Source organism: Spermophilus citellus (assembly GCF_964194105.1).
Source record: "Spermophilus citellus genome assembly, chromosome: 6".
NCBI classification, from domain to species: Eukaryota; Metazoa; Chordata; class Mammalia; order Rodentia; family Sciuridae; genus Spermophilus; species Spermophilus citellus.
In genome coordinates this window covers 6600593-6661540 of record NC_138187.1, presented here as the reverse complement: position 1 = coordinate 6661540, position 60948 = coordinate 6600593, and the positions used below count along the sequence as shown (strand labels likewise).

At 54.0% G+C, this 60948-nt stretch overlaps 7 protein-coding genes and 1 long non-coding RNA gene across 11 annotated transcripts; 4 read left to right on the top strand and 4 right to left on the bottom strand.

Moving 5' to 3' along the window:
- Window positions 1–20069: 20069 nt before the first annotated feature.
- On the top strand, window positions 20070–20723 carry CLDN9 (claudin 9; the record flags this gene model as incomplete). The annotated part of the gene is made up of 1 exon (XM_081300314.1): window positions 20070–20723. The coding sequence occupies one exon, from the start codon at window positions 20070–20072 to the stop codon at window positions 20721–20723; it is 654 nt and encodes a 217-aa protein (XP_081156440.1).
- A 1239-nt stretch (window positions 20724–21962) lies between these two features.
- Window positions 21963–22628, bottom strand: CLDN6 (claudin 6; the record flags this gene model as incomplete). The annotated part of the gene is made up of 1 exon (XM_081299806.1): window positions 21963–22628. The coding sequence occupies one exon, from the start codon at window positions 22626–22628 to the stop codon at window positions 21963–21965; it is 666 nt and encodes a 221-aa protein (XP_081155932.1).
- A 2245-nt stretch (window positions 22629–24873) lies between these two features.
- On the top strand, window positions 24874–26853 carry TNFRSF12A (TNF receptor superfamily member 12A). Its single transcript, XM_081299321.1, has 4 exons — window positions 24874–25032; window positions 25732–25836; window positions 26035–26169; window positions 26248–26853. Exons 1-4 carry the CDS (start codon window positions 24939–24941, stop codon window positions 26301–26303), a joined length of 390 nt encoding a protein of 129 aa, XP_081155447.1. The 5' UTR covers window positions 24874–24938; the 3' UTR covers window positions 26304–26853.
- Window positions 26854–27084: 231 nt separating this feature from the next.
- HCFC1R1 (host cell factor C1 regulator 1) lies at window positions 27085–28388 on the bottom strand. 2 transcript variants are annotated; one of them, XM_081299322.1, is made up of 4 exons: window positions 28250–28386; window positions 27894–27950; window positions 27658–27786; window positions 27085–27457 (listed from the first exon to the last, which is right to left on the bottom strand). In XM_081299322.1, the coding sequence occupies exons 1-4, from the start codon at window positions 28342–28344 to the stop codon at window positions 27322–27324; spliced, it is 417 nt and encodes a 138-aa protein (XP_081155448.1). In that variant the 5' UTR covers window positions 28345–28386; the 3' UTR covers window positions 27085–27321. The 2 variants fall into 2 exon arrangements, with proteins under 2 accessions (XP_081155448.1, XP_081155449.1); XM_081299323.1 differs by lacking the exon at window positions 27894–27950 and having other exon boundaries at window positions 27086–27457; window positions 28250–28388.
- Window positions 28389–28642: 254 nt separating this feature from the next.
- THOC6 (THO complex subunit 6) lies at window positions 28643–31943 on the top strand. The gene is made up of 13 exons (XM_081299318.1): window positions 28643–28782; window positions 29886–30001; window positions 30089–30153; window positions 30238–30341; window positions 30428–30465; window positions 30549–30597; window positions 30688–30759; window positions 30851–30953; window positions 31043–31092; window positions 31173–31235; window positions 31339–31449; window positions 31529–31663; window positions 31745–31943. Exons 1-13 carry the CDS (start codon window positions 28744–28746, stop codon window positions 31823–31825), a joined length of 1026 nt encoding a protein of 341 aa, XP_081155444.1. The 5' UTR covers window positions 28643–28743; the 3' UTR covers window positions 31826–31943.
- A 214-nt stretch (window positions 31944–32157) lies between these two features.
- BICDL2 (BICD family like cargo adaptor 2) lies at window positions 32158–37912 on the bottom strand (the record flags this gene model as incomplete). The annotated part of the gene is made up of 9 exons (XM_081299109.1): window positions 32158–32466; window positions 32552–32672; window positions 32914–33044; window positions 33493–33642; window positions 33740–33937; window positions 34695–34841; window positions 34961–35077; window positions 35173–35388; window positions 37631–37912. The coding sequence occupies 9 exons, from the start codon at window positions 37910–37912 to the stop codon at window positions 32305–32307; spliced, it is 1524 nt and encodes a 507-aa protein (XP_081155235.1). The 3' UTR covers window positions 32158–32304.
- A 9519-nt stretch (window positions 37913–47431) lies between these two features.
- On the top strand, window positions 47432–59981 carry MMP25 (matrix metallopeptidase 25). Of its 3 annotated transcripts, XM_081298076.1 has the most exons (10): window positions 47432–47561; window positions 47941–48073; window positions 50277–50415; window positions 50519–50808; window positions 55062–55238; window positions 55339–55420; window positions 55575–55657; window positions 55994–56146; window positions 56221–56478; window positions 56601–57003. In XM_081298076.1, the coding sequence occupies exons 1-10, from the start codon at window positions 47457–47459 to the stop codon at window positions 56867–56869; spliced, it is 1689 nt and encodes a 562-aa protein (XP_081154202.1). In that variant the 5' UTR covers window positions 47432–47456; the 3' UTR covers window positions 56870–57003. The 3 variants fall into 3 exon arrangements, with proteins under 3 accessions (XP_081154202.1, XP_081154200.1, XP_081154201.1); XM_081298074.1 differs by having other exon boundaries at window positions 56221–59981; XM_081298075.1 differs by having other exon boundaries at window positions 47433–47561; window positions 47978–48073; window positions 56221–59981.
- Window positions 53999–55714, bottom strand: LOC308651177. The gene is made up of 3 exons (XR_014022511.1): window positions 55562–55714; window positions 55079–55231; window positions 53999–54868 (listed from the first exon to the last, which is right to left on the bottom strand). It is a non-coding gene; the product is annotated as an uncharacterized lncRNA (long non-coding RNA).
- Window positions 59982–60948: the final 967 nt, after the last annotated feature.

Here is a 60948-nt window from a genome sequence, read left to right as displayed (position 1 = left end):
TGGAGGGGAGCCCAAGGCTGGGTTTCTGGCAGGAGTACCAGACACAAAAACCCATCACCTGCTCACCTCTCCCCCAGGCTTTGGATGGGGTGGAAAACTCCAGAAGCCAGGTAAGGCCATCACTGGGCCTGTCTCTGTGTTACTTTATCTACCTGCACTGCACTCCTCAAGGTCCCTTTATGCTCCTTTGCTGTGTCCCCAGAATTTGGGGTCAGGAATGGACTGGGAGCTGTGGCCTTCCCAGGAGCTGGAGCCCAGCCAGGTGAGGCACTGTGGTTGTGGGAACATGGGGTTTCCGTAGTAAGGGTGCTGATGCAGGGGCATGATAGTCTCCTTTTCCCCAGACCTGTGGGAGGGTTAATACCCCAGAAGCCAGGCAAGGCCCAACCTCTCACCACCCAGCTTCTTCTCATGCAACAAACATTCATTCAACAAACCAACCCATGGACCACACCTGTTCTATGCCAGCCAGGGCTGGAGCTGGTTCTCTCAGAACCCGGAGCCCACTGGGGAGGCAGACAGAATGACAATGTGGAATACAGTACAGGCCAAGGCTGCCCTTGAGGGCTGCCTGGGAACTCTGTGTCCCCAGAATTTGGGAAAGAGGGAACCGCAGCCAAGTTGGAGGGAGGTGGCCAAGGCACATTGAAAAACTGGTGAGGGCTTGACTGGGGCACTGAAGAGAGGCCCATAGAAAAAGGATACAGGCTCTAGAAATAGCTCAGGTGCATGTGGCAGGAGCTAGTCATAATGAGGGGAGGCCACTTTTCTGGCTGGTCAATGGGTGGTAGTGACACTCAACGAACCAGGAAGTTGGATATGTCATCTAGGATTCCAGAGGGGCTGTCAAGGGCCCACCACAGAAGGCTGGGGACCATCACCTTCCAGGGAATGAGCAGAATAAGGGACCTAGAAAGGGCCTAAGAAGCAGGAGGGAAGACCAGAGAGTGAGGGGTGGCAGAGGTCCAGGAAGGATAATGGCGGGGAGCGTCAAGGGCACATTGGATTTGGCCACTTGGAGGCCACCAGGGATGTGTGAAAAAAGGGTAGCAAAAGCAAGAAGGGTGTGGGGACCCTATAAGCCATGTGTCTCCCCAACCTTCTCACACTACCCTGGACCACAGCTGGCCTGATGAGTGTTGGGGAGGGTCAGGAGTGGCAGCTGGAGTAGAGCTAGAGGGGCCAGGCATTGGGTAGGACTTCAGAGACAGGCTGAGATCCTCAGAGCCCGTTTCTCTCCTTCCACCAGGACCTGTAGTTCAAAATGGTTATGGACCAGGTAGGAGCAGTGCCAGGGTTCTAGGGAGGCCAGAGATGGGGACCGCCGGGGCTCTCACCTGCTGCCTGTCTCCCCTCCAGGATATGGAGGGGGCATGAAGGCCCAGAAGTCAGGTGAGCCCTGCACTAGCCAGTCTCTCTGCCTCCCCCATACCTCGACTGCCCTCCCCTCATTCACACAATCCTCCCTCTGTGGCCCAGGATTCAGGAACAGGCACAGGCTGGCAGCCCAGCCAGGTACTAGGTAGGGTCTGGGGGTGGGGCCTGCAGGTCCACAGCCTCTGCCCCCCAGGCCTCAGAGGTGCAGGGTTGGTGGTCTCCAGAATCCGTGGTTTCTGGTCTGACTCTGAAGAGGGCACCATAGGTCCTTTGCCCCCTGCTCATCCCTCCTGTGTCCACAGGGCCCCTGGCTACAGAGCAAGTACCAAGGGGCTGTGAGAAGCTGGAACCAGGATGCTAGGGTTCTGGGGTGGCTCTGAGATGGTCTCTCCTGGGTGCCTCACCTTCCCCCTTCCCTTGACTCTTTGGAGAGGGTGTGAAACCTCAGATGGCTGGTGAGCTCACTCCTGCTTATGTTTCTGCCAAAGTTCAGAGCTCTCTTCCCCCTGTCTTTCCACCCCCACCTGCCCCTCCCAGGGGTAATGGTGATGGGCTGGAGCTCAGCCAGGTGAGTGGTGAGGTCTGGCAGCCTACTGCTCCCATCCTGGACCTCAGGAGGGCAGTCAGTGAGAAATTTAGTCTAGGAGGAAGGCTCAAGAACTCCAAGGCTCTAGCTTTGGCCAAGAGGGGGACCTTCACCTCAACCTGACCCCAAGTTCCCCCTTCCTCTCTGCACAGGCCTGACAGCCCAGAACAGATTCGCAACAGGTAGGGACAGGGATGAGTAGGGAATGGGGAAACTGATATGGGACCCTAGGACGCTTATCTGCAACTATGTCTCCACCAGGCTTTGGAGGGGTCATGAAGCCCCAGAAGCCAGGTGAGTCTTGCTGGGTCATCTCTGTCCATGCACCCCCAACGCCATAAGTGCCCCACCACGGCTCCCTCCCTCTCTCTAGGGCATGGGAATGGGCTGGCAACCGGGGCCTTCCTTGCAAAAAGAGCCCAGTCAGGTGAAAAGACCTGGATAGAGCCCCTAAGAGGGTGAGGGCAGGGACCAGGAGGGCAGAGCCTGCTTGGGTTGTAGCAGTTGGGGGTCTGGCCCTGAGCTCAGCCTCCATGTCTCCACAGGAAGGGCAGAAAGTAAGGGATCACCAGGGCCATGGGTGTGAGGGGATGACAGAGGCCTGGGGGGCCTGAAGTCTCAGAGCCAGATGAAGGTGCCCTCAATTAGCCCCTACCTGTCTCTGTGACTGCCTCCTGAATCCCCCACACCAACCCCAAGCCTGTTCCTGTTTCTCCCCCAGGTTACGGCAATAGAAATGGAATGGGAGCTGGCCTAGGTAAGGGCTGCTGGGCCTTGGCCCTGAGGTGGTATTAGGAGGTGGGGCAGGAAGAGAGAAGAGCTGGGGACAGAGACAGGGGCCAGTTAGGGGCTTGAGAAGAGCTGGCTAGACACAAGTTAGCATCTCTCTCCTTCCCTACTTCTCAGAGTGGGGGTGAAACCTTAGAAGCCAGGTGGGAGAGCAGCCTTGTCCCTTTTCTCTCTGTCCCCATTGCCCTTGGCAATAAACAAACTAAGCTGGGTCTGTACCCTCACTCCTGCTTCATGAGTGGAAGAAAATTTGTGGGGGAAGCAAGGGTCACTGGGAGGGGAATTAGGGAGACACCAAGTGACCCTAGTCCTGGCCTCATCACCCAGGCACAGCTGTTGCATTTCCCTCTTCTCCACAGGCCCTGCAGCTCCACATGGCCATGGACCAGGTAGGGGTGGAGCTGAGGCTGTGGGGAGGCCACAGACGGGAACCTCATCTAGGGTCCTCACCTGGTACCTGTCTCTCCTCCAGGCTATGGAGGGGGTGCAAAGCCCCAGAAATCAGGTGAGCTCTGTTCTAGCCAGTCTCTCTGCCTCCCCCAAACCTTTTTTCCCTCTTTCACACCTACCTCCAACTCTGCCCTAGGATACAGGAATGGGAATGGGCTGGGGGCCCAACTGACCAGTGAGGGGGTTTCTGTCTGGGGTGCCCTGTTACTGTCCCCTTCCAGTCCTCCCAAGGGATGTCCAGGGGTTTCTCCAGGATTCTGGTTTGCATACTGACCCTGAATGGGGGAACCATAAGCTATTCCTGCCCCAACTTAGCTGGGGTATCAATGCCCTGCTTATCCCTCCCTCTCACAGGTCCCCCAGCTCAGAGTGTCTATGGAGCAGGTACTGAGAGGCTGGGAGAGGCTGGGGGCGTGGCCAGGAGAAGGGAGGTGGGTCCCAGGCCCTGTCTGAGGGCCGTTTTGCACCTTAGTCTTTCTCCCTCTACCCAGGCTCTGCGGTTCCCATAACTCTGGGCCAGGTGGGCATGGTTGGGCACGAGAAGGTTCCAGGGATATGGAGGAGAGGCCCATAGTGGGGGCATCCTGGGTCCCTCACCTCCTCTCCATCTCTTCTCTAGGTATTGGGGAAGGCACGCAGCCCCAGAAGCCAGGTAAGCCCTTTCTCTCTACCTTCAGAAACTGCCCACTGCCCTTAAGGCCCTAGCCCTCCCCAGCCCACCTGACTCCACAGGGTACAGGAATGGGCTGGGCGCAGGAGGCTTCCTGGGGAAAGGGGTCCAGTCAGGTGAGAGGGTAAAGAGAAGGGAAGGAGGGACAAGGTAGTCCTGGGGAGGGACAAGATCTGCCTATCTGCCATTCGAATCAGGTAAGTCTATTTCTGTTCCTCTTCCTGACTCTCCTATATCAGCCCCTCCCCTCATGGCCTGTTCTCCTCCCAGGGTACACACCAGGGAATGGCCAGGAGCTCCCACCAGGTGAGTGCAGGGAGCCTCAGCAGGGGAGAGAGAGGCAGAGGGTTCACTCCTAGGGAGGGGCTGTTGGTCTGAACAGGCCTCTGGCTTCCCAGCCCTGGGTGTGGGCATGAAAGCTTGGAAGTCAGGCGAATGAGGAAACTACCCATCTCCGTCCTGTCCTGTGCCTCTCCTGCCCCTGCTCCAGACCCCACCCCCATCCTGACCCTCATTTCCTACTTTTCTTCCCCAGGATATGGCAATGGAAATGGGCTGTCGACCCAGCCAGGTGAGGCCACTGAATGGGCCCTTGGGGGATGACAGGTAGGGTAGGCAGACCGCAGGAGCTCTTGGCCTGTGTGACCCTTGGAACTAGGCTTTCCCCAGCCTGGCAGAGGTCTCCCCTTGGATGCTGTGTCCGCCTAGCGGCCACCGCAGGTTAATAGCTTGGTCTGGCCTGAGCCTCCTGGGCAGCCTATGGCACAGATGCCTCGAGCTCACTCCCCTCTCTCTTCCCTTCCCCCCACTAGGTCCTTGTAGTGGGGGAGTCATTCCACTGCTCTTCCCCAGGCCTCCCACTCCAGGAGTTCCTTCAGATAAAGGGGGTGGCTGGAGCCAGGAATCCCAGCCCACTCCCCTAGTGCAGAATGGCAAGTTCCCAGGTCAGTGTAGAATAGGACGAGGGGGGCCACAGGGAGGTACTTGTCCTGGGAGGGCCTGGGCTTGGCTCTGTGTCCTGCTTTATCATGTCAGCTGACACCAAGGCAGTGACTTCTCACACAGTGAATCAGCTGAGGAAAAACCTGACTCTGGTCCTGGGAGTCTGCCTTTGTCCCCTGGCCCATGGCAGGCTGCAGCCTTCTCAAGCCCTGTGCTAGGCTCACTCCTGCTCCTGCCTCCCACCCCAACTTTCTTCCTAGCACCAACCCCAGCTATCCAGTGGGTCTTAAAACCTCAGAAAGCAGGTAGAAGTCTCTCTGCCCTCAGGCCCCACTTCTCAAAGGGACAAACCCTCCACTGGGCCTACAGCCCCTGTCTCCAAGCCAAATCAGGGTCCTCCTCCATCACTTTTTTTTTTTTTTTTTTTTATGAGACAGGCTCTAAGTTGATGATGCTGGCCTCAAACTCCCAATCCTTCTGTTTAGGCACCTAAGGCTAGGGAGTCCCTCCTAGAGTGGATCTTCCATCCCTCTTGCTATTTTCTAAGCTCTTTTCCCCTGGTTCTGTTGTCTCTGGATAGGGAGATTCCCTTCTTCCTTCTCAGAGTCCCTTAGGTTCATACTTGCTCCTCAAGGAGTTAGGGAAAGTCTCTGACTTCCATCACTGACTTCCATTCCCCTCACAGGCTACCAGCCTCCCGGTGGCTCCGGACCAGGAGCAGAACAGGGTGAGGAGGCTCTTCAATGCACTCCTGCCTCGATTCCCCCCTCACACTTCCACCTTCTCCCCACCTCTCCTGCCTTCTGTTTGCCCAGGAAGAGGGGAAGCAGAGGCTGGGCCATCCCTGACCCTTAGCTTCCTCTCCCCCAGGCTTTGGAGGTGGTGACCTCCAGCTGCAGGAAGTTGGTGAGCCCTCCTGGCCCGACCCTCAGGTGGAGCTGGCTTCTCCCTTATGGCGAGCCCCCTTCTACTCCTCTCTCGTCTCTGCTGCTTTTCTTATTTTCCTTCACATATTTGCTACCTGCTGTACCATAATGGTGGCTGGAACTGTGAGTGATCCTGTGTCAGGTGAGGGTCTGTCTGAAGCCAGGCGGAAGAAGGAGCAGCTTTAGAAGCTGCCCAGAGGGAAGTCAGAGGTTTCCAGGGGCAGCAGCCGGAATTTGAAGTTGCACTCTTGTTCCTGAACGAGGACGGTGGGAGAGACCAGGCAGTGGAGTAGCTGAGATGAGCCCTCTCCAAGTGGCCTCTGAGTTCTGAGTTAATCTGCCTACCTTTCCTATCACTAAAAGTTGGTCACCTGACTCCCCATGCCATCCCTGACTCCACCCTCCAATCTGTCTCCTGAAGGTTTTGGTTATGGGAACGATGCTCTGGGCACTGGGGTCTCCCTGGAGACCCCCGAAAGCAAGGTGTGGCAGGAGTCGGGGGAACTGGGGTGGGGAACGGGTGTGCTGGGCCCAGGGCTTTTCTCTCTCTGAAGTTCTCTCTCCTCCTCCAGGGTTCCCTGAGGCCAATGACTTTAAGAATAGTGAGTCAACCCAAGGGTCAAGATGCAGCCCAGCAAGGGGAAGGGACAAGCCCAGGGGCTGGGCTGGAACAACTAGAATCTCCTCCAGGACCTGCTGGGGAGGCTCTTGTGTACCCCAATGTGGGAGGCCATCCTGGAACGTGATTTGAGTTACCTCCCTGGCTGGGTGAGAGGGGCTTAAACACAGCTGTGTTAAAAGCATTCCCCACCTTTTCCCAGTTCCCAGGGCTTGTCCGTGCAGAGGCGTGCCTGGCCACTGACCTGAAGACTCAATTGTCATCCTTGACCTTGGGATGCTGCCCCCCTTAACCTTCATTGGATGGGATTTTTCCCTGGAATTTTTTGTTCCCCAATAAAAGCTCACTCCCTGGCGTGCTCTCCCTCTCTTGCTAGTCTCTTCTGTAAACGTTAGGTGGCTAGAGGTGGGAGCTAGGAGAAGCTGTCTAGGAGCTGGTGTTAAAGGTAATGAGAGTCTGTCTCTTTAATTTAAAACTCCCTAGTAATTTCTTATGAACCTACCTTCTTTCATGAAGCCCGTGCTGGTCGTGTGGCAGACCCCAAAGTAAAAGCTTCAGCCCCCTAAGCAGGCAGTAAGAAACAACTTGTGGGAGCCAAGGGTCTGGGAGTGGGTGGGCCTCTGAGGACATGGTGCGATGGGGTCTCCCAGGAGTCAAGCTCTGGGAGGCAGGGGTGCCTACACCATCTCTCCTCCTGCAGAGCTCCCACAGCACCCAAGATAGAGGGCACGCCCCCATCTAGGGGGGCCCCCCTCTAACCTGGGTGTCGGGGGTGGGGGGAAGCTCGGATACCAAGGCACCCAGGGTAGTGGGCACTCCACCAGCTAGGGGGGAGACCACTCTAACTTGGGTGTGGGGGGGCGGGCTTGGATACCTGGGCACCCAGAGTAGAGGGCACTCCCCCCTCTAGGGGGAAGGCCCTTCTAACCTGGGGGGGACCTCAGATACCATGGCACCCAGGGTAGTGGGCACTGCCCCCTCTAGGGGGGAGGCCCTCTAACCTGGGTGTTCTGGGGGGGGCACCTCAGATACCATGGCACCCAGGGTAGCAGGACTCCCCCCTCTATTGGGGAGGCCCCTCTAACCTGGGCATTCTGGCGGGGGAGCTCAGATACCAAGGCACCCAGGGTAGCGGGCACTCCCCTTTCTAGCGGGGAGGCCCCTCTAACCTGGGTGTCGGGGGCCAGAGCTTGGATACCTGGTCACCTCTAGGAGGGAGGCCTCTCTAACCTGGGTGTGTGTGTGGGGAGCTCGGATACCATGGCTCACAGGGTAGCTGGCACTTCCCCCTCTAGGGGGGAGGCCCCTCTAACCTGGGTGTCAGTAGGGGGAGCTCGGATACCAAGGCACCCAGGGTAGGGGGCACTCTCCCCTCTGGGGGGAGGCCTCTCTAACCTGGGTGTGGGGGAGTGGAGCTCGGATACCAGGGCACCCAGGGTAGCAGGCACTCCCCCCTCTAGGGGGGAGGCCCCTCTAACCTGGATGTGGGGGGGGAGCTCCCAAGGCACCCAGGGTAGAGGGCGCTCCCCCCTGTAGGGGGGAGGCCCCTCTAACCTTGGTGTGTGTGTGGGGGGGAGCTCCCAGGTCACCTAGGGTAGAGGGCACTCCCCCCTCTAGGGGAGAGGCCCCTCTAACCTGGGTGTCGGGTGGGGGGAACTTGGATATCATGGCACCCAGGGTAGAGGGCACTCCCTTTCTCTAGGGTGGAGGCCCCTCCAACCTGGGTGTCGGGGGGAGCTGGGATACCATGGCACCCAGGGTAGAAGGCACTCCCCCCTCTAGGAGGGAGGCCCTTCCAACCTGGGTGTGTGTGTGGGGGAGCTCAGATACCAGGGCACCCAGGGTAGAGGTCACTCCCCCCTCTAGGGAGGATGCTAGGGGAGTGCTCTACCACAAGCCACAACCCCAGCCCCTCTCAGCTCATTTTTAATTGCATAATTTATAATAATGGGATTGAGGCATACACCAAATCTCACTACACTATCCAGGTTTTGGATAAACCAGCAGTTAGGAGCTTCTGTAAACATTGTTGGAATTCCAGTCTGATTTCTCTAAATCCAGTGCATGTAATTTGTTCTAACTGAAATTCATAGGCTTTCAATTAGAAATTCATAGGCTGGAGCTCTGGCTCAGTGGTAGAGTGCTCATCTAGCATGTGAGAGGCCCTGGGTTCGATCCTCAGTACCACATAAAAATAAATAAATAAATAAAAGGTATTGTGTCCAACTACAACTAAAAAATAAATATATAAAAAAAGAAATTCATAGGTTTTTGTTTTTACACTGAATTAATGATTGTTATGGTTTGGATATGCGGTATCTCCCAAAAGCTCCTGTGTTAATTTAGGAGGTGAAGTGATTAGAATATGAGATTCATATCTTATTCAGTGAATTATTCCATTTGATGGATTAATTATTTGAATGGGTTACTGGGTTCTAACTGTAGGCAGGTGGGGTCTGCCTTGCATTATATATTTTGTCCCTAACTGCTCCTACTCCCTCTTTTCTCTCTGGCTATCTTGAGCTGAACAGCTCTCAGCTGCCATGCCCTTCGGCCATTATGATCTACCTCAGATCAGGCCCAGAGCATTGGAGTTGGTGACCATGGACTGAGACCTTGGAAACTGTAAACCCAAAACACTTTTCTTCCTCTGAGTTGTTCTGGTTAGGTATTTTAGTCACTAACAGTGAATTTGTAAAAATATTCAAATAGTCTTGTCTTTTCCTGCCCCAAAACATAGAATGAACCACATTCCAAGGCTTGCAGTTCTGGGGAAGAGGTTGATACCACCTGCTCACAGTAAGCAAACTGTTTCAGTGAGGGCAGTATGATAGCCACCCTTCCCTCAAGCCTTCTTTCTCAGGATCAAATCAAACCCAGGGTCTCATGCATATTAGGCAAGCACTACTACTGAGCTACATCTCCAGCTGGGTGATATGACCTTAATACCTAGAAATGTTTTATATATATATATATTTTTTTTTTCAAGAGATTGAACCCAGGGGCACTTAACCACTGATCCCCATCCCCAGATATTTATTTGTATTTTACTTAGAGACAGAGTCTCGCTGAGTTGCTTAAGACCTCACTAAGTTACTGACTTTGAACTCACTATTCTCCTGTCTCAGCCTCCAGAGCTATTGGGATTACAGGCGTGCACCACTGTGCCGGGTTATACATTCTAATTTTGAATAGATTTTTTTTAAAAGAGGGAGAGAGAGAGAGAGAGAGAGAGAGAGAGAGAGAGAGAGAGAGAGAGAATTTTTTTAAATTAATTAATTTATTTTTTAGTTTTCAGCGGACACAACATCTTTGTTTGTATGTGGTGCTGAGGATCGAACCCAGGCCGCACGCATGCCAGGCGAGCGCGCTACCACTGAGCCACATCCCCAGCCCCTAATTTTGAATAGATTGACCATGTTCTCCTTTATTCCTGGAGCTACCAGAGTCTCATCCATCTTAACATTAATTTTTAACTCAAATGCTAAGTCCTGTCACTGAACTCTGCATTTGAATCATGGTCTTTCTGTAAACTAACTGAATGAAAATCTACATAGACCTTGACCCACGCACCCACCCAGAAGTATCATTCTGCAGTCACTGTGGATAAACAACAGAACCACACACTACAAATTGGCCACAGCCAATGAGCAGGGAATGCAACCTGTGGGTTGCAGTGGCTCATCGAATCCTCAGGCCAGGTGGGGGCGCCCAATGAGCATTTGCAGCGCCAGGTCTCAGGGATGGGGACCGAGACTGCGGCACCACGGGACACGATGATTGGATGGATTACGGGAAGGCGGGAAATAGAACTTGATGGAGTGCTCTGAGCCTCTGATTGGCTGCCAAGCACAGTTTGAGTCAGCTAGTGGAAGACATGCTGGGCGCAGCTAGCGCACCGGCCTCTGATTGGATAGAGCGCGGCGGCCCCTCGGATTCCCTGGGCAGACCTCTGCGCGGCGCCGGGCCACGGTCCCGGGGTTCGAGGCTACAGAGGGCGGGCCAGATCCTGGGCGACTGCAGCAGCCAAGCTGGCGGCGCGGCTGCCCCGCTCCCGCTCGCACCCGCGGCTCGTCCGCGGCCGCGTTCACTCCCGGCTGGGCAGTGCTCGCGCGTCGCTGCCGCCTACACCGCCGCCTGCGCTATCCCTGCCGCACCCACCGCTACCCGGCCTGCCGCCCGGCTTCAGCTCCAGTGCCCCTCCGCCCTCGGCCCTCGCCCGGGCTGAGCTGCCACCGCTGCCCGCACTCCCGCTGCGACCCGAGCCTCTGGCGCCCTGGGGCCCCGGAGACCACTTGACGCTGCCGGAGCTGCCGCCGGAGGCCTGCTCGCCGGCGCTACCCGCCGCGGCGCTCGCCCTGCAAGACTTGCCCCGCCTGCCTGCGCCCGCGCCGCCGCCCGCGCACCTGCCGCTACCTCTGCTGCCCGAGGCCGCGGTGGCCACCGCGCCGGGGCCGGTGGGCGCGCGCGGCCGTCCGCCCCTGCTAGACGAGCCGCGGCAGCAGCCGCTACCGCCGCTGCCTGCTCGACCCTCGCCTTTCAACCTGCTGGCGCCGCCCACGCCCCGCGACCCCTGGCCGCTGCCAGTCTTCCCTCCGCCCCCACCACCGCACTTTTTCCTGTCACCGCCTTTCTGACTGACCCTCCCGAGGCCGCGGGCCGCAGGGCCAGCGGACAGGTGAGTGGACAGCCTTGCCTAGACAAGGGCAGATTCAGGAGGCGTGAGTCAGAGCCCGGACTGGGGACCAAAGAAGGGTATCAGGGCAGTAGCCCAGGTTTGGGGAAGAAAAGCGTTTAAGTCTGACCATAAAGTCCTTTTAAGTAAATTGGGGGCTTTCTTCCATCTTTCTCTCCAGCCCTGAAGCCTCTTGCAAGGTTATTTGAGAATGTAACTCATCCCAGTGCTGATAACTGGCTGGTGTTCAGGCAGCAAGCAGGACTGCTGCTCATGGGGAAGGAAATGGGTATTAAGGGATGAAGACAAGTTTAGAGTGCTTCAACCCATGTCCAAAATGAATCATTTGGGGCTGGGAATGTGGCTCAGGTGGTAGTGCGCTCGTCTGGCATGCGTGCGGCCCAGGTTGGATCCTCAGCACCACATACAAACAAAGATGTTGTGTCTGCCAATAACTAAAAAATAAATATTAAAATTCTGTCTCTCTCTTTTTAAAAAAAAAAAGAATCATTTTTTCCTGATAAGGGGTCAGGATGCCATGGCTGAGGCCCTCCTCTGTTTACCCTTGGAAATTCTGATCCTCCCAGGTCTTAGTCATACTTTTTCTGAAATAGATCCAGGGGTCCTGCTGACCTCTAGCCTTGATGATGGACAATTGATACTGGGCAGGAGGATCACATACAAGGGCTGTGAAGTCATCCTCAGGGGACTGGAGAGCTCCAGGCTGAGTCCTGAGAGGAAACTCCTGTAGTCTCTCCAGCCTTACTGGCCTTCCACCCCCACCTGGCCAGTTTCTGTACAGGCAGTGCAATTCAATGAAGTTCTTTGTTCCACAGGTGGCAGAGGCTCAGGTAACCACCCAGGCGGCTCATCTCCATCACCGGCTTCTTGACAGCAGCACAGCAGTGGTAACAGGAAGTTGATCTTGACTTTGAGGGACATGTTAAGAGCCCAGAACTCACCAGCAAGAAGGGTAGTGCATTAGGTTCCCGTGTCTGTGATAACACCACAAATTGAGTGGCCCAAGTCTGCAGAAATTTGCTTTCAGTTCTGGAGGCCAAAAATCCCAGATACAGGCCTTGGCAGAGCCTCTCTCCCTCTGAAGGCACTAGGGAAGGATTCTTCTTGCCTTTCCCAGCTTCTGGTGGCTTGAGCCTCTTCACTCCAGTCTCTGCTCCCTCACAAGCTTCTTTGTGCCTGTCTCACATCTCCCTGTTTTCCTCTTATAAGGACATCTTTCCTTGGAAGCTTGGATGCGGGGGCCCACACTCAATCCATTAATCTCATTTTGAGATCCTTCTTGTCATTGCATTTGCAAAGATCCTTTTATCAGAAAAGGTGGCTTTTTTTTTTTTTTTTGTACTGGGGGTTGAACTCAGGGGCACTGGACCACTGAGCTACACCTCCAGACCTAGTTTGTATTTTATTTAGAGACAGGGTCTCACTGTGTTGCTTAATGCCTCACTTTTGCTGAGGCTGGCTTTGAACTAGGCATCCTCCTGTCTCAGCCTTCCAAGCCGCTGGGATTATAGGTATGCACCATGGTGCCCGGCTCAGGTTCCACATTTTATTGTGGACCCACCATGCAGTCTATACTGGCAGTGTCCTCTCCCCTGTTGGGCTGGCCCATTTCCCTACCTGTCTTCCCAGAACTTCAAGGTCTTGTCCCTTACTGGCCAGGGCTCTGGGTGCCCCTGGAGCCCTTGGGCAGGAGCCTGTGGTGCTCTGGATAAAGCTCTTACTGGCACCAGAAAAAAACAAAGTGACTGTCTTTCTCCTCTGAATTATGGCCAAGTTCCCATTCTGTTAACTTGCTGAGTCTCCACTTTATAGTGTGTAGCCCTCCCCTCAACTAAGAAATGGACCCCAGAGACAGTAAATACCTTCCTTTAAAGACAGCACTGTGGGGACCCCACCCCCAAAGCTTGGGAGTCATACCTACTGCTGGTTGAAGGAAAACAATCACCACTGATAATAAAGTTAATTGTTACCCATTCATCTCTGTCTGTTCAGGTTTACAAGTGAAACTGCCCTTATGTGCCTGACAAAAGTCTTGTCCAGGTCAGTCCCTATATCCAAAGTGTAGGGGTGCTCACTCAGAAAATGCCTGAGGTGGCCTTGGAGGTAGGCAGGACTCTAATTTTTCATCTTGCCTCAGCCTCCCAAGTCTCTGGAATGATAGGTGTGGCCACCAGGTGTGGCTCACGTGATGTGTGTGTGTGTGTCCCTTTAAGCCTAGAGTTATCTGAGGTGGAGCAGTTGTGACTGCCCAGTGAGGTCCTGGGGCTGACTAGAGCAATGGTGGTTCCCACACTAGGGGCTAAGGCCAGGAGAGAGTGAACCAGAGGCTGGGGGTGGGGTGCTTTCCAGGTAATTGATAGTGGAGAAGGGAACTTTCCACAGTGCCAGTAAAAGCAGGTACTTGAGTCCAGTGAGCATGAATATACAAGGCAAAGCTTTTATCTTTGTTTTTGTTTGTTTGTTTGGTTTGTTTTGTTTTGGGTACTGGGGATTGAACCCAGAGATGCTTTACCTTGAGCCACATCCCCCAGCCCCCCCCCCTTTTTTTAAACTTTTAATATTTATTTTTTAGTTTTCGGCGGACACAACATCTTTGTATGTGGTGCTGAGGATCAAACCCAGGCCGCACGCATGCCAGGCGAACGTGCTACCGCTTGAGCAACATCCCCAGCCCTTTTTATTTTTTATTTTGAGATACAGTCTCATTAAGTTGCTTAGGGCCTCACTAACTTGCTGAGGCTGGCCTGGAACTTGTGATCCTCCTAAATTGCTGGGATTACAGTCATGCACCATCCCTTGATGCCAGGCTTGGTATTTTTTTTTTGTGGGGGGTGTGGGAGGGAAACCAGGGATTGAACTCAGGGGCACTCAACCACTGAGTCACAAACCAATTTTGTATTTAAGAGACAGGTTCTCACTGAGTTGCTTAGCTCCTCCTTGTTGCTGAGGCTGGCTTTGAACTTGCGGTTTTCCTGTCTCAGCCTCCTGAGCTGCTGGGATTACAGTAATTTCTTTAAGGAGTTAAGTGGTGCTGGGGATGGAACTGGGATCTAGCACATTCTAGGCAAGCACACATCATTGAGTTACAGTTCCAGCACCCCCATCCCTTTTTGCTATATTGAAGATTGAACTCAGAGGGGTGTTTTTTTTTTTTTTAAGAGAGAGATAATTTTTTAAAAATATTTATTTATTTATATTCGTTTTTGGCAGACACAACATCTTTGTATGTGGTGCTGAGGATCGAACCCAGGCCGCACGAATGCCAGGCTAGTGCGCTACCACTTGAGCCACATCCCCAGCCCCTCAGAGGGGTTCTACCACTGAGTTATATCCTATCCTTTTAATATTTTTTATTTTGAGGTAGGGTTTTACTAAATGGCTGAGGCTGGACTCTAATTTTTCACCTTGCCTCAGCCTCCCAAGTCTCTGGAATTATAGGTGTGGCCACCAGGTGTGGCTCACGTGATGTGTGTGTGTTTTGTATTTTGTATGTATATTTTTTTTAAGTGCCCAGGACTGAACCCTGGGGCCTTTAACCACTGGGCCACACCTCCATCTCTTTTTATTTTGAGATAGGTGACACTAACTTCCTTAGGGCCTTTCTGAAGCTGGCCTTGACCTTGTGATCCTTTTGCCCAGACTCCCTAATGGTTGGGATTGCAGGTGTGTTCCACTGTGCCTGGCTCTTGTAATATTTTCTGGCATCATCCTACAGATTATAGTTGATTTGATTAAAAATAGCCAACCTGGGCTGGGGTTGTGGCTCAGTGGTAGAGCACTTGCCTAGCATGGGTGAGGCCCTGGGTTGGATTCCCAGCACTGCATATAAATAAATAAAATAAAGGTCAATTGACAACTAAAAATAAAAAATGAAAAAAAAAAAAAGAATAGCCAATCTCTCTGAGGATGAGGGGGAAAAGGCACTTATACATTGCTGGTGGGACTGCAAATTGGTGTAACCAATATGGAAAGCGGCATGGAGATTCCTTGGAAAATTTGGAATGGAAAAGTCATTTGACGCAGTTATCCCACTCCTCGGTTTATACCCAAAGGACTTAAAAACAGCATACAGCAGTGATGCAGCCACACTGATGTTTATAGCAGCACAATTCACAATAGCTAAATTGTGGAACCAATCTAGATGTCCTTCAGTAGATGAATGGATAAAGAAAATGTGATATATATATATATATATATATATATATATATATATATATATATATATATATGAATTCAGCATTAAAAGAGAATAAGAATAAAATCATGGCATTTGCAGGTAAGAGAGAATTTTTTTTAATATTTATTTTTTAATTCTCGGCGGGCACAACATCTTTGTTTTGTATGTGTTGCTGAGGATGGAACCTGGGCTGCACGCATGCCAGGCGAGGCGTGCGTGCTACCTCTTGAGCCACATCCCCAGCCCGGGCATTTGCAGGTAAATGGATGGAGTTGGAGAATATTATACTAAGTGAGGGAAGCCAATCCCCCAAAAAAACCAAATCCTGAATGTTTTCTCTGATATGAGGATGCCGATCCATATTGGGGATGGGCTTGGGTGCGCGGGGGTGGGGGGGGGGAGCATGAGAGGAATGGAAGAACTTTAGATAGGGCAAAGGGGAAGGAGGGGAAATGGGAGTAAGAAAGACAGTGGAATGAGATGGACATCTTACCTTAAGTATGTGCATGAAGACACGAATGGTGTGACTCTACTTTTATATACAACCAGAGATGAATAAAGATGTACTTTATATGTGTTCTATGAATTGAAATGCATTCTGCTGTCATGTATAACAAATTAGAATTACAAAAAAAAAATAGCCAATTTCAGCAAAAGTGAGGCACCAAGCAACTCTGTGAGACCCTGCCTCTAAACAAAATACAAAATAGGGCTGGACATGTGGCTCAGTGGTGGAGTAACCCTGAGTTTGATCCCTGGTACACCCCCCCTCCAAAAAAAAAAAAAAAAAAAAGCAGGGAGTAGGAGACTTCAGTATAACAGATCATCCTTTATCAAGGCCCGAGGGCTCATCTACCACTTGTCCCTGTTCTGATCCCGTCTATGGCATAATCACGTCCAGCTGCAGTTCTTTTCTGGAAGGAGGGAATGGCAGGCTCTAGAGGAATAGGTGTTGGGGAGGCTCACTGGGAAGAGCCCCTGCCCACTGTGGTCAGGAGGGGCTCCCAGAGCCCTGCCCCTCCCCTGAGGGAGCTGGCTCTGAAGTCGACCTGGGCTGCTTCAAGCTTGTCCTAGTTCCTGAGTGTAAGCTTGGCCAAGGTTCCCCAGCACTCTGGGCTGGTTCTTCCTCTGAGTTGCTGAGAATTACCAGGCCTTCAGGTTTCCTCTGCACTTACAGGTTAGGGACTGGCTTCTCCCTCAAGAAATCAGTTCCTCAAACTGGCAGGGGGTGGAGCTGCCCTGGGGACTCTTGTTGTGCCGCCCAAGGCTACTTACTACTTACACAGTCCCCTTCCCCAGCTTTGGCCCCCTTTTGCCCTACCAAAGCTGAGCTTGAGCTTCTTCTGTCCACCTGATCCTCTCTGTCGCTCCCAGAGGGAACCAAGACAAAGTCATTTTATCACTGCAGTACAAGGCTGGGCTGATGGAGGGACACTGAGGCCCCAGCCTTGGTTTCTTCCCAGAGCAGTACATTGTAAGTTTCCCTCCCCCATCTCTTTCCTGCTGGGTTGAAGCAGGGCAGGGATTCTTGTGGATATGTTAAAGTGCCTTTTTAGATGGTAACTTTGCTGAGCAGGCCCAAGCTTTCCATATCAATGACATTCCAGCCCCTGTCAGTCCCTGAGTCGACTCCCAATTTAACCCTTCAGTTCCCAGGATCCAACTCCATCCACGTGGACGGAGGAACCTAAGAGAGGGCCTGGGATATTTCCCTTCTCTTCTATGCCCAGTGCTTCAGGGAGTAACACTTTGTTTTATCATAGAGACATGTTGAGACTTGGGTGGAAGGTGACTGAGCTAACTGGGCCACCAGTGGGCAAGCCTGGCAGGCACTGATCACTGGGGGGGTACCTAAGTCCTACAGTGTGTATTCCTCTGTGGCTGGCTGGTCCTGGCAGTGTAGCACTCTGCTTGGCCTTCTGTACAGACATTGAGCCAAAGAAGGCAGGGGGCCTTCCTGGGGGGTGTCCGGGCTCAGCTTACTGGGTATGTGCAGCCCCCCAGCCAGTTATGATGTTATAGGCTTAGAGTTACCTGGGAACTCCTGGGCCACTGAGTCAAGGCCAGGTTGTAGGGTAAACAACTATCCTAATTTTTTTGGAAAGCTGGGCTCAATATTCAAACTTCCCAGGGGATAAAAAGCCTGTTGGGGAGGGGGCACACAGCTGCCTAGGACAAGAAAGAAAGGGGGGCAACCCAAGACAGGTGTACAGCCCAGGACCCGGCTCTCCCAATCAAACTGGGGATACTCAAACTGGAATGTCCCAGGTCAACTGGGTGAGTTGGGCACCTGAGACCTAAGGCAAGAGGGTTTTTTTTTTCCTGGGCCTGGGGAAGAGGAAACCCCCTATTTGGAGCTGCCTAGGGTAGGGTCCTGTCCGTGGGCCCTCTGGATACCCAAGCTTGCTGCTGCCACCCGACAACTGCCCAAACCTGTGCGGCTGGATTCCTGGCAGCCCCTGAAGGCCACAGAGGGAGCTCACAGTCAGGCTTGTCTCTATTTGTCATTCTTTCCACCAGCCCCTCATCCTTGAGATACAAGCCCCAGGGGCTGGATGACCTGGATGAACCCAACACCATCACTGGAGGGCTAGGGACCAGCCATTGTCTAACCCACTGTTGTAGGTTCCCACCCCACCCCTGCCACTGTGAAAAAGGCGCCTCCTACCTCCTCTGGTCTAGAGCCCTAGGCCAGCCCCTCATCCTGGAGGGCCTGCCTCCTGTGGGGAAGCACAGGGCACTGGTCTCTGGCTCTCTCTCTTTTTTTTTTTTTTCTCGTGTGGGGAGGTTCTCAAGCTTTTGGAGATCACAAACCCCTTTGTCAATCTGATGTAAACATAAACCTGTCTTCCAAAAAGTGTTAAAATTCATACCCAGAAGGAAGGTTCCTGTTCCTGGGTTCTAGTCCCAAACAACCTGGAAGCTAGAACCCTCTATAAATAAAGTCTCTTCAAATTCAAAGCACTGAAGGCCCAACCTCCCTGACACCAGGTGTGCAGAAGGGGCACCTCCCAGTCCTGCCCTTACCAGTTTCTGGTGTCTGTGGCTAGGTCAGTTCCAGCCTCACCCCCAGCCCTCTCTTTCTTGGGAGGAGACATGGAGGTGAGAGACTGTCCAGGATGAGGGCCCACTCTCCACACACTTCTTTGGAAATCCTATGAATGCTCCCTTTTCAGATAATCATAGATGGTGGCTGACACCTGTAATCCCAGTGATCCAGTAACTGATGGGAGGCTGGAGCAGGAGGATCACATGTTCAAGGCCAGTCTCAGCAATTTAGCAAGACTCTCAGCAATCTAGTGTGAGCCTATCTCAAAAAATATCCAGGTATGTATCTCAGAGGTAAAGTGCTCCCGGGTTCAATCTCCAATACCAATAAGTAAAAGTAATAATAGTCCTCAGGGATTCTTTGTCCCCAGAAAAGGGCTTGAGGGAGTTCCTGAACCTCCCACAATGACAGGCACATGTGTGCAGGAGTGTCTTCCTTGGAGGATGTAGGTCCCTCAAAGTTTCTCAAATGGGTCTTTGATGCAAGGAGGTTAAGGAGTTGACTCTCCATGATGCATTCCTGGTAGGGGTCAGAATTTGAGCAGAGGTCTGTGCGATTCTCAGGCTGCCCCCAATGAGGAGGCTCCCAGGGCTCTTTCCTGCCTACTGGAAGGTGTGGCTCAGGGATACCAGAATCCTCCAGGTGTCTCCCCCGGGGAGGCCTGACTGGCTGCACCCTGTCCTGGGCTGCCTGCCCTTTCTTGCTCCAGGCCTGTGCGCCCCACCGCACCCCTGCTGCCTCCCCAGCAGGCTCCTCTTTGTCCCCTGGTCTCTGGAGGCTTTCAGCAGCTCAGCTCAGCCCCCCAGATTCGGCAGCGGGGGTGGGGCGGGCACACCTGAGCTGAGATAGAAGGCGGGTAGTTTTCTAGGCCGTTGTCAGGGCAATGCCACCTGAGCTGGGCGCCAGGCACCTGTTGCCCAGGGAACGGCGCGGGCGGGGCCCCTCCCCCGGGAGCCGCCAGGGCCACTGGGCTGAGACGGAAGGCATATCAGATTCCGGAGAATCTTGGGCGGGTAGGGGGACCGAGAGGGGGTTCGATACTCGGGGAGGAGGGGCACATTTGCATCATGAAATGAGGCAGGGGGATGACAAAGGTGGCATGGGAGCCGGCAGGCTCAGAGGGCAGGCTAAGACTCCCTTTGCCTATTCCTCCGTCCCTAGCCAGTTACCTCGGTACGGTACCCCATCTCCCCTATTCTTCAACTTGCCCCACCCAGTCTTCTCATCCCTGGTCCCTGAGCTCCAAAGCAGAGTTGTTCTTCCTCCCTAGGCCGCCAGGTCTAGGTAGACCCTCTTCCACTGGCCCTGAGGCTCCCTTACCGCCCCTCCCACGCACCTCCAGCTCTCCTCCTCCTCAACCCTCAGGTCCCACGGCCCAATCAAGGCCTCCCAGCCCTTGGCTCTGCTCCTCCCCTGCTCGGTCCTTAAAACCCTGCCTGCAGCCAAGACCGGCTGAGGCCCCAGGTGGCACCTTGGGGAACCAGCGCAAGCTGGGAGAGGAAGCAGCGAGCTGGGTGAGCTTGGCCTGACCAGACTGCAGGAGTCTGAGGGGCGATAGGCCACCAAGGGGACATAAACCCCTCAACTAAGTGGGACAGAGACTGGCTTTTGGTCCGTGAGGATCTGACACCTGCAAGAGGCCTACAGATGTGAGGACTGTCCTGACCTAGAGGCTGCGACTCATTCTCCACTCTCCCTGGGCACTGAGACCCACCCACCTGACTCGTCTGGTCCTCTCTGTGAGTCAACCAGACTGCTTGGGGCCGGGGAGACCTGACTGAGGGGCAGATGGCTTCAACTGGTCTTGAACTCCTGGGCATGACCCTGGCTGTGCTGGGATGGTTGGGGACCCTGGTTTCCTGCGCCCTGCCCCTGTGGAAAGTGACTGCTTTCATCGGCAACAGCATTGTGGTGGCCCAGGTGGTGTGGGAGGGGCTGTGGATGTCCTGTGTGGTGCAGAGCACTGGCCAGATGCAGTGCAAGGTGTATGACTCGCTGCTGGCACTGCCCCAGGACCTTCAGGCCGCGCGTGCCCTCTGTGTCGTAGCCCTCCTGCTGGCCCTGCTTGGCCTGCTGGTGGCCATCACTGGCGCCCAGTGTACTACGTGTGTGGAGGACGAAGGCACCAAGGCCCGCATTGTGCTTACTGCTGGAGCCCTCCTGCTCCTCGCAGGCATCCTGGTGCTCATCCCCGTCTGTTGGACAGCCCACGCCATCATCCAGGATTTCTATAACCCCCTGGTCGCTGAGGCCCTCAAGCGAGAGCTGGGGGCTTCTCTCTACCTGGGCTGGGCTGCAGCTGCACTGCTCATGCTGGGTGGCGGGCTCCTCTGCTGCACATGCCCCCCACCCCAGTTTGAGCGGCCCCATGGACCTAGGCTGGGCTACTCCATCCCTTCCCGCTCAGGCGTGTCGGGGCTGGACAAGAGGGACTACGTGTGAGGAAAAGGCTTCCTTCAGGCATCTGCACCTTCAGACTCTGATTGCACCCTTGCTTCTAACCACCCCTTCCCTTGTGGGAGCCTATTTCTGCACAGCTGGAGCCAGACCTGGCGCTACAGATGTTCTCTGATCTGGCTGAAATGACGCTTACTGGGGTCCAAATGGGGCCAAAGCTGTTGGTGCACCAGACCACCTTGTCTCCCTTGTTTTCTTCTGTTGTCCAGGACATAGACTGACCTTTCTTCCTCTGAGCCCTCCCCTGCCCCGGGAACAAAGGACAGCATCTCCAAAATAAAGGAGATTGTGCTCTCCCTGCTTGGTCCATTTTGGCCCAAACTTCACCTGCATAAATAGGCCCTTTGGGACCAGCCAGCCTGTCAGTTCCCCAACTCTGCCCTCAAGTCTGGAATCTGGAATAAAGAGATCTTGTAATCAGGTTTCCTTTGCTTTGTACACTTGACTCCCCTGAGGTGTCAGGCCAAGGTCTGCTTCAGGTCCTGCCCAGTGAAGAACCTTTTTTACACCATGGGGTCAAAGCCAGGAAAGGATCTGGGGCAAGAGATCATCATTGACTTGCGTCCTCCTCCTCTAGCCAGGCAGGGCACTCCGTCACCAGCAAAAGCAAAGGCACAGAAACAAAACATACTTTATTTAGTAAAATCTCTTGTGGGCCAGACATGGGCAGATGTGTGCAGGGTTAGAGGTGTGGGTGGTGGGGTCTACAGCACAGCTGGGACCAGACTTGGGGAGAGGATGTGGTAATAATGGAGGAGGTAGAGGTCAGAAGACAAAGTGGTGGGTAGTCTTTTGGTAACTCATCAGGAGTCCTTCCTGGCCTGATGAGGAAGGGTGTGGCTGTCCATCAAAATCTAGAGAAGCCCAGTCCCCAGAAACAGTGGGAGCTCTCCTCTGGATAGGCCATCTTGTGGTCCCAAAAGTCACAGCAGCAAGCAGCCTTCACTTTGGTCCCACAGTTCCAGCTTGGCTTCCAAGATGGTGTTGCTCAAAGTGAAGAAGAATCCAGAAACAAATTTATCCAAAGGTGAAATATGCCAACAGCAGAGCCCAAGTGGGAGTCTGGGTCATCTTAAAGAGATACCTTCCCCTCCCCCATTAAAAAAAAAAGCAAAAAACAAGATAAGAACCAAACCCAAAGCTGTCAGGCATCAACACTTCTCAATGGCTCCAGCTCAAGGGCCAAGGCTCCCTGGTTAATGGAGCCTCATTCCCCTGCTAGCATCAAACGTAATTCTTGGTGGGGTACTCAGAGGGTCCCCGAGAGGGGGAATGCGGGGCAGATGCTGAATAGCGGGCCATGTAATGGCTGGAGCTCCGGGCCTCTCCAGAGGGGCAGGTGCAGCACAGCAGTCCCCCACCCAGCATCAGAAGGCCACAGGCTGCCCAGCCCAAATACAGGGAGGCCCCCAGCTCTCTCTTCTGGGCCTCAGCCACCAGGGGGTTGTAGAAGTCCTGGATGATGGTGTGGGCTGTCCAGCAGACTGGGATCAAGGTTAGAACCCCTGAGATGACAAAGATGATCCCAGAAGTGAGCACCAGGCGGGCCTTGGAATCTTGGTCCTCCACACAGGTGGTGCACTTGGCCCCAGCAAGGTAGACCAGCAGGCCGACCAGGGCCAAAAGGAGGGTGATGACACAGAGGGCACGTGCAGCCTGCAGGTCCTGGGGCAATGCCAGCAGCGAGTCATACACCTTGCACTGCATCTGACCAGTGCTCTGCACCACGCAGGACATCCACAGCCCCTCCCACACCACCTGGGCCACCACAATGCTGTTGCCGATGAAAGCGGTCACCTTCCACAGGGGCAGAGTGCAGGAAATCAGAGCCTTTACCCAGCCCAGCAAAGCTAGGACAATTCCCAGGATCTGCAGACCAGCAGAGGCCATGGCAAGGTTGAAGGGGCTACATTACATGGGAGAACAAAAGCAGAAGAATGTTAAAGGGTGGCTGGCCCAGACCTTATGTCACAGCTGTGACCCCACACAGGATGCCAACAGCAGGAACCCTGGGAGTTGTCCACAGGTCCTGATATTGGAGCAAGCTGTACTCTGTGAGCCTCATTTACTCACGGTCAAAATTAGCATTTAATGCCTCCCTAGTTAATCACCTCTTCCCCAATAATGAAGGTTGCCCAGGTTTCTCCCACCAGGTGCGGCTGTCCAGCCTGGCCCAGCCCTGGAGGGGCAGGCAAGGTGCGGGGGACACAAGGAGTTCCTTCTGGAAGGCCACCCCAATGACTGCCTGGGTTCACCCTCACTCTCCTTTGACGGGCCAAGGAGTGAGCCCTCAAAGTTGGGGAACTTTATGTGCGTATTTAGACCAAAAGGCCATGTTAGGGTCCCAAGAGGAGATAAAACCCGAGGGTCTGTTCAGCTGTTCCTCCACCACTAAGCTGGCTGCACCTGTGTTGGTCAGGCCCAAAATGTCCAACCGAGGGGGATCTGCCGGATCTAGCTACCCGAGGTTTCGTCCCCGAATGCGTCCCTACCCTCTTCTCCTTCCCTTTCCACATACTGTGGCTTGACTCTGTGCGAGGGCACCCGGGCGGGTTCCACCACAGACCCCCTGGGCCACAGCTACAAGGCACTGAGCGCCGGGAGGGGCTTAATGGCGCGCGGGCCGCAGGGTTCCCTCCCGCAGGTGAGGGGGAGGGGAGTCCCGCCCTGGAGAGGAAGGCAGGTGGGGGAGGGGCTCGCGGAGTTTCGGTGCCTTTGTCCCTGGGGAGGGGGAGGGGCGTTTAACCCTTCTGGAACTGCGGAAGGACTGGATCCCCTCAATACAGCCTCATGCCCAGGGACTCGCCCACCAGGTGGCCCCGCATGCGTCCCACCCAAGACCCCCGCGCTAGGTTCCGCAAGGTGTGTCTCCCAAGCCCAATGCACACACTAGCCCCGGGCTCACCTGCGTGAAGGACCTGAAAGATCCGTAGGCCGAGTGTGGGGACGGGGGCGGAGACGGGGGTCTTAAAGAGGCAATGACGTCACTGGGCCACCTCCCCCGGGGAGGGGCAGAGACCCCGACCCGATCGGCAGTGGGTGTGAACGCTTCCCAAGCTAGTCAGAGAGGGGCGCTAGAGACCCAGACTGCTGCACCTGCAACCGGTTGGGATTCGGGGACCCGGGTTGGCTGACACCTCAGCCACCAGTTATTAGCACTGTGACCTCGGGAATTCATTCAACTTTCCCAAGCCTCAGTTTTCTACTCTGAAAAATGAAGACAGCAAGCATGCATTTTAGTATGTATGTCCTAAGGTATAAATTAAAGAGAACATTATTACACTACTGGAGTGACTCTGAATCATGTACAGCCAGAGGAATGAGAAGTTGTGCTCCATTTGTGTACCATATGTCAAAATACATTCTACTGTAAAATTAATTAATTTCAAAAAGGAACATAATTTTTGCTATTGTTGCAGCCCCGGAGTGGGGGCCCTTAAGAAAGCAGCAGTTAGCCTCACGCAGTGGCGCAAGCCTGTAATCCCAGCGGCTCTGGGAGGCTGAAGCAGGAAGATCGAGAGTTCAAAGCAGCCTCCGCAACTTAGCGAGGCCCTAAGCAACTCAGTGAGACCCTGTCTCTAAATAAAATATAAAAAAAGGGCTAGGGATGTGGCTTAGTGACTAAGCGCATCTGGGTTGAAACCCCAGCACCAAAAATTAAATTAAATTAAATTTTAAAAACCAGCAGTTACCCCCTGATTTAAAGAACCTTTGGTCATGTATAATTAATTGGAACAATTTTTTTTTTTTGTAAAGTATCTTTGAGAGGACTGGGATGTAACTCAGTGGTAGAGTGCTAGTGCAGGAGGTCCTGGGTTTGATCCTCAGCTTTGCAAAACAAAATAAAATTTTTTGAAAGATCTCACAGAGTTAAAAATTATATAAGAAATCAGTAATTATTTTTATGGGTTGTTTCATATCTGATTCGCTCTGTCCCACAAGTTCCGGATTTGAGCGCCGAATGGGCAGAGCCGGGTCCACATGCTTGCAGAGTCCTGGAGGCCTCCAGCGCTGGGACTGTTTGTTGAAAGAATGACTGAAGGTAGCGGGCCACACGGGGAGGGGCATCCCGGAGCTGATGGCCGGGCGGGAGGAGGCCAGGGCCCCGCCCCGGAAGGCGGGGGCGGGGGCGGGGCGGTGATCCCCTGTCTCCGCCGCCCGGCGGCCGGTGCAGACGGCAGTAGCCTCCCGGCGCTTACTATGGCTCTTGGCTCGATGCGCCCGATGCTGCGGCTCCTCGTGCTGGGGCTCGGGCTGGGGCTGCTACGCGCCGCAACCGGGGAGCAGGCACCAGGTATGCGGGGCACAGGGGCTGGGAGCCAAGATTGGGTGCCTGGAGGACCATCCGGAATGGGAAACGGGACGGACGTAGAGATCCGGGGTCAGGTGGTCTTCAGATTCCGTGTGTTCTAGTGGGGAAGGTCCAGCACACTCCCAAGTTTCATTCCTACTCTGGGCTCTCAGTTTCTCTGCATGTCCAATTGGGGTGTGGGGTCTTCTGCCCCAAAAGTCCATGCCAGAAGTGGAGAGGAAGTTTAAGGGCGGGAGGTTTCTTCGATAAGAGGGCACACCCCCAGCCTGGTCTTTAAGGGTCTGCCCAGCCCCAGTGATTGAAGAGTGGGGGGGGGAGGGTGTTGGGAATTCTGGGGGTCTGTACCTTCTATACCATGTGGGGTGCCCCCTTCCATCCGGTGACTTCAGTGCCCAGCTATGCGGGAGGAGGGACCGGGGTCGGGCCGGGTGCCCAGGAGTGAGTCACCCACTGGCGGCGGGGGGGGGGGTTGTGGGGACCTGACCCCTCTCCCCAAAGTTCCACGCTACTACCCCCACCCGCACTGCTATCTCCCGGTCATGCCGTTCGGTCACCTGTGAGGAATGCGGGGGGGGGGGGGAGGGCGCCGGTGACTCACGTTATTCGAGCCGACCGACCCTGACCTCAGCCCCCAGAATAGCCGCGTCCCGCCCCCATCCTAACCCGCTGCCCCCTCCCCAGGCACCGCCCCCTGCTCTAGCGGCAGTTCCTGGAGCACGGACCTGGACAAGTGCATGGACTGTGCGTCGTGTCCCGCGCGACCGCACAGTGACTTCTGCCTGGGCTGTAAGTGGGGTGCGGGTCCGGCGGCAAGTGGACCTCAGTGGAGCCGAGAGGGTAGCTTCGGGGGGGGGGGCTAGGGGGTTTCGGATCTGGGAAATTAACCCCCAGAAGGCGCAAGTGGGGTGCAAGCTTGAGGCTCAGTTCTAGGGGGCGGGGCTGGTCCGGAGAGGGTCGAAGTCTGACTTGAATCTTGGTCCCCAGGCGCTGCGGCACCTCCCGCCCCCTTCCGGCTGCTTTGGCCCATCCTGGGGGGTGCCCTGAGCCTGGCCCTGGTGCTGGCACTGCTTTCTGCTTTCCTGGTCTGGAGACGGTGCCGCAGGAGAGAGAAGTTTACCAGTAAGTTTCCCCGCCAAGCCGCCTACCCCATCGATCTTCCACATTTCAGCTGCTCATGACCCACGTCTTATCTTGCAGCCCCCATAGAGGAGACTGGTGGAGAGGGCTGTCCAGGTGTGGCGCTGATCCAGTGACTGAGCACCCCCACCGCCTGTGCGGCACTCACTCAATCCGTTCATTCATTTGTTCATTCATTCTGGAGCCAGCTCCTGCCTCCCAGACACAGGCCTAGCCAGGTTCCTCCAACCACAGGTGGGGCAGGCAGTGAATCATCCCTGAGGCCTGGGCCCAAGGTTCAGGAGAGCCTTCCAAGGAGTCTGATTACCCTATCTATGTCTGTCTGGTTCCAGGACAGAAAGGGAGCCTCAAGCTGGCTCACACTAAGAAACTGCAGCATTTGCACAAGGGGCGGGGGGTCTCTCCCTTCCCCTGATGCCCTGGATGCCAGGCTGACTTCAGGGGCAGACACAACACTAGGCCGGACCCACACAGATGGACTGAAACTCCTCTAGGGGTCCTCTTCTTGGGGGATTAGGGCCCTGTTCTTATAGGGGGCTGGCCCTCTAGGAGGGCTGGCCCTAAAATACAGACCCCTGCAACCCAAAGGGGGGAGGAGATATTTATTTTGGGGAGAACTTTAAAGTAGAGGGAGAATTTATTAATAAAAGAATCTTTAACTTTAAATGGTTTGGAGTGTGGCATGATCCTGGGCTTGACTCCCCAGAGCTGGAGGGAGGGAGTGAGTCAGGCTGCCGCGGGGGCGGAGGGGGGGGGTGAGGCTCTGACTCACACATTCTCAATGCCTGGAGCCCAGCCTGCCAGGACCTGGCCAGCCGTTTTCCAGGGAAGATCTTGAGGAGAAACACCAGCATCCAGCACCCCACCCTTCCCAAAGGCCTCAGGTTTCAGACTGAAGACTTCAATTGTTCAGTCAATTTTTTATTCCCTTTTTCAGGGCATACTTCCCCTTCTGCTGCTGCTGCCCTCCCATCCCAAGGTTCCATTGAGTTCAGTGTCCTCCTCTCTTGAGGGAAGGTCCTGTTGCCCAAACACTAATCTGGAGGAAGATAAACAAGCAAGCACCTTGTCCCTTCCTGAGGGTTGCAGTCTCCTCTGGGGAAAGACATGGGGAATGATGTTGCCCACTATTGCTCAGAGGTCCATTATGTCCCCAGCTGGGGTTGCAGGATAGTGGGGACTAGGAGTATCCCCCAGCCTCAGCAGCCGAAGAGTCTCAGGGATTAAATTCCCAGGATAGCGCCAGAGAAGTAGTTCTGAGCAAGGACTCCTGGAAGAAGAAGAAATGATAGTCAAGACACTGGGCTGAAAACTGCCTGGACCTGGTGGGTCCAGGTTTCTCGGAGTCAAGATGTGAATCAGCACAGAAGTTGGCTACAGGTTAAAAATAGCATGATGAGGCAGGATATGATGAGTGGCAGCTCTGAGGACCCACTATGATCCTCTGGAAGACTTAGTGGAGATGCCTACCTCAGTGAGGGCAGGGCAGGTGGAAAAGCCATGGGGGGGCTGCAGTAAGGGTGGTCATTATGTAGGCTCAGTCGAGAGAAGTGGGTGGCCATGTTCTCCTCAGACAGAAACTGCTTTCGTAAGGGCTCCCTGGGAAGAGATGGGGAGGAAGGCAGGCAGGGATATTAAGAGGGGAGGTAGATTGGTGGGCATCAGAGGAGACTGATATTGGAAGTCCTCCCTGCCCTCAAACTCACTGCTCCTCCTCCAGGCGCCGCTTGGTGCTCATGGGCATAGCTCCTCGGAGAGGGGAGCTGGGAAAAAGAGAGAGCCAGGAGCACCCCACCTTCGGCCCCTTCCCAAAAATCTATCCACCTGAGCTTGCAGCATCAGCACCTGAGCACCCAGCCCATTCCTGTGATGGTGGCACCTAAGCCACCCCTTCTGGTCATCAGAATACCTGGAAGGTCTAAACCCCAAGCTCCCAGCCTCAGCCGTACCTCAGCTTAAGTCCCACAGTTTGCTCCACCCGGTATCAACCCTTAGGCCAGCCATGAGTCCCCAGCCAAAGCTGCGCTCCTCAGTCGTACCAACCCAGGGATCCCATACGTACCTGGCGTCCTGGCCTCGAGTCGCCCCTGAGGCGGTCCGCGGATCGTGCAGGGCCCGACCTGGGGGACCCCGCTCCAGGGGCTGCTGAAGGATCATTGGGGTTCAGGGTATTAAGGCAGGAGGGGTAGGATCCGGGTGATGGGGCGGAGTCTCCGAGGGCGTGACCCACTGCGAGGGGCGTGGCTTCTGGCGCGCGCAGTGGCGAGGCCTGCGCAGGCGCGGAAGACGAGCGGCGCGTGGCTGGAAGGCGCGTGGGTTCGGCGGGGTGGGGGAGGGGTCCCGACGTAACAGGGCAGCGGCGCCACTTAGTGTCGAGGGGCTTCGCGGCGCTCTCCTCTGTTTTTGGGGTGCGTGAAGCACGTGGTAGCCACTTTTCGCGCTCGGTCGGCCGGTAGTGTCGAGACACGGTGCCGCGGAGGGTAGCCGCCTGCGCGTACGTCCGGAGTCAGAAGGCTACGTTCCGCGCGCAGCACTCTGGGAGTAGTAGTTCCTGCGATGGAGCGCGCTGCCCCGCTAGCGGTGCCTCTGGGTCAGGTGAGTGGGTTTTGTGCGCGGTGCCTTCTGGGGTTTGTAGTCCATGCTTTGCTTGAATGGGATGGACAAGGAAAGATGAGGCAACCCTGGTGTGCGTGGGCGGTTTGTGGGATTTGGACTCTAATGGGGGGAGGGACAGGAGAGTAACCCAGAAGGGCCTAACTTGGATAGGAATTAGATGTTGGTACCGGTTTTTTTTGTGCAGGAAAAATAGAGCCACTTAAAAAACAAAATAGTTGAGGCCTGAAACAGAGACACGCCTGGGGACTCGAGGCTCAGGCAGGAGCATCACCAGTTCGAGGCCAGCCCTAGCTACATAGCGAGACCCTGGCTCAAAATAAAAAGAACTGGGAACCTCTCGAGGTGGCACACGCGTGTATTCCCAGCTTCTTGGGAGACTGAGGCAGGAGGATTGCAAGTTCAAGGCCAGCCTAACCAACTGATCGAGGTCATATGCAACTTAGTGAGACCCCATCTAGAAATTTAAAAAATAAAAAGGGACAGGAATTTAGCTCAGTGGTAAAGCACCCCGCTTCAATCCCGGTGCCAATAAATAATAACAACAACAACAAAAATAATAATAATAGTAAAAAGAACTGGGGATGTAGCTCAATTGTAAAGGGCCCCTGGGTTCAATACCTAGTACCCACCACCCCCAAATTAACAGAATAACTGTAGAAGAGACACTGTTTTGTGATGCTGGAGATCAGTCCCAAGATCTTATCCATGCCAAGTATGCGCTGCACTGCCAGCCCTAAAGAACCAGTTTTTAAGCACTTTCTATGTGACAGCCCCATGTGAAGCTCTTTATATACATTAGCTCACCTAATTGTGATAGACTCTCCTGCGACCTCCATCTGACCACGGGAGAAACTGATAAGAGAGGTTTTGGTGCTTGCTCAGAGGTCCACTAGACATCATTTCTGCTCCTCTTTCCTCACCCTCTTCTTGGAGCCACTCTTGGTTATGCATGGGCAAAGTGCCTTTGTGGTGGGCCACCTCAAAAGAGGGCTGAGAAGTCTTGGCAGTGGGAAGCCAGGCCTGTGGCAGGGAAGGCATGAAGAAGTCTGTAATTGGGGGCCTCATCCAGCTTCTCCCCACAGACAGAGGTGTTTCAGGCCCTGCAGCGGCTGCACATGACCATCTTCTCCCAAAGTGTCTCACCCTGTGGGAAGTTCCTGGCGGCAGGCAACAATTATGGGCAGATTGCTATCTTCAGGTACTCTTGTCCCTTGCTCCCTACCATGTGTGAATCCTGGTATTTGGCCCTCCTGCTTCTGACCTGGCCTTGCCTCCCCCCCTGCAGCCTGTCTGCTGCTTTGAGTTCAGAGGCCAAAGAGGAAAGCAAGAAACCCGTGGTGACTTTCCAAGGTGGGTATAGCCATCAAGTCTGGCTTAGAGGACTCTGAGTGGAAGAGGGGACAGGGTGGGCTAAGGTTCTTCATTTCTTTTCAGCCCATGATGGGCCCGTCTACAGCATGGTCTCCACTGATCGACACCTGCTCAGTGCTGGCGATGGGGAGGTGAAGGCCTGGCTTTGGGCAGAGATCCTCAAGAAGGTAAGGAGTCTAGAGGCTGGGGAAGGGTTGGCTTGCCCCATGCCAGGGAGAGCCTTTGAGGTCACCTGGTGTTTTCCCTTACAAAGGGCTGTAAGGAACTATGGCGTCGTCAGCCCCCATACAGGTGAGCCAGGGCCACTTGGGTGGAAGGCAGGTAGGGTGAGGGCACTAGCCTCACTGATGCTGACCCTGCTTTTTATCCCCCAGGACCAGCCTGGAAGTGCCTGAGATCAATGCCTTGCTGCTTGTCCCCAAGGTCTGATCCCTTTATGACAGTCTGATCCTTCATCCTCTCCCTGTCTTGATTTGACACTGACTTCTAGCTCTGCCCTGCCTTCCTTTGCAGGAGAATTCCCTCATCCTGGCTGGGGGAGACTGTCAGTTGCACACTATGGACCTTGAAACTGGGACTTTCACGGTGGGTGAGCAGGGCCCTGGAACTGGGGCAGATCAGAGCCAGGGGGAGGCACTCTTCCTGGGTCCCCCTTTACCCTGGCTCTCTCCTGCAGCGGGCCCTCCGGGGCCACACAGACTACATCCACTGCCTGGCACTGCGGGAACGCAGCCCTGAGGTGCTGTCAGGTGGCGAGGATGGGGCTGTGCGACTCTGGGGTAAGTGGGTACAATTGGATGGTAAAATAGGTAAGGGAGGCTGGGAACGGTAGGCCTCATAGGGAGCTCTCATGATTCTTTCCCCACAGATCTCCGAACAGTCAGAGAGGTCCAGACGATTGAGGTCTATAAGCACGAGGTGAGGACAGGACTCATACCTCTGTTCTCTATGCCCCCCAACTCCCCAAAGTTGTCTTCACCTTTTCCCTCCCCCGTCAGGAGTGCTCAAGGCCACACAACGGGCGCTGGATTGGATGCTTGGCCACTGACTCAGACTGGATGGTGAGCCTGCAAATTGTGTGGTCAGATGGGGTGGCAGCTCTGGGTCCTGTCAGCTGAGGGCCCATGGCTCTCAGTGGCTAGGGACTCCTACCTTTCTTCCCAGGTCTGTGGAGGGGGCCCAGCCCTCACCCTCTGGCACCTCCGGTCCTCCACACCCACCACCATCTTTCCAATGCGGGCACCACAGAAGCATGTCACCTTCTACCAGGACCTGGTAAGTCCCTCTGTTTCACTTCTGCAATCCCTGCCTGGCTCCCCTCTCTAGTCCTGACCCCACTCCCTGTCCTCCACAGATTCTGTCAGCTGGCCAGGGTCGCTGCGTAAACCACTGGCAGCTGAGCGGAGAGCTTAAGGCCCAGGTGCCTGGATCATCCCCAGGACTGCTCAGCCTCAGCCTCAACCAGCAGCCAGCAGCCCCTGAGTGCAAGGTGGGTGAAGCAAGGGGCTCTGGAGAGTCACTGGAGCCTTGGGGAGTGTCGGCAGGTCAGTCATGCCTTTCTTGTCCCTAGGTCCTGACAGTCGCTGGCAGCAGCTGCCGGGTGGATGTTTTCACCAACCTGGGGTACCGAGCCTTCTCCCTGTCCTTCTAACATCGGACAACATACCCCCACCTTAGGGATTTGGAGTGTTTATCTTTCTTTTTTCTTTCTTTTTTTTTTTTTTTCTACAATAAAGTTTCAGGCTTTTCTTCCATGTGCTTCCTTCCCAAGAATGGAGGCCAAGTCCATCAAGTGATTTATATATTACTCTGTCTGTTCTTGATACATAAATACCCATACCCACACCCACCCCTGCCCTGGAGCAGCCAGAGACTCAGGGAGCCTAGCGCTTAGAAATGATAGACCTATACAGATTGCGAAAATAGAAGCTCTGTTGCACCTGTCCCCGCCACCCACCTGGGGTCTCTAGCCCCGAAGCTGCCCCTACTCCCATAGAGCCCCTGTCTAGCCTCCTGGGGTGAAGAGGGCACCAACCCCACTTGGAAGACATCCAGGCCCTGTCGCTCCATTGGCCCTTAGAGGAAAGTATGCCCCAGAGTGAGTCAAGGGTGGTCGCCTCGGCCCAGCCCTCAGGTCCTTCGGAAAAGGTTGCTGAGGAAGCCGCCGGCAGGCCCGGGGCCCAGGCGCAGTGAGAAGCGTGCTGTGGAACGGCGTGGGGTTGATGCTGCCGCGCTCAACTCATTCTGGCGCTGTGAGCGCAGCTGCTGCCCGATCACCACCTGCATGTCGTCCTGCGGGAGGCGGGGCGGGAGGAGGGTCAGCGCTCAGGTCCCACCTGCCCCAGGCCTTGGCCCCGGCCCCGCCCCCGCCGCTCACCTGCCAGGCCTCCAGCTCCTGCGTCAGCGCCACCTTCTGGCGGATGGTGCGCAGCAGCTCCCGGGACAGGGAGTCCCTCTCCAGCGAAACGCGGCTGAGCTCCAGGGACAGTTCCACGGCCCTGCCGGCGGAAAACAAGTCCGAGGGCGCCGGGGACTCCAGGAGCCAGCATGGTAGTGGGCTCCTGGGCCACGACGGGAGGGGGCTCGCTAACAGCAAGACCACGGAGGGCAGAAGGCCCCTGGGCCGGGGTGGGGATATTAACCCATAAGGCGGAGAGCAATTAAGAGCACAGAAAGATCAGAGTACCGAGGGGGCTTGTTGCCCCGCTGGGGCGGTGGTGAAGGGTGGCAATGGCTCACTTGTTTACAGCCTCGTCACGGTCCAAGAGGGCGCAGTTTAGGGCCTCCGCGGGATTGTCCTCTGCCCTCAGCTCCTTCTGCCTTTGCAACTCCTCCCTCAAGGTCTGCAGCTCTTCCCGCTGCAGTGTGATCTGCACAGGGGAGCAGCAGAAAGGTGGGTCCCAGGCAGCCTAGGCTCCAGTTCTCCCTGGCTCCCCGGCCTGCTCCACTGTGCATAAGGCTCCTGGATTCAGAGGCCCTCAGGCTGGTGCACGGTGGGGTGGGGCAAGCCTGGTGGGGTGGAAGGAAGCTGGAAGAGGCAGTGGGTGTATGGGAGGGGCAATGCGCCTGTGGGGGCCGTATACATTAGTTCTTTTTGAGACAGGGTCTTCCTAAGTTGCCGAAGGTCTGCTTAAGTTGATGAGGCTGGTCTCAAACTAGCCATCCACCTGCCTCAGCCTCCCAGTTGCTGGAATTACAGGCATGTGCCATTACAAATTCATGTATAGAAGGCTGAGTGAGCACAGGCTGGGAAGTGGAGGTGGGAATGAACTGGGGAGCTTATGGGACTCTACATCCAGCACTAAGCCCTTCCCCCACCTCATCTTGCAGCCTAGCCACTTCCTCTTCCTTCTCTTCTAGTATCTCCACTGGGCTTAGAGGTGATCGCTTCTTAGGAGGCTCCAAGCTCTCCTCCTGGGGTGAAGATGGGGGTCTGGATGCCTCTTGGGTCTCCAGGGATGGGGTGATCTGTGGGCCAAAGGAATCAGTCAGTGCCCTAGCTGAATCAGGAATCAGCGCCCCTAGCTGATGATACTGGTTGGGGGCTGGTGGGCTGCGAGCTTACCTGGGTGTCTCCACATACACTGGTGTCCTTGTCCTCGTACTGGTGGCCTTCGAGGCTGTGGGCCAACTCCGATTGCAGTGAGGCACTGGAGATGTTGGCGTCCTGAAGGCGTGACTCCTCTTCCAGCTCCAAGACGCGCCGCTGCAGCCTCCGCAGGGCGCTCAGCACTTCCCCAGCCTCAAAGCGAGCACGTTCCAGCTGCAGAGGGCCAGAGGGCAGTCAGCCTGAATGCCAGCGCCTGCATCTGGTGGTGGCCCACAGAGGGCGCCCGAGCGCCGGCAGCCTTGAGCCTCAGCAGCCCAGTGCTGCAGTTTCTGGAGCGCAGAACTACTTCCCCTGGACGGATGTCAATTTCCTCCCCTATAAAATAGAGCGCGCCGGGCATCATCCTTGCCTGTTCCACCTATCAGGTCACTTCACAGCGCAGTCCCCTCCCCTGTCCAGTCTAACTTCTAATTCTCACTAATTGCTTAGATCCAACATGTATTTCTCCTAAGCCTCATGCCTCACCACAGCCCAGAGGTGGGTGCCATTACCATTCCGTATCACAAATGGGAAAACAGGCTGGGCGCTCCACAATGGTAACAAGAGACAGTGGGATAAAAAGCCAGGCAATCCAGAGCACATATCTCTGAGGTCTCAAATATCAGAGGTCCTTCCCTTTTTTGTTCCTTTTCTCCATCACTACCACTCCAGATGTGGATAGTCTAGACCAGGCATTTCTGGCCTGAACCCCGGTCTTAGCCCTCTCCCACGTCTCCCAGCCACCAGGCTCTGATGCATTGAGAGCATACCTCCCCTGCTCAACAGCCCACTGTGGCTCCCACTTGCCCCAGGCTCATGCCCACGTTTTTGTGACCCAGGTGCTGGGTTTCCAGTGATCAAGGGCCACATCTCCCAGAAAGCCCTGAGGCTGTTGCTATGGACCCAGCTGTCCCCCTCCCCCATAGTTCACCTCGAGGCTGTGCTCCTTCTTCTCCCTCCGTAGCAGCAGCAACTCCTCATGAGTAGTCTGCAGTCTGCCCTGGCCCTTGTCCACCTCCTCACGCAGGCTTCGGATCTGTGCCTCCAGGTCCTGCCGGCGGCTCTGCAGCATCTGGTTCTGGGGGAAGGTCTCAGGGTGGGGTGGGAAGAGTGGGCCAGCCCCATGGAGCCCCCAGCCCAGTCTTTCTGGTTCAAGCTGACCCCAACCCTTAACCCCCAGCCCCAGCAGGCACTCACCTCCCCCTGCAGACTCTCTAGCCGTGTTCTTAGCTCTGCCCCAGCCAGGGCCTGAGCCTGGCACTGACCCCGAAGGGCGTCTAGTTCTCTCTGGAGCTCCTGCTCAGTCTGGGAGGCCTGGGTGGGGGAGAGAGCAGGGGAGCCCTCAGCTGGCTCAAGCTGATTCCCACTGGCCCCACCCCACCCAGGCCCAGGGATCAAGTCAGTCCCACCTGGGCCAGCTGCTGGCTGAGACGGAGGTTCTGCTCACTGAGCTCACTGAGCGCCTGTGCGCGCTGGCGGCCACTGTCCTGTTGCTCTGAGCGCTGCTCTCCCAGCTGGGCCCTCAGCGCTTCCACGTCCCCCTCCAGCTCCACAGCCCTGGCCTCCCACTCAGCGCCCCGGGCTGCTAGGCCCCTGCGGAGCTCATGGTTCTCTTGCTGCAGCCGCTGTGGGACCAGGCAAAGGGTCAGACACAGAAGGAGACATAGGATTGGAGCAGACCCAGAGATGGGGATGGAGGGACAGACAACCAGAGACCAGTTGGCCAGGAGGGGGACGCTCTTGGCACACTGAGACCTGAAAGCTAGAGAGGAGAGTCAGGGAGAAAGCATGACACAGCACAGCCCAGAGAATCAGAAGGCAGCAGAGGAAAGCGAGAGAGAGAAGGGGCCAGGCCAGGCAGGACAGTGATGCTGGCTGGGGGGTGTGGAGCTCCCCAATGGCCACTCACCTCTGGCTGCTGCCTGAGCTTCTGGACCCGAGGTCGCAAGCGCCGTTTTTGGCGCCTGATTCTGGCTGAATTTAAGCCCCGGCCCATGGCCTCACACAGCTGCAGTGTCCTGGGGGCTTTGTAGGCCCAGTCTCTGCCCAGCCCCTCTCCCCCAGTTCCCTCTAATTAACTCTGGTCAGCCCCGCCCTGGCCCCACGCCTCTGCCTGCCCTCCCCAAAACCTGTTGGACCAGCGGGGGGACGCACTTGGCACACCCAGGTGCCCAGCATGAGGAGACAGACAAGTTGGGGGGCTACTCTCTCTAGGTCCTCAAGGCACAAAGGCCTGGGCCAGGTGACAGTAACCATGGTTGTTACAACTATTAGCAAGTATTCCTGCCAGCTGCCTGTCAGAGCTTACCTGGGCCATTTTATTCAATCCACTAGAGAATGCTTAACAAACTCAGGGGGGCTGAATGCCTTGCCCAAGGACACAGTTAGTGGAGCAGGGGTGCCAACAGGCAGCAATGTCTTAACCAAATACTATGGGGGCAGCCCTGCTGAAGGATGAAGCTGGCAGGTTAGGATCCCATTATCCTGGCCCTGCTGCTGCCGCCATGTGGTCGGGACAAGTCTCTTTAATGTGTCCATGTTTCATCCCTCCCTCCCTCCATCATCCACCATCCATTCTCCATCTCTCCATCCAATATTTCCTGAGTTCCTGTTCTGGGGTCTCTAAGTCGATAGACCACTAAGTCCACTGCCTCAAGCAGCTTAGTGTCCAGAGGGCCACAGGCAAATGGATACAGACTTGAGCCAGGTAATCTGAGAGACAGTAAGGGCCAAGTGGTGAAGAACAACGGGGCGGGGGGTGGGGGGAAGCTGTCAAGGAGACATTGATTGGGTTGACGCCTGCAGTCAACCAGGAGGAGGGCTGTGAAACAGCAAGACAAGGGCCCTGCAGGAGCAAGCTGCAGTCACTCTGAGAATTGAAAAAGAGAAGTGGGTGGGAAGGATGGCAAAGCCAACAGGTCAGGGAGGCCAGTGGACTTGAGGGACTCTTAGGCTGTGGCAAGAGTTTCAGTTTCATCTTAAGTGTGATGGGGAGCCATGGGGAGATTCTGAGCCAGGAGAGAAATGATCTGATTTGCAGTGTTTGAAGTTCACTGGCTGCTCCTTGGGAATGGGTTCCAGGAGGCAAGAGGAGTCAGTGATAGGGCACTGAAGTGCCTTGAGCAGAAGCAATGCCCGGAGCTGCCATCAATGTAGAGGCTGCAGAAGTGAAAAGTGGGACAGATTTGGAAGCTAGTGTATAGGATTCAATGGGGTTTGCAGATGCGGGGGACAGTGCATGCCTATGGGGAACCAAGTGTCACATTGAGATGTTATTAGGTTAGCTTGGTGGGAGAGGTGCAGGGCAAATGATTGCCCAGGTCAGCTCAGAGTGAGGATTGGGCCAACAATGCAAGTACACAAGGAAGTTTAGGGGTCCAGATGTGAGCCCCAGCCTGGGCAGAGGGAAGAACTGTTCCCACTTCATGAGGCTGGGCAAAAATGAACTGAGATGATGCTTGGAGGGGACTTGGCCAGGTGAAGGCAGGGAGTGGCTCTCAGCACCTGTTAGGTGAGAAGCCAAAGGGCCACAAGGGTCTGTGGCCTAGATCTTGACTTGTCCTCAAAAGTCTTTTATTTATTTAGTTAGTTTTTTTGATGCTTGGGATCCAAACCAGGGTCTCACGCGTACTAGGCAAATGCTCTACTTCAACTTAGAATTTTTGTTCTTAACCACTGGGCAACATTGCCAGGACAACAGGCCATCCCTGAACTGTTCAGAGGCATCCTCCTGCGCACCTGTTCTCCCCCTGCCACCCACCTGCCCCATGCTCTTGTCTCTTCTCCTTGTGTGGTCCCCTTCTCCGGTCCACCCCAGGCCTGCCTGTTTTCCACCTGCCCTCCGCCCAGGCCCTGCAGCCAGCTCACTTCCTCGTGCTCAGCGTGTTGGGCACTCAGCGTCTCCAGCTGCCTCCGCAGCTCCTCGTTGCGCTCCAGAAGCATCTTGCCCAGTTCTGCCGCCAGCAACAGGTCTTTCTCCTTCTGCTGCAGCTGCAAGGCCAGGTCCTCAGGCTCCTCAGGCCCTGGGCCCCCTCCCAGGAATGAGTCTCTTCGCTCCAGCACAAAGGGGAAGAAGCCATCTTCGCCACTGGGGGAGGCAGCCCCGGAGAGCAGCCCTGACCGGAAGCGTGGCCCATCTGGGGAGCTCATGACATCTGCAGCATCTGTGGGGACAGATGGCTGCATGACATACCACCTCGCAGCCCTTCAGGCTTGCCCCCTGCTGGCCAATACCTGGCCATCCCAGTCCTGCAACCTCAACCTCCCTGGGCCACCAAGGGTTAATGATCTATGTTTTGGCCACCCAGCTCCGTTAATGTCCCCAGGGTAGAGTGGGTAGACTGAGGCAGAAAGCAGAAATGAACTTCCTTGCCTTCGGCTTTTGTCCCAGGAAGCCTCTTCTCAGTACTCTGGAACCACAGACCACCCCCTGACAGTCCCGCTTCCTTCTCACAACCTGCTGTGGCTCCCAGCCCCTCACTATGGGGCAAAATTTCCCAAACCCAGCTTCCTAAGGACTCTGAGGGTTGAATCCAACTTCTCTCAAGGATGCAGGACCCTCCCCTCACCTTTGAGGACTTTGGTGTCCTGACACCTTTGCCCTAGGAACCCAGTACCCTCCCCTGGCAGAAGCCCAGCTCCCCCCTCACTGCCCTCCCTAGGCCTTCTTCTATTATCTCAGGACCCAGGGGTCTGTTCTGGACCCCTGCAGACCTGGAGTCCCCACCCTTAGCGTCCACCCTCCTGGATTCCCAACAAAGTCCAAGCAGGTCCTGCCCCCACCCCTCTGGATTCAAGAACGCTCACGTCCAGACCCCCTGGTTCCCAGGGCCCTGGCGTCAGGCCAGGGCAGGGCGAGGTAACAGGTTGTGCCGGCCAGCGCGCAGCCGCCGCCACTCCGGGTTTCTGTTTACTTCCCGGCCCGCCCCTGGGGACCCGAGCCCTGCGATCCCCGATGGCCTCCTGGGGCCCAGGGTCCAGGGGCTCAGGTCACACGGGTTACCTGCTCAAGCTCTCTTGAGGGTCCCGCCCCCTAGACACACCTGAGCGCGCGTACACGCGCACCTGTCCTCCCTTCCCTTGCCGGTGTCCCAGCTCAGCCCTGCCCGCGGAGCCCAGGTGTCGCGGTAGTCCCAGTCCAGCTGCACCAGGATCGCATAGAGTATCTCCCTGACCCCAGTCCCAGGCGTTCGAAACCCGGCCACCACCTTCCTTCCTTCCAGTGTCCCCACTTCCCGGAGGAGCCAGGCGACCGCCCGGCTGCCCTGGTACCCCTCCCAGCGACCTGGTCCTGCCTACTCCTGCCCGAAGCCCGGAGGGCCCCGCCCTCGGCGCCCCCTAGGCTCTCACCAGTCGCCGCCCGGGCTACCTCCGAGGTCTCCGCGTCCCCTCTTCCGGAGGCGGCGCCAGGTGCACAACCTGCACAGGTGAGGGGGCGGTGCCGCGGGAGGGGCAGGGGCGCCCCTGGTGGCCGGAATGGACAGGCAGAGTCAAAGGAAAGTCGCCTCCACTCAGAGACACTGGCCCATCTTACTGTTGTGGGAAATGACCACTGGAAACATTAAATGAGCATCTACTGTTATGCAGATCCTATGCTGAGCATAGAGGTCCCTGTGGGACAGGAAATGATTAACAAAGAACATGGTAAGTCCTCTGCAAAGGAAGCCTTTTATGGGCATAACTTGTTTACCCTCATGACACCCTAATGAGGTGAGACCCACTATTACCTCCACCTCAAGCAATCTGAGGCACAGGGAGGTCGCCTACCTTGCTTGGGTCCCATGCACAGAACTTAACTCTGGTGTTGCTCTCTACTAATTGTCCTGCTGCAGATCAGGACACTGAAGCCAGCACAGTAAGGTGACTTGCCCATGGCCACCCCTGAGCTCACATGGCTCCAAACTTGGGACTCTCAGTTCCTGTAATGTGCAGGGACTCCTGTTCCAGACAAGGACAGAGGCCTTGGTATGAGGGAGAATCCAAGGCAGGAAACCGGGCCAGCCGTGGTGCAGCTTGGGCATGCACTAGTGTCCCAGCCATGGTCTTGTGCCTTGTCATGATTTTCTTCAGACCCCAGGTCTCCCTGAGCTAGATGGGGGCCCCTGGCCTGGAGAGCAGCCATCTGAAGGGCTGGGTGGAGCCTCATAAATGTTAACAACAAGTTATCTGGGGAAAACAATAGCCCTGACTTGCATTTGCCAATTTCCATAGTGTAAATGCTCCTTTCTGGACAATTTCAAGTTTGCCACGACTTAGAACTGAGTAGGAAGAACGGTTGATGTGTATAATTGGCCTTATTTTATTTTATTTTTTATAGAACTGGGGATTAATCTAGGGCCTTACGAATGCTGTGCAGGTGCTGTACACTGATCTACTCACCAGCCCCATAATTAGTTTTTGCCAGCCAGTATCAGCGGGGTCCACACACCTCTAGCTGGGAGTCAGGACCCCTGAATCTCGGGACCTAGGAGCCTAGTTATTTGGGATCTAGAAAAATAGGAGGGCAATAGGAGCTGGGACCCTTGGAGAGATGGTTGGGGAACTAGAATTCTGGATCCTAGGGCTGGGACAAGGCTTCCTGTCAGTCAGCAGAGAAGAGAGGGCACCAATTTTTTCTTTCAAGGAGAGTCAAAGACTGTCATACAGCTTCATTGCCTGGCTGGCCGTAGTGGCCATACCTATTATCCCAGCAACCCCAGAGGCCGAAGCAGGAGGCGTGCAAGTTAGAGGCCAGCCCCGGCAAACTAGCATGGTCCTCAGCAGTTTAGTGAGACCCTGTTTAAAAAAAAGGGGGGGGCTGGGGATGTGGCTCAAGTGGTAGTGCGCTCACCTGGCATGCGTGCGGCCCGGGTTCGATCCTCAGCACCACATACAAACAAAGATGTTGTGTCTGTCGAAAACTAAAAAATAAATATTAAGAAGTTCTCTCTCTCTCTCTCTTTCTCCCTCTCTCCCCTCTCTAAAAAAAATAAATAAAAAAATAAAAATGGTCACTTCCTGCTGATTCATAATGGGGTTGGGGGATCAGCATGGGAGGAATAGATGAACTTAAAAAAAAAAAAAAAAGCAGGGCTAGGGTATAGCTCAGCAGAGCTGAAAAACTCCCAGTCTCCCCTTGGTATTGCTGCCTGATTCCTTGGAAAATATAAGCTCAGTGTCTCCTCCAGGTGTCAGAGTCATGGCGCTGGCCCCACCACACCACACCACACTCAGCACACCTTTGTTGAGCCCTCTTGCCAGGCAGGGGCTGAGCTCCTCTGGAACTGAAATGGCCAAGGACCTCCTCCCAGGAGCTCACAGTCCACCCACGATGTGGGAGTGGGTGTAGACCTATAAACCAGAAATGAATCAATAAAACAACAGAGCAAAGAGATTTGGCTCATGGGCACTGGTGTCACATGGCTTCAGAACAAATCCCAGTTTGGTCACCTACCCGATGTGTGTGCCTGTGCCATTCAGCCAAGGAACCTCTGAAGCCCTCAGTTTCCTCATCTGGCAAATGGGGGTGATGATAACTCCCAGCTTATAGAAGCGAAGGCTGAAACACAGGCGAAGTGCCACACTTGGCTGGTGATCCTCTGCAGGGTCACAGAGGTGATTCACCCACATGCTACATTGTTTTCCTCCTCAGGGGAACCTATGAAGTCATACCATTCACAGGTAGAAGCCAGCTCACAGGTAGGGAAGCCAGCTCCAAGGGTTTTGTGTGTGGGCACATGAAGACCCCTCATCCTGGCTTGCCTGGCTCCCAGCCCTACTTATCCTTTGGACATTTGAATCCTATCCTCAGCCACTTCTGGACCCAGGAGTCCTGGCCCCACCTCCCTGCTGGACCTTAGTTCTGACCACCAATGTGATCAGAGCCTCCCAGCACTATCCCCTTTCCTCTACCTCAGGCTCCCTGCTGATAAGGAGGCAGAAGAATAGGAGGGCCTGGGAAGCCCCAGGGAAGCCCTGGAGAGGTTGGGAGTAGTTCAGGGAAGAAGCCAGGGCAGGAGCCCCACCCTCATCTGTTCTCCAGTTTAGCTCAGCGAGCAAGATAGCTTCCTGGAAACTCCAGGCCCAAGTCCACTCTAACAACTTTCCCTACCTTCCTTGCCACCTGGTGAGCCCCTAGCAATCCACAGGGGTGGAGAAAATTGTCTGCCCTGGGGAAGCCTTCCCAGGTCTCACAATGCCTTGGCCAGTCTACACGGGACATCCAGAGGCTAGCAGAACCCCACAGCCCTGCCTGAACTTCCACACAGGCAACCCAGCAAGAATGGCTTGGTTCCAGGCTGTGGCGCCTCCAGGCTTTTATGATGCATACAATCTATGAACAATAAGTAGTATTGTTTGGATTTGTTTGAAAAAAAATTTATATAAAACATTTCACACTGAATGCATTGTTTAGTTACTTGCTTTTTAAAAAATTTTAACGGGGCTGGGGATGTGGCTCAAGCGGTAGCGTGCTCGCCTGGCGTGCGTGCGACCCGGGTTCTAAAAAAAAAAAAAAAAAAAAAATTTAACATTATTTTTCCAAGTATTTTTCACAACTTAGAAAAAAATCAACTCTATTGAGGTAGGTATTAGTTTCCTAAGGCCAATATAACAAAATGTCACAAACTGAGTGGCTTGAACAACAGTATTTATTTCTTCCAATTCTGGAGGCCAGAAGCCAGGCTGGTTCCTGCTGGAGGCTCTGAGGGTGGATCTGGTCCTTGCCTTGGCTGGCGGAGGGTCCCCGGTGCTCCTGGGCTTGGCAGCAACACTCCACTATTGGGTTCCACCTGACCCTGGCCCTCTGGGTCTCTGTGACTCAAATGTCCCTCTACCTTCATTGATAAAGACACCAATCATCTGATTTAGGACCCACCCTGAATCCAGGATGATCCATCTTGAGATCCTTAATTTATTTGTGCAAAGACCCTATTTCCAAATAAGGTCATATTCTTAGGTACTGGATGTGTCTTTGGAGGCACAATTTTAACACTACAAGAAATAATTTACATATAATTAAACTCACTAATTTTGAAGGTTTCTGTTTCTTTTTTTTGGGGGGGGGGTTGCTGTGGATAGAACCCAGGACCTTGCATATGTTATACAAGTACTGTGCACTGAGTGACATCCCTAGTCCCTAAAATGTTTCTCAGATTTACTCAGAATGATGCATTTGAATATATTTTGTGCTTATTACCAGTTGTGTAATATTTCATTCAATGTTTAAGTCACAGTCCTCTCTGTCTTTGAACCTAGTGGTATGTACAATATAACTCAGCTATATCCCTAATCCTTTATATTTTATTTTTATTTATTTATTTATTTATTTTTTTTGGTACAGGGGATTGAACCCAAGGGTGCCTAACTACTGAGCTACATTCCCAGCCTTTTAAAAAAAATATTTATTTTTCAGTTGTAGGTGGACACAATACCTTTATTTTATTTTTATGTGGTACTGAGGATCAAACCCAGTGCCCCATGAATACTCGGCAAGTGCTCTTCCTCTGAGCCACAACCCCAGCTCCCCAGCCCTTTTATTTTTATTTGAGATAGAGTCTCACTAATTTGCTCAGCGCCTTGCTAAGTTGCTGAGGCTGGCTCAAACTTGCAATCCTCCTGCCTCAGCCTCCTGAGTTGCTGGGGTTTCAGGTGTCAGGTAACACCCAGCTCTCCATTTTCCTATCAATGAACACTTCGGCTTTCTTTTTTTTTTAATATTTATTTTTAGTTTTCGGTGGACACAACATCTTTATTTTATGTGGTGCTGAGGATCGAACCCAGTGCCCCGTGCATGCCAGGCGAGCACGTTACTGCTTGAGGCACATCTCCAGCCCAACACTGGGGCTTTCAGCACTTTTTTCCAATGATATAGACAATAACTTACTGAGCACCTCTAAGGACATGTGGGGGGTGTTCCACTCTGTTGTACACCTTTGGATGGAACTAGTAGGTGGAGGGGTTCTGGTGATCTCTCATTGTAAATTAACTACCATACAAGTTCAAGGCTTAAAACAACAGTTTTTGTTTGTTTAAGGTACTGGGGCTGGAACCCAGGGCCTCCTGCATTCTAGGTAAGCACTATACAACTGAGCTACTTCCCAGCCCACAGTGTTTTTCTCCCTCACAGTTCTGAGGTTTGGCTGGGGTCTGCTGGGTGGTTCTTGCTGCTGGGCTTTCGGGAACCTGCAGGTGGACGGTGGCTGGGGCTGACGTCAACAGAAGGTGTCTTCACCTAGGTATCTGGTGGCTGGGTTGCCTGCCAGAAGCCTTGGGATGCAGACAGGATTAGATGCCACATCTCACTGAGAGGAAGGGCAAAGAGCTTGAAGCCATCTTTGTCCCCCACAGAGGCTAGGCTCCTTGACCTTGTTTAATATCATCAAACTGGTTTCCCAAGCGCTCAGGTTTTCTCTCCTTCCTTCCTTCCTTCCTTCCTCCCTTCCTCCCTTCCCTCCCTCTCTCTCTCTCTTTCTTTCTTTCTTTCTCTGAGGCTGGAACCCAGTGCTTCACATGTGCTGGGTCAGAGCATTGTACTACTGAGCCACAACCCCAGCCCCAAGCTCAGTGGTTTTTTTTTTTTTTTTTTTTTTTTTTTTTTTTTTTTGTTACAGAAGAATACAATATCTTTATTTTTTTAATATGTTTATTTATTTTTTAAAACAATTTTTGTATCAATTTTATTGAGGTACAATTAACATACAGTAAGATTTGCCAGTTTTCTTTTTTTGTGTGTGTGCATGGGTGCTGGGGATTGAACCCAGAGGCCTTGTGCATTCGAGGCAAACACTCAACTAAGCTATATCCCCCGCCCTATATTTATTTTTTAATTGTAGTTGGACATAATATCTTTATTTTTATTTAAATTCTTTTAGTTGTAGATAGTCACAATATCTTTATTTATATATTTTTCTGTGGTGGCTTAGGATTGAACCCAGTGCCTCACACGTGCAAGGCAGGTGCTGTACCACTGAGCTACAGCCCCAGCCCCATAAAACCTTTATTTTATTTATTTATTTTTATGAGGTACTGAGGATCAAACTCAGGGCCTCACAAGAGTGAGGCAAGCACTCGACCACTGAGCTACAACCCTAGCCCTCCTCGCTCAGGTTTTCATTTGACACTGTAATAAAGAGTTCGACTCCATTTTTTTTTTTTTTTCCTGGTACCATGTATTGAACTCAGGGGCATTCAACCACTGAGCCACATCCCCAGCCCTATTTTGTATTTTATTTAGAGATAGGGTCTCACAGAGTTGCTTAGTGCCTCGCTTTTGCTGAGGCTGGCTTTCAACTTGCAATCCTCCAGTCTCAGCCTCACCAGCCTCTGGAATTACAGGCTTATGCCACCCCCACCGGGCGGACTCCATTTTTTTATGTGGGACTGCTAATCACTTCAAAGCCCCTTCCTCCCTCTTCCCCTTTGCTCACATCCTGGCAAATCGAGGAGGAGGCCTTAAGCCTTCTCTTCCAAAGTCTGGAGGGAATTTTAAACCTGGAAAGTCCTGGCCAATTCCAGGGAACCTTTGCCCCAGCCACAGCCACTCATCCCAATGAAAGCCCCTCTCAGACCATTTCCAGACCTGTGGAAGAGCTTGCCTGTGGCCCAGAAAGCCTCAGCACAGGTAAGCAAACTCTGCATGTGCCTCACCAGTCTCCAATCAACCAAATTCGGGGTGAAGGGTTGGTCCCATCCTAAAGCAACCACAAAACATTCCCATCATTGAACGCTGATTTCACCTTTGCCACACCTAGCTAACACCTGTCACCAGCAGGTTTTTTAATTTTTGCCAGTCATCTGATGGCCAACACAGGATCTTTATGAACTATATCCTGTTCCCTCAGAATTCTTGCACTGAAGCTCTAACCCCAGTGACTGACAACAGGACTGTATTGGGAGCCAGGGCCTATAAAGGGTGATCAAGTTAAAACAAGGCCTTTCGTGTTGCTCAATGACTGGTGGCCTTGCAAGAGGAAGAGCCATCAGGGAGTGTGCTGGCATAGAGAGATGACCATATAAAGAGACAGCAGGGTGGCCCTCTACAAGCCCAGGAGGGAGGTCTCAGAGAAAACCAACCCTGCTGGCCCCTTGGTCTTGGACTTCCAGCTTCCAGAACCAGGAGAAAATAAATTTCTGTGGAAGCCACACAGTCTGTAGTATTTTGTCATGGCAGCCCTGCTGGCTATTTTGTCTAAAATGCAGGTGGGAGCAAGGTGTGGTGGCACACACCTATAATCTCAGGGACTCCGGAAGCTGAGGCAGGAGGATCGAAAGTTTGAGGCTAGCCTCAGCAATTTAGCAAGGCCCTCAGCAATTCCGGGAGACCCTGTCTAAAAATAAAACAAAAAGGGTTGGGGATGTGGCTCAGTGGTCAACCACCCCCTGGGTTCAATCTCCGGTGCCAAAATAAATAAATAAAGGTAGGTGGGGCTGAGGATGTAACTCAGTGGAAGGGCCCTTGCCTAGCAAGTGTGAGGCCCTGGGTTCAGATGGATCCAGTACTGCAAACACAAAGAAATAAGATGCGGATGGAGCCCCTTGGGGCTCCCCCCTCCTGGCCACTCCCGGGATTGAACGGTCAAACTCACTCGGGACTCCGCCCCTGGCCGGGAAGCCCTCTGGCTCCAGAAGTCTCTGGGTTCTGCAACAGCCGGCCCGAGCCCTGGGCGTTCGGGGCGCTTGGGGAGGCTCTGCTGGTGCCCAGGTCTTACCATCAGTTGCCTCCCATCCAGCTCCTCCTTCGTCTGCTGCTGCGGGCACCCGGCAGGGACCCGAGCTTCTGCGTGGAGGTTTTGGATTTAAATGCCTAGTGCCCGGGAAAGGGAATGCGGTCCCAGAGCACCGCCGGCGTCTTGGGTGCCAACACCACGGTGCATCAAGGCAGAGATGCGCACAGCCACGAGGGCGGGTGGAAGGATTCCGGACCAGCAGCCGCTTGGCGCACAGCGGGGAAGGACACCTGTCTTCCCAGCCTCCTGCTGCCCGGAAACCCCCCCGGCACTCCATTGCGCGCCGCGGGTCCCGGGAATGCTGCTGGCGGAGGAGGGTGGCCGGGTCGCCCCTCCCGGGCCTCGCGGTCCTGAGAAAGCAGAAGCTATCTCCTCCAGGGAATCCCACTGGCGTTGGCTTTTGGGAAGAGAAACTTGCAGCCCGGGCGGAGGGAGGAGAAGCCTGGGGGCGCAGAGCGCCCCACCCGCGCATCCTGTCTGCCTTTGGCGCTTTGAATAGCTGGGAGGAGGGTCCCTGGGTCCCGGCGAGGGGCGGGGGGCCACCGCTTGGTCCGCCCCTTCTCGCTGGACGCCCGAAGATTGGACAGTTTCCCGCACCGCTCCTGGGGGTGATCCCGCCCCGCCCGGCCACACCCCGCCCTCAGACTGCGAGGGTAGAAGAGGGCCGCCGCTCAGTACCCGGGCCGGATGCGACGCCGAGCGGCAGCCTGGCTGACCTAGTCATTGGACATTCACCCCTCCGGGCCCTCTCAATCCTCTCGAGATCCTCCGCCCAACCCGGACCCCCCCGCGTGCAACCCTGTTCCCCCGCTCCTCTGCTGTCGCCGCCCTGCATCCTCTCCCATCCTTCCCAGGACCTTTAACCCCTCCTGTCCATCTTATCCACCCCGCGAAATCCTCTCTGGGCCCCTGACCTCCTTCCCCAGGTCCCCGAGTGACCTGGGTCAGGCCTCCTTCGGGCCCCCTGGTTGCCCTGGCTGAAGCGCGCCATGCGGCCGCTGGCGCTCGGACTCCGGTTCCTGACGCCGCTGTTTTTGCTCGCGCCGTCAGCACCTGCCTCTGAGCCCTCGGCGCAGGACGTGAGCCTGGGCGTGGTGAGCCGGGGTCCCCGGTCCTCTGGGATCCTCAGGGAGGCTGGGAGAGGAAAGCCGAGGTCCTGGACTTTTGGGTTTGGAGGATGGAAGGACCAGATTAAAATGTCCGAAGAGTGACTGGGGATGGAGTCTGGGGACCCGGATTATTGAATCTATCAGTTTTGGAGCCCGGAATTGGAGGTCAGGAAAGGAGCTGGAATGGGATTTGGGCCTCAATTCCTGGGTCCGAATGAGGACTGGCAAACCTGGAGCTGGAAGGTGGGGACCTTGGGGAGGTGGAACAGGCCTGCATCCCAGAACTGAGGGCTCTGGCTCTGGAAGGGAGGGGCTTCCAGGATGGTGGTGAGCTTCTGACTTCATCCGTCCCCGCTGGTCCTAGGACTGGCTGAGACTCTATGGCTACTTACCACCACCAGATCCTGCCCAGGCTCAGCTGCAGAGCCCTGAGAAGCTGCGTGATGCCATCAAAGTCATGCAGAGGTTCGCTGGGCTGCCTGAGACAGGACGCTTGGGTAAGTGCTGCAGTCCTGCCTCTGCCCCTAACCTGACCATCATCATCCTGCAGCCCTTAAACTTCAGCGCTCTTGAATCACAGGAGCTTATGAGGATGCTGAGCTCAAATTCCAGCCACAAGCCCCTGTGGTTCTCAGGCATTTATCTCCCCCATCCCCCAAACACCCTGAGGGATTGAACCCGGGGCATTTTACCACTGGACTACATCCCCAGACCTGCCGATTTTTTTTATTTTAAGACAGGGTCTTGATAAGTTGCCCAGTCTGGACTGGAACTTGAAATCCTCCTGCCTCAGCCTCCTGAGTAGCCAGGATTACTGATGAGTGGCACTGTGCGGGGCATTCATCTTTCAATACACCTTTACTGAGAATCTCTTTATGTTTTCGTCTATTTTAGGCTCCACTGTTAAAGTACTGTTGGAAATAGGCCCCTGCACTCCTGGAGATAACATTCTGGAGGGAGAAAGAAAGGCAGAGCAGGAACATAAATGTGCAAGATGGTTTCAAATAATCATGTTTTGAAGAAAATGAAATGCTAATAATATCCAGAGCTGGGTACTCCCCCCTCCCCCCCTGCCTTTTTTTTCTTTTTTCTTTTTTACTAAGGATTGAACTCAGAGGCACTTGACCCCTGAGCCACATCCCCAGCCCTTTTATATATTTTATTTAGAGACAGAGTCTCACTGAATTGCTTAAAGCCTCGCTTTTGCTGAGCTGGCTTTGAACTTGAGATCCTCCTGTCTCAGCCTCCTAAGCCACTGGGATTACAGGTGCTGAGATTATAGACGTGTGCCACCACGCCTGCCTGGCACTTTTTCCTCTCTTTGATGTTGGGGATTAAACCCAGAGCTTTAAGCATTCTAGGCAAACACTCTACCACTAAACCACATGCCCAGCACCTTTATTTTTTCTTAATTCTGAGACAAGGACTCCTAAATTGCTCAGGCTGGCCTTGAGTTTTCAGTCCTCTCGCTTCAGCATCCCAAGTAGCTAGGCCACACCCAGCTAGGCCTCTGAAAGATGTCACATGATGCAAGACCACAAAAAGGAAGAGTAGTTAAGGGAAGATGTAAGAGAAAATGTCTCAGCAAGTGAAAAGACCCTGGGGCAGGCACAACTTTATGTGCCTGGAGTAAAAGAAACCTGAAGGGCTTAGGTAGGGGTCTAATTGGAAACCTTGGTGCATGACTGTAATCCCATAGATTTAGCCAGACCAGCCTCAGCAATTTAGCAAGACTCTCAGCAACTTGTTGAGACCCTGTCTCAAAAAATAAATAAGATAGAGCTTTGTGGTAAGGCACCCCCAGGTTCAATCCTCAGTATCAAAAAAAGAACTTGAATAAAGGGACTCAAAAATGTTTGGGTTTTGATTCTGAGTGATAATAACCAGAAAAGGATTTGAAGAAGAAAAACAACTCAGTCTGACTTGCAGTTTTAAACTTGGTTGCTGAGGGTGGAGGTGGGGCTCCTGGAGAACAGGAAGAAGGCAGTTGTAGCCCCAGATGGCCTGGATTGGGGGGTGTAGCCAGAAGCAGTTGAATTGAGGGCATGCATTTTAGAGGTAGGTGGTAAGGATTGAACCTAGGGGCGCTTAACCACTGAGTCACATCTCCAGCCCTTTTTACGTTTTATTTAGAGACAGGATCTCCCTAAGTTGCTTAGGACCTCAATAAATTGCCCTTGAACTCACAATCCTCCTGCCTCAGCCTCCCAAGTCAGTGGGATTACAGGCATTTGCCACCATGTCTGACCTCTGTGGAGTTAAATGGGGTGGAAAAGGAGCTTAAGAATGTTAACTAGGGGAAGATTCTGCCTCATTCACTCTTGGAACAGCCTAGAACAGGGTCTGGCGTCTCAAGTTTTATTTGTCACCTCAACCAATAATATGTGGTTTGACCTTAATTTGAAAATGAGGAATTTGATCCCCAGCACAGAAAAAAAAAAAATAAACAAAACCTAAAAATGAGGTGGTAGCTGGGAATGGAGCTGAACTAGAAAAGGGGGTTCCCAGGAGACCCAACCTGGGACAGTGGCTTGGCACAGGGGTGGGAGATCTCTCCTAGTCTGGGGACTTGGGACTTGATCAGCATCCCATGATGACTTTACCTCTCAGAGCCTCCCTTTCCCCATGAATAAGGATAACTGGTGCATGGTTAGGGTAGGCTTTCCTGCTGCTGACCCTGTCCCTCCTGGTCTCCCACAGACAAAAGGACTATAGAAACCATGCGCAAGCCCCGTTGCTCCCTGCCTGACGTGCTGGGGCCTGCGGGGCTGGTTAGACGGCGGCGCCGCCGCTATGCTCTGAGTGGCAGTGTGTGGAGGAAGCGAATCCTGACCTGGAGGTAGGTCCTGGGGCCTGCCCTCCCCTGGGCCTGCCTGCTGGGTCCCAGGCTTGCATGTCTGCCCTTGCCTCTATCGCCACCTGCTCCCCTCCTCTCTCCTCAGGGTACAGTCCTTCCCCCAGAGCTCCCTGCTGAACCCTCAGATAGTGCGGACCCTCATGAGCTATGCCCTGGCCGTCTGGGGTGTTGAGTCAGGCCTCACGTTCCAGGAGGTGAATTCCCAGCACCAGGAGGCTGACATCCTCATCGACTTTGCCCGGGCCTACCACCAGGACAGTTACCCCTTCGACGGGCTGGGCGGCACCCTTGCCCATGCCTTCTTCCCTGGGGAGCACCCAATCTCCGGGGACACTCACTTTGATGATGAGGAGATCTGGACTTTTGGGTCGCAAGGTAAAACCTCCCATCTTTGGAGAGGTCCTCTCCCCAGTTCCTGGGCTGCTGGTGGGAACCTAAGAAGGGAAGGGGCAGCTGGGGCTGGTGACCAGGCTCTGTCAGGAATGACAGCTAGTCAGACCCTGTGTTGATGACTGTGTCCCGCAGCATGAAGCAGGGGGCTTTTTATAAAAAAAAAAAAAAAAATTATTTTTGTGGTTCTGAGTTTGGAACCCAAGTTAAAGATATGTCTGAGGTTTAAATGAATTGATCAGTTGAGGTTGTATAAGTTGGGGGTCTCCAGAGAAATTACCAAGAAGATGTGTGTGTGTGATGTGTGTGTGTAGAGATTTATTGTAAGGAATTGGCTCCCAGGGATTGTAGGGTGAACGAGGCCAATCTTTAGGGCAGGCTGGAAACTTAGTTGGGTTTCTGTCACAGTCTTGAGGCAAAACTCTTTCCCCAAAGCCCTCAGTCTGCTCATGGGGAGTGACCTGTTTGGACACAGACCACCCCAACTGGAGTGACTTGCTTTACTGATAGTAGATGTCAGTCGTATCTTCAAATTACTTTCACAACATCTGGACTCGTTTTGACCAAACCCCTGGGCATCATGGCATGGCCAAATTGACACATAAAATTAACCATTGCAGAGGACTACCAGGTGCCTAGCTCTCAGCTGGATTGACTTACAGAGCCTAAGCCACCTTTCTGTCAGCAGCTGAGGCAAAAGAATAATAGGCAGTTACTACACACAGTGACCCAATGGCCTGCAGTCACAGCTGAGGAAGTCCTAGAGCCTAGGGCTGCTCAGAGGTGGCCTCCTAGAAGGGGTGACTCCATTCATTCAATATATATAAACATGCACTGAGCACCAAGAAGCACTGCTGCATGGCTGGGTGGGTGGGGTGGGGGGCAGACAGGACTCTCACAATGAGAAAGCAAAGCCAGTGAGCTAGCAGAGTGCCAGGTACTCAGGAAGAGGGGGGCAGGGGAGACAGAGCCTGAGGCAAGAAGACAAAAATCTGGCTTTGGAAAGGAGATGGCATAGGATGAATGGTGGGTCGTAGATCATAACGGGCCTTCAAGAGCAAGTGGAAGAATTCGGACAGTGGGGCTCTGGAGGCTATGGGGAGCTATCAAAGGATTTTTGTTAATTTTTTTTTGGTAGTTGTAAATGGACAGAATGCCTTTATTTGTTTATTTTTATGTGGTGCTGAGGATCAAACACAGTGTCTCACACATGCTAGGCAAGTCCTCTACCACTGAGCCACAACCCCAGCCCCATCAAAGGATTTTGCATTCTAGAAATATTGCTGGCTGTATGAGGGGGTAGAGAGAGACAGGGAGGCAAAGCTGCTGCAGGGTCTAGGTAAGAGATGGAGGTGGGCCATGGGGTGGGGGTTTGGATCTGAGGGAAGCCAGGAGGGATGGGATGGGCAAAGATCTGGCTGGATCCTGGAGACCAGGAGACAAGGAGTGTGGAATGACATCCAGGATCCAGCACAGGTCCTGGAGGATGGCTGCTGTTAGTGCACATGGGGGAGGGCATCAGGCTGGCCCAAGGTGGGAGGAGTGCAGGTGTGGAGCCTGTTTGCCGTGCACCAGTGTTCCATGCGGATGCTACAAGCACTGAGAATCATGCTCTAGACTTGGGCTCCTCTGTCCTAGGTCAGGTTCCCTGGAAGTGAAGGCCTAGATGGAAATTGTTATGCAAGCAGTTTCTCAGGGGCATGCACTTGGGAAAGGGAAGGAAGAGAGGGTGAGAAGCTGAGCAAGGATGTGGTCTCAGCTGGAGAGGAGACTGCTCCCCTGGAGCTCTCTAGTGGGAATAGCCTGGGGCAGGGCTGGCTCTTCCCAGACTTACATTGCCAGTCGTTGTCTGTGAGCTGCTGGGGGGAGCCTGAGTGGGGCAGGGGCAGCTGGAGTTGGTGCTCAGGCTCTGTCAGGGCTTGACAGCTCATCAGAGACTGCATCCATGACAGTGAAGCAATGTCCTGCAGAATTAAACAGGTGGGCTTTTAAATTTTTTTATTTATATATTTTTGTGGTTCTGGATATGGAACCTAGGGCCTCTCAGATGCTAGGCAAGTGCTGTACCACTGGGCTGCACCCACAACCCAAGCAGGTGGGCTTTGAATCTGAATAAAGTCAGGGTTCCTCCACTTGTAATGTGTACAAGTTATTTAACCACGTTGCACTCAATTTCCTCAACTGAGAAATGGGGGATGGGAACAGTACCTGCTGGCAGTGTGGTCTGTGGATTAGATGAGTAATCCACCTCCAGCCCTTTACTTGCTCAGAGTCTGGTGCAGAACGGTGCTCTAAGCACTGCCAACCCTTATTAGAGCTGGACCTGGGGGCAGAGTTAGTGTCCTTGGGGTTTGTAAGCTTACCAGGAAGAAAATGTAGCATGTAAAGGTTAAGGACAGAGCTGTGGAGAGCCCCAGGGCTAAGAGGTGGGTGGCTGGGGAAGAGGAATTAACAGAGATGGAGAAAGAACAGGCCAAAAGGTGATGAAGAACAAGAGTCAAGGAGGAAGTGGTCAGCAATGGCTACAGCAAACAAACCCAGTAAATTACGGGCATTAGATTTGGTCATCCAGGAAACAAGTGACATTCTTAGTGTCTGCAGACTCCATCAGTGGGGGAAGATCCCAAACTACAATGGGTTCAGGTATGAAAGGAGCTAAAGAACTGGACTGAGTTTAGATTATTGACTAAGGAACGTGGCTGAGGAGGGACTGCAGAAAGCAGTGTGACTGGGTATCTGCCCCAGGTACACTACAAGTCACAGATTCCATTGGATTTGATGAAGCAGGATGTGTGCTTGTTAGCATCTGTCATCTGAAGGTGGGACTTATGACTGGGTTGCAGCTTTGGGGCCTTATGGACATGGAAAGGAGGCTGAGGGGAGAGAGTAGAGGAGTTGCTTGCTGGGACAAGGGCAGGGATGATAGGAGGTGTCAGGTCCCTTGCACACTACCCATCAGGACTCTGGTGGGGCTAGGCCTGCACGGTTGTGTAATTTCCCCAGCTGCATAACGTGAGAAGGGTGCAGGAAGGGGTGCCTGGCTCAGAAACCCCATGTCCCCAAAGTAGAGATGAAGCAAGGGAAGAAGGTGAAAGAACAAAGCTCTCGCGAGTTGAGACACCAAACTTCCTCCAATTTCTCAGAAAAAGGATTTGGAACAATAATAAGACCTGCAGTCAATGTGGAAATTGATCAGACATTTGCAGTTTTGAGGGTGCACAGGCAGGGCATTTGGCCTCAATCCCCCCTTTGTAAAATGAGGATAGGAAGTAGATGTTTGAGAGGTAAATGAGGCCTCCTAGGATTTACAGCTCCCATACTTAGGTATCAGCCCTCAGGGGCTTTAGAGAAACTTGCTTTTCAATTCGCCAGGCCATTTCCAATAATGCTGTTTTCAATGTTGCTAGCCCTAGTTAGAGATTCCCACAAACTAGATCAACATCTGCAGAAATACGTGTTGCCTGGCTCTGTCACTGCCTCTTCTGGGTGGGGCCTTTGACGGGAGCAGGAGCCAGGCAGATCGATGAGGAACTAGGCCCTCAGTCGCTGGAGCTGGATCTCCAGGGAAGAAGTTTCTGTGGTGGGAAGAGGCTGAGAGAGAGGCTGTGGTCTGAGAGTGCATGCTGGAGGGAGCTCAATGTTCCGGTGGAGATGGAACAAGGCCAGGGAGAGGAGGGGCGGGGACCCCAGGGAGGGGGAGGGGGAGGGGAGAGGGGAGCTGTGGGCAGGGGAGATGGCAGAGGGGGGACAGAGGATGTGGGAATGTGGGCCAAGGAATAGGGGCAGAGGAAATGAAAGGTGAGTGGGAGGGACCTGGGTTGGGGATGGGGAACAGGGACCTCTGCTCATGGACTAGATCTTAGAGGAGGGAATGCTCCAAAGCACGGTTTTCCTGGAGAGAACTACAGGCACCCAGGGTTCTTGCTGCTCTGAACTTCTATAAGCAGTCTTCCCTTCAAGAGAGGGGCTGCACTTGTGTAAGGTCACTCTTCCTCTGTCCATTCTTGGGTCTCTTCATCCCTGTACCTAGTATCAGCACCATCAACTAGGGCAATTCAAAAATATTTGCTGAAAGAATTCAGTAATAACATGGCTCAATGAGGGGTCAGGGCAGAGGAGGCTGGAGTCCCCTCCCAAGGGTCTTTTGGTGCTTCCTGCAGACCAGCAGGTCCCACTTCCCATGCATTCTTTCCAAGTGTGGGGTGCCCTCAGCTCCAACCTTCCTTTCCCCTCCCCAGATGGTGAGGGTACTGACCTGTTTGCTGTAGCTGTTCACGAGTTTGGCCACGCCCTGGGTCTGGGCCATTCCTCCGCACCCAACTCCATTATGAGGCCCTTCTACCAGGGCCCAGTGGGTGACCCTGACAAGTACCGCCTGTCCCAGGATGACCGTGATGGCCTGCAGCAGCTGTATGGTATGGCAATGAGGGACCTGCCCTGAGTCGCTCTGCTGTGGCTCTCCCATGGCCTCTGAGCAGGCCCAGGGAGCCCACACCTGTCTGACTCTTCTTGCAGGGAAAGTGCCTCAAACTCCAAATGACCAGCCCACAAGGAAACCCCTGATTCCTCCAAGGCCCTCTGTCCTGCCCCCTGACAGGTGAGTTCCCCACCAGCTGTGTGACCTTGGATGACCAGTTCCCTAGCCCCAGTGTCCTAGGTGAGATGGGACAGTGAGCCCTGCCTTTCAGGACTGTGGTGGAGGGTAAGGGATGAAGAAGCCCGCCTTCTGCTCACTCACCTTTCCTACCCAGCCCCTCGGCACCTGTCCCTGATCGATGTGAGGGCAGTTTTGATGCCATTGCCAACATCCGCGGCGAAACCTTCTTTTTCAAAGGTAAGTCCCTTTGGTTGGTCCCTGACTCCCTTGGCACCATGGTTGGCTTCCTGTACACTTCAGGTGACCCCCACCACAGGCTTCAACGTTTCCTGGGAAGTGTGATTTTTAGTGCTAAAAAAATGGGAACTCCTGGGCAAGCCAAAAGGAGTCCGTCGCCCTAGATTGAGTCGCCCTTGATTTCCAGATGGACACCCCAGATGGACAGATGGGTAGTGTGCAAGGGACCTTGTGGGGTGGGAAGACCCAGCCCTCCCTCGGCCACACACTCTAGGCGGGGGCGGGGCGTCCTCCTACCATGTCATGACCCCATGCCCTCCCCTTCTTGCCCCTAAGGCCCCTGGTTCTGGCGCCTCCAGCCCTCAGGACAGCTGGTGTCGCCCCGACCTGCCCGGGTGCACCGCTTCTGGGAGGGGCTGCCCTCGCACGTGAGGGTCATCCAGGCCGCCTATGCTCGGCGCGGAGACGGCCGAATCCTCCTTTTCAGCGGTGAGTGGGGCCCCAGGTGGCCGGGTCCGAACCGGCTCCGGAACCGTGCTGGTGACCAGGCTGCCTCCCTCCAGGCCCGCAGTTCTGGGTGTTCCGGGAGCGGCAGCTAGAGGGCGCAGCGCGGCCGCTCGAGGAGTTAGGGCTGCCGCCGGGCGAGGTCGTAGACGCCGCGTTCTCGTGGCCATTCAACGGGAAGACCTACCTGATCCGGGGACAGCAGTACTGGCGGTACGACGAGGCGGCCTCGCGCCCGGACCCGGGCTACCCGCGCGACCTGAGCCTCTGGGAAGGGGCGCCTCTCGCCCCCGACGATGTCACTGTCGGCAACACAGGTCCGGGGGCGCAGGGGAGGGGGCTGGCGGTCGCCGGTCCCAGGGGGACTCTGGGTGAAGCAGGAGGGGCGCGGCTTGGGGGCCGGCCTGGACCAACGCCTGAAAGGTCTCCTCCGCCACAGGTGACACCTACTTCTTCAAGGGCGCCCACTACTGGCGCTTTCCCAAAGGCAGCGTCAAGACCGCGCCGGACTCCCCGCAGCCCATGGGGCCCAAGTGGCTGGACTGCCCGGCCCCCGACTTTGGCCCTCACACTCCTGAGCCCCGCAAACCGACCCCCAAGCCCGGAACCTGTGATTGTCGGTGCGAGCTCAACCAGGCCTCCGAGAGGCCGCCCGCGCTGCTCCTGCTGTCCCTCCTGCCCCTGCTGGCGGGCGTCCTCTTCTGCTGAGGGCAGGGACGTCCTGAGCCGAACAGCGCCCTACACCGAGCAGGGCCGGAGTCTCTGCTGGACCTTGCGTGGGGCTGTGAGTCTGTCCCCTCCGCGTAGCTCCCTCCAGCACAGAACTGGACAGATTCCCTGGGGAGGTCCGGCTGCCGCCTGGACTTTACCTCCAGTGCTCTCTGGGTGGCACCCGCCGCCAATGGGCACCAGCGCGCGGTGACCTCCGTGCTCCGTGGGCACCTGCAAGAGCAGCCGCCTGAGACGGTGCAGACTCTACTCCCGAGCCTGGGGAAGGGGCGGGATGCCGAGGCAATGGGGGCGGGGAGGGGGCGAGAGGCAGAGCTAAGCATGGGGACTGTACACTTACACAATAACATACTCTGCGGCCCCCCTTGCGGTCATAGGGAGGGGACAGCTTGGCCTACATCTCGGCCACACGCTGTCCCAGTAGGACTTTCCTTTCCCCAGAACAGCCTGGCTTTCTTGGAACTCAGTCCTTGGAATCTCTGTCCCCCACCACGCAGGCAGCAGTGTCTGGCCTCCCACACCCAGCTGCCCAGTTTCCTTGAAGCTTCTCACCTGACCTGGTGCCACATTGTCCCACTGCAATCATGATGGGGGGCCCAGACCAAGCCTGGAGATCTCCTTGCAGATCCATGCCTCACATCCTGGGTGCCATCAGTGGCCACATGGATGGTACTCCCCACCTCTGTCCCCATTAACCTCCTTTCTAGTTGTCCTGACCCCAGGCCACACAGCCTGGACACCACCCTAACTCCAGGACTTCCCCCATTCAAATAGACACCCTCCTATCCTGAACATCCTCTCCTGGCCTGCAGGAGTGACTGGAGCTTCATCTAGCACAATTTGGCTCCAGGTGGCCCCTGCTGCCGGGAAGACATGGACAGATCCCTCTTTCAAGTCCCCTCAATACCTTCTCAGCACTCCTGGAGGCCATAGTCCTAGGCTAAAGAGTAGATGAAATCCAGGATTCCTCTTTCATCCCAATTCCCCAAAGACTCAAGACCTTCATCACTGTCTCTGGAACTAGGCTCTGGAATAGTCCATATCAGAATCACCGGATGAGAATTTAGATATGTGGATCCCATTCCCTCACTCTGAATCCTCATTCTGGGAGTGAGGTCAGGCATCTGTATTTTAACAAGCTTGTGGGTGATGGTCAAGGAGGCTAGCTCTCATGGCATGGCTATGTCCCTTCCAAGTCCTCCCTCTCAGGGACCACTCTCTATATTGCCTATAGAGCCAGGCTGGTTGAGAGGTGTCCACTCCCCATAGGTGGAGTCACTTAGTGGGTCACTTTGTGATGGCATTTAGCTTTAATGGGAAGTTGTCCCCAGTTGTTCCTGACACCCAGACTAGCATGAGGACAAGAACCAGCCAAGTAGGAGAGGGAAACAGGGATCCACATTCAGGAGGAGAATAAAAATAATAAGGAGAGCTGGGCGCAGTGGTGCATGCCTGTAATCACAGCAGCTCGGAAGGCTGAAGCAGGAGGATCCCAAGTTCAAAGCCAGCCTCAGTGATTTAGCAAGGCTCTAAGCAACTCAGTGAGACCCTGTCTCTAAATAAAATATAAAAAGGACTGGGGATGTGACTCAGTGGTTGAGTGCCCCTGGGTTTAATCCTCAGTACCAAAAAAAAAAAAAAAAAAAGAGAGAGAGAGAGAAAGCCCTTCATTTCTTCTGAGCACTGATGGACCTGAGGTGCAGTTGGTTGGCAGAAACTAGGCAGATTTGAATCAATCACTGTTTTACAGAAAAGGTTGGGATCAATGGTTGATGGGAACAGGGCGTTATTGAAGTAGAAAACGTGGGAGGAGGAAGCTCAGATGGATGCCTGAAAGTTGGTTGAGGAGGAGCCAGAGGAAAGAAGGCCCCTGTGCAACTGAGATGTTTTCAAGACTACATGCAAACTTCTTCAGCTGTAAATACTCAAGTCCACTACATAAAAATGTCATATCAAAATGATTACTTGTATTTTTAAAATGGTACAGTCCTAATACCAAAATTAAAACCTTTCATGCGTCAAAGGACACCATAAAGAACTTAGAAAAACAACCCATAGCATAGGAGAGAATATTTGCAATTCATATATCTGATAAGCGACTTGTATCGATAAATATAAAGAACCCAATTAAAAATGGGCAACGGAAAGTCATGCATGATGGCACATACCTGTAATCCCAGTGGCTCAAGAGGCTGAGGCAGGAGATCACAAATTCAAAGCCAGTCTCAGCAATTTAGCGAGGCTCTAAGCAACTTAGCAAGACCCTGTCTCAAAATAATAATTAAAAAAAGAAAAAAAGGGCTGGACTAGGGCTGTGGTTCAGTGGCAGAGCTCTTGCCACACTTGAGGCACTGGGCACAATTTTTAGCACCGCATACAAAAATAAGCAAAATAAAGGCAGGCTGTCCATCTACAACTACCAAAAATAAATAAATAAATAAAGGACTAGGGATGTGCCTCAGTGGTTAAGTACCCCTGGGTACAAAAAAAAAAAGGGGGGGCAAAGGAACCAGGAGCCAGGAGCAGTGGTACATGTCTGTAATCCCAGCAGTTGGGGAATCTGAGGCAGGAAGATCACAAGTTCCAGGCCAGCCAACTTAGTGAGACTCTGTCTCAAAAATAAAAAGGGCTGGGGGATTTAGTTCAGTGGTAGAGCACCCCTGGGTTTACTCCTCATAGAATGGAATGTCATTCAGCAGTAAAAATGAGTGAAGCATTGATTCAGGCTACAATATAGATAAGACCTTGAAAATCTGATGCTTGATTAAAGCAGCCAGACACAAAAGGCTACATATTGTATGATTCTATGCATATGAATGTCTAGAACAGGCAAATCTATAGACAGAAAGTAAATAATTGATTGATAGAAGATATTGGGGGATGGGGAGATAGCTATTTGGAAGTAATGGTTCAGGGGACAGATTTTTTTTTTCCTTTTTGTGGTACTAGGGGTGGAACCCAGGGTCTCATGAATGCTAGGCAAGTGCTCTATCACTGAGCTACACCTCTAGTGGAAAAAAAAAAATTTGTGCCTGGGGTTTAACCCAGGGGTGCTAGAGCACTGAGCCACTTCCCCAGCCCTTTTTATTTTTATTTTATTTTATTTTTATTTTTTTTAATATTTATTTTTTAGTATTTGGTGGACACAACATCTTTGTCTGTATGTGGTGCTGAGGATCAAACCCGGGCCGCACGCATGCCAGGCGAGCGCGCTACCGCTTGAGCCACATCCCCAGCCCCCCTTTTTATTTTTTATTTTGAGACAGGGCTTTGCTAAATTGCTGAGGCTGGCTTTGAACTTGCAATCTTCCTGCCTCAGCCTCTGGAGTCCCTGGGATTACAGGTGTGTGCCACAGTGCCTGGCAGAATTTCTTTCCTTCTTCTTCTTCTCCTTCTCCTTCTTCTTCTTTTTTCCTTGTACCAGGGATTGAACTCAGGGGCACTAGACCACTGAGCCACATTCCCAGCCCTATTTTTTTTTTTTTTTTAATTTAGAGACAGGGTCTCACTGAGATGCTTAGTGCCTTGCCATTGCTGAGGCTGACTTTGAACTTGCGATCCGCCTGCCTCAGCCTCCTGAGCCACTGGTATTACAGGCATGCACCACCATACCCGGCCAGAATTTCTTTTTAAGATAATAGAAATGTTCTAAAATACATTGTAATGATTTCCTAGTTCTGTGTATTGACTTGTGCATTTTAATGGATTAACTGTATTTATTGCATGTGAATTCTATCTCAATAAAGTTTTAAAAACAGAGCGTCTGGGCTGGGATTGCAGCTCGGTGGTAGAGCTCTTGCTTGCATGTGTAGGGCCCTGGGTTCAATCCTCAGCACCACATAAAAATAAATAAATAAAATAAAGGTATTGTGTCCATCTACAAAAAAATATATATTAAAAAACAAAACAAAACACAAAACCAGAGAGTCTGCTGTGGATGGGGGCCCTAGGGGCAGCCATGAAGGCATTCATGGTATGGGGCAGACCACCTTCTGGAGGTGACACCCAGAGGAGAGGCTTCAGCTAAAGTAGGAGCAGCTCCCTTCTCCCTCTCCCTC

What these genes read in the sequence shown, in the direction of transcription:
- TNFRSF12A (XM_081299321.1), top strand. Translation starts at nt 24,939, where the DNA reads ATGGCTCTTGGCTCGATGCGCCCGATGCTGCGGCTCCTCGTGCTGGGG. An exon ending in AACCGGGGAGCAGGCACCAG is followed by an intron (nt 25,033 to 25,731) that starts GTATGCGGGGCA and finishes CCCCCTCCCCAG; the next exon opens with GCACCGCCCCCTGCTCTAGC. An exon ending in CAGTGACTTCTGCCTGGGCT is followed by an intron (nt 25,837 to 26,034) that starts GTAAGTGGGGTG and finishes CTTGGTCCCCAG; the next exon opens with GCGCTGCGGCACCTCCCGCC.
- HCFC1R1 (XM_081299322.1), bottom strand. Translation starts at nt 28,344, where the DNA reads ATGATCCTTCAGCAGCCCCTGGAGCGGGGTCCCCCAGGTCGGGCCCTG. An exon ending in ACTCGAGGCCAGGACGCCAG is followed by an intron (nt 27,951 to 28,249) that starts GTACGTATGGGA and finishes TCTTTTTCCCAG; the next exon opens with CTCCCCTCTCCGAGGAGCTA. An exon ending in CCTGCCCTGCCCTCACTGAG is followed by an intron (nt 27,458 to 27,657) that starts GTAGGCATCTCC and finishes TTCTTCTTCCAG; the next exon opens with GAGTCCTTGCTCAGAACTAC.
- THOC6 (XM_081299318.1), top strand. Translation starts at nt 28,744, where the DNA reads ATGGAGCGCGCTGCCCCGCTAGCGGTGCCTCTGGGTCAG. An exon ending in GGGCAGAGATCCTCAAGAAG is followed by an intron (nt 30,342 to 30,427) that starts GTAAGGAGTCTA and finishes TCCCTTACAAAG; the next exon opens with GGCTGTAAGGAACTATGGCG. An exon ending in CCACTGACTCAGACTGGATG is followed by an intron (nt 31,236 to 31,338) that starts GTGAGCCTGCAA and finishes CTTTCTTCCCAG; the next exon opens with GTCTGTGGAGGGGGCCCAGC.
- MMP25 (XM_081298074.1), top strand. Translation starts at nt 47,457, where the DNA reads ATGCGGCCGCTGGCGCTCGGACTCCGGTTCCTGACGCCGCTGTTTTTG. An exon ending in AGGACGTGAGCCTGGGCGTG is followed by an intron (nt 47,562 to 47,940) that starts GTGAGCCGGGGT and finishes CGCTGGTCCTAG; the next exon opens with GACTGGCTGAGACTCTATGG. An exon ending in CTGGACTTTTGGGTCGCAAG is followed by an intron (nt 50,809 to 55,061) that starts GTAAAACCTCCC and finishes TCCCCTCCCCAG; the next exon opens with ATGGTGAGGGTACTGACCTG.